Below are 62488 nucleotides of genomic sequence, written 5' to 3' on the forward strand. Positions count from 1 at the left end.
ATTTGGAATGCCCATGTTGATTTAGAAAGTCGTATACACTTAGCACGACTACGTAATGAATATGCGGCTTTAGTTACTTTAGACATCGCTAAAGCATATGATACTGTAGAACATGGTATTTTATTGGATCGATTGGAATATCTCAATTTTCCGGCATACATAGTAGCGTGGATTCGGAAATTCCTTGTGGACAGAAAATTTTATTGTTTTAAAAGCGGTTTTTCATCGACTACCCATACACAAACGAGAGGAGTACCGCAAGGCTCAGTGCTTTCCCCGGTGCTATTTAATATACTAATGAGCACCATTCCACGGCACGAGGAAATAACAACTTATGTGTATGCTGACGACATCGCATTCTTTGCAACGGCAGATAATATCCAGACATTATATGAACGGATGCAGACTTACCTTAATACCCTGGAGATCTGGCTCGATCACAATCACTTTTTGCTTAATCCGAGTAAATGTGCCCTTCTTGTTTTTCCACTGCAATGCCCTGTGCACATCTCACTGAGTTACCATTATGAGGACATACCACAGGTGGAGTCTATTAAGTACCTTGGGGTAATTTATGATCAATCCCTTAACTGGCGACCTCACATCGAATATACAGCTGGAAAAGGTGCGCGTGCTGTTGGCATGTTGCGTAGGCTAAGCAACTACCGCACAGGTTTGAAAAGAGACACACTATTAATGATCTATCGCATGTACGTTCGCCCTATCTTGGAATTTGGCTGCGTACTATTCTCTGGTGCCCCAGCCTATAAGATACGGCCTTTAATTCTTTTGGAAAGGGAAGCGCTGCGCTTATGCCTCGGCCTTCCAAAAACTGTTTCTAACAACGTTCTGTATCTAGAATCGAGGATTCCTTCTCTTTCGTGCCGGTTTCGCCTTCTGACTGTTCAGACATTCTTAAGAATTTACGAGTCCCCACTACGACAATCAGAAACAGCTTTTATTTCCCATCCGGAATTATTTTTTGGGGCTAGATGGCCGCGATTTCACACACCCCAAATTATATTTGCACAACGTTTACTGGACCCTTTGAACGTACATATCTGCGATATAACCCCGCCTCGTGATAATTCGTACCCTGTGGATATTCAATTTGATGATATTTTTCCTAATAATGCAAAATTACTCCCCCATCATACTTTAGACGGTTTATTACAAGAACACCTGCAGAGCATTAGCACTAACATTATTATTGCTACAGATGCATCACAGTGTGACGAAAAGTCAGGTGTTGGTATATTTAGCCCGAATTTGGACTGGTCTTATTCCCTTCGACTACCCGACTTCATACCCGTTTTTGTGGCTGAATTTCTGGCAGTAGTGCTCGCATTGCGCAAGTTAAACTCGACAATTACATCTGCCGTTATACTCACAGATTCCCTATCCCTCTGTGCTGCACTTTCTGCTGGGGTTGACTCCCACGTAATAAAGGCGTTTCGTGCACTGGTACCCGTGCATTTGAGAAAAGTTCGCTTAGTTTGGGTTCCTGGACATAAAGGGTTGCTCCTAAATGAAATTGCCGATTCTTTAGCGAAGTCGTCGATTAATGGACCGATTTTACCTTCTTTTCCAACATCCGCTTATGTGACGGCTGCGCGATTTCGCAGGCGTAGCATTATGGAAGTTTTTGCAGACACAGCACTCACAAGTTCCACAGAATATCGGCACTTATTATATCCCTGGCGGAGGTCATTTTGTCAAACCCGTAAACTGGAAGTGTCAATTACGAGGCTACGATGTCGTGTACCGAGGCTAAATTTCTACCAACACAGGTCTGCTCAGGCACCTTCTCCACTGTGCGCATTCTGTGGTGAGCTGGAAACAATTGATCATTTCTTTCTGACCTGCAGGCGATATACTACAGCACGAAAAACCCATTTGGAAAGGCCTTTACGGGCTATTGGAATGAATTTATCTGTGCCTGTGCTTTTGTCTTTTGGAGCCTCTATTTCTGGGTTCTCCAATGCGAAGGTTTGCGTGGCTGTGAGGGATTACCTCAGTGAAACCAATCGGTTAACTAGCTAATCTATATTACTATTCTTCTGTGTCAACTCATGTATATAGTTAAAATATTCGGGCATTGATTTATTTTATTTCATTATTGTTATTTCTTTATTTATTTTTCATATTTGATCAAGTGTCAAAATTTCCTATCAAATTTATAATTTTTCTATTTTGTAACCTCCCCTCTAAAGAATTATAACATTTATAAAACCACTCAAGTCTTGGCCAATCCCCCACAGTGGGTGTGAGCCAAAGTTGCAGGTGAACAAGAACAAGAACAAGTACTCCGGAACGCGCTACCTCGCAAGCTGTTCTGCTGACGCGGCGTTCTGTCCGTCTTCGGGGCTAGGAACGGGCGGCAGTATCCTTCTTCTCGTTGAGAGTTTTAGTACCGGTACTAGTTATATCGGTCTTTCTGGTTTCAAGCGAGTCAGACCATCTTGATGTCTTTTTCTTCTCCTGGTCAAGGGCACTCCCCTTGGCTAGCCTCTATACCGGCCAAGGATTGGCCGATTGATTCTGTTTTGCGCAGTGGAGTCAGCAACGTCCCTGTGGCTCTGGTACCTACCAATGGAGGTACTATACCGATGAAAAATCCAAAGGCGCTTCAAGAGGAGCTGCGTAAAGCCACTTCGCATTACCAGCAGATCACCGAGGTCCGCCAATTCGGTCGTGGAGGCATTCTGTGCTGTTCTGCAGATCAGGAATGCATTCGAGACCTCCTCAATTGTTCCGAGTTTGCAGCGCATCCGGTGAGCCCGTTTATTCCAGCACATCTTGCATGTTCGAAGGGCATAGTACGCGGTGTAGATACGAGCATGACACCAGCAGAAATACTGGATTTATTCTCGGTGGCGGGTGTAGTTTCAGTCTACAGGTGCACCCGAATGATTGACAACAGGAAATCACCGACCGAATCGGTGATAGTAACCTTTGTAGGAACAGTTAGGCCATCAGAAATTAAAGCATGGCCACTCATATATAAGGTAGAGCCACTTTCCCCAAAACCCCTACAGTGTTTGAAATGTTGGCGATATGGCCATAGCGTAAAAGGGTGCAGGTCAGTTGCTAGATGCCGTATCTGTGGCGAGAATCATGACAGCCGCGATTGCAACTCTGAACAAGAGAAGTGCTGTTTATGTAATGGAGCCCACCCTGCTGACTCTGTAGACTGTGTGGCAAGAGAACGAGAACTTGGGGTTCTTGAAATTGTGGAACGCAGACGTTGCTCCCGTAGGGAAGCAGTTGCGGAACTGCAAGAAAGATCAAAAGGCTATGCAGGCGTAACAGCGCGTCATTCCGCTGCCATGGATGCATCTTTCGCAAAATCTATAGCAGAGGCCATAGAGAAGGCTACTGAAAAGGCAATGGAACGCCTTGCAAATAATCTTTTTGAAACCTTGGCACAAATGCTATCAAATCAAGTGACTCAAATCCTTGGTGTAGTGTCAACGCGAGATCAGGAGTCTCAGGCTTTTGTGACTCCAAAGCGTACGGAGATGGAAAAATCGACAACACATCAGCGATTTCGCTCTCCTCAAGCAGGACCTTCCAAAAACTTGGATCAAGCTGATCTGGAAACCCTAACAGATGATTCTGAAGATATTGCAGATATGGACGCGGACTCTCAAAAGACACTGAAGCGTCCTAGGTCGCCCCCTGAAAAAATGTCTCCTCATAAGTCGAAATCAAAAAAGTACCTGTCAAAGAAAGACTACTTTGAGAACCTCTCTAAAAAAGACTTCTTGAAAACGGATATATTGGATCAAGCAGTTTCGGCTACTGTTCTAGCATCAAAATAGGCTCCCTAAACATTTTGCAGTGGAATTGCCGATCGATTGTTTCGGCAGCCACAGATTTATCATACATTTCTTTACAACTTTCCCCAGACCTCATTGCTCTCCAAGAAACCTGGCTTACAAATGGTCAAAAATTTTCGCTAAAAAACTATCAACTATTTCGATTGGATCGACCTGGCAGAGGAGGTGGACTTGCCTTCTTGGTGTCAACGAAGTTCAGTCACAGAGCCAAGATATCCTATCAGTGTATGGCTACTGACTGTGAAATTCTCGTATTAGACGTAACACTGCCAGACTGTTCTCCTTTTTCTTTTGTTAACGTATATTTTCCGGCAGGAGTGCAAGACACGAGATGCCTAGACGTCATGTTAGCTTCCTGCAGAAAGGACATATTACTGACTGGGGACTTCAATTCACACCACGTGTCTTGGGGTTTCAGAACAGATTTAAGTGGAAGACGCTTGTGGGAATGGGCTGTTGACAATAATCTATCTTGCTTGAATTCACACGCTGCTACTTTTGTTAGAGGTCAGTCTAAATCGGCAATAGACTTGACATTTTCGAGCTCCTCTTTAAGTATATCTTCGTGGAACACTTTAGACTGCGCTACAAATAGTGATCATCTGCCTATTACCTTTGACATTAACTTTCCGAGGATATGTTCCGCCGAAAAGGTTGGCTCATTCGTTAATTATGTAAAATTACAAAAAGACTTAAAGGCTACTTTGATTGCTCGCAAAGACATGCAGGAAGATATTAGGGCTATGAGCCTGTGTGCAGTATTGAAAAGATCATTAAAAAATTCAACTTTTAAAATAAACTCGGGCACAGGAGGATCTTTTAGTCCATGGTGGAACGCAGAATGTATGAGGGCTTATAGAAAACGAAAAGCTGCGTGGAAACAACTGCTAGTCAACCAATGCCCCAAAAATTGGAGTGATTATAAATTCATAGCAGCTGATTTCAAACGCACTATACGCAAAGCAAAAGATGACTACGATATTAACAAATTTAATTATCTTTCTCGGGCTAAGAATAAAAAAGCGCTTTTTAGATTTTTACGTTCTCGAAAGATGATTCCACCGTCAGAGAATATGGATTCTTCAATTCTTTCACCCCGTGAACTCTCTGAATTATTAGAAAACATTGCTAAAGGATTAGAAGATAGATTTACATCAACTATGCCAAAATACATTGTGAACCCAACTGCAGGTGAGGACTTCGATGAGGTTAATGTAGAAGAACTGGCGGATGTAATAAGGCATTTAGTTCCTGCAGCACCTGGACCAGATGGGGTGACCTCTGCAATGATCAAAGTAATATTCGAAATATCGCCAAATGAAATCCTTAATCTGGTCAATTATTCTTTGAAAAATGCTTGGATACCTGCAGATTGGAAGCTATCCAAAGTAATTCCGATACTTAAAAAACAGGGAATTGGATTTGCCCTTGACAATATAAGGCCAATATCACTCACGTCTAACCTGGTTAAACTCATAGAAAGAGTTTTGAATGTCCGGTTAAATAAATATATAGATGATCAATCAATACTAAACCCCAGTCAAATTGGCTTTAGAGCTGGATGCTCAATATGGTGTGCGCATGTTGATTTAGAGAGTCGAATACAGCTGGCTCGGCGTCGGCGAGAATACTGTGCGTTAGTTACTCTGGATTTAGCTAAAGCGTACGATAAGGTTGAGCATTCGATACTCATTAAACAGATGGAAAATTACCGATTTCCAAACTACATAACGGCGTGGGTTTCAGAGTTTTTAAGAGAAAGGGAATTTTATTGTTTTAAAGATGGCTGCTCATCTAATAAATATAGGCAGAAACGTGGCGTACCACAAGGGGCTGTGCTGTCGCCCGTATTGTTTAATATATTCTTAAGCTCCATTCCTACTCATCAGGATATTCAATTGTATGTGTACGCAGATGATATTGCTTTCTTCGCGTCAAATAATGATCTGCACTCACTATATCAGACGTTACAAAATTATCTCAATACGCTGGAATCATGGCTTCAAAATATTCATATGACGTTGAACGTCAAGAAAAGCGCGCTTATTGCGTTCTCTTTTTAGGAGCCTGTCAACATCTCGCTGATTTATAGTCAAGAGCTCACTCCACAGGTAGATTCCCTTAAATATTTGGGCATCATATATAATAAAACACTAAACTGGCGATGTCATATTGAACAAGTTTACTCTAAGGCAACACGTGCACTGGGGTGGCTGCGGAAGCTTGGTAACCGCAGAACGGGATTGCGAAGAGATACGCTGATAATGATTTATAAAATGTATTTGCGGCCTATCTTGGAATTCGGGTGCGTTTTATTTTCTGGCAGCGCAACTTATAAAATGAGACCCCTAGTACTATTGGAAAGGGAAGCTATGCGTTTGTGCCTTGGACTTCCAAAGTTTGTTGCTAACAATGTGTTGTATATAGAGGCGCGACTACCTTCTTTGTTAAATAGATTCAAATTACTTACTGTTCAAACATTCCTCAAGATATACGATTCGCCTCAGAGACGATCATTTTATGTTTTCATTAAAGAACCGAGTTTATTCTTTGAAAAACATTGGTCGCGACTACACACCCCACAGATTATATTTGTACAAGCATTGCTAGAACCACTGAATGTAAAAATTAAACATATTGGCTCAACAGGTAATCCTAATTCAAATCTTCACATACAATTTGACGATATTTTCCCTTCTAATGCGAAACAAATGCCATTTCGGTATCTAAAAAGCCGGCAGATCCCATGCATTGTGGGAATCGATGTAATGCGAAGCAGCCAGCAAAGAGCTGCATACATCGTCTTGTATGTCATTGAGGAAAATGCGTGTCATGGTTTTCACGTTAACTCCTATTATTTATGTTCGTCACACAGTAACGTCGCGCAATACCAACTTCGGGGTAGATCAAGCTAGAGAAACGGCCGCCAGCGCACCATGAGCGTGGCACGTAAGTCATGCTGTACATGACATGCCTGTCTTCATGTTCATGTTAACTCGTGTTATTTATGTTCGTCACACGGTCACGTCGCAAGATACCAATTTTGGTGTACATCAAGCTAGCAAAACGGCCGCCAGCGCTCCATGAGCGTGGCACGTAAGTCATGCTGTACATGATATGCGTGTCATGATTTTCATGTTAACTCGTGTTTTTATGTTCCTCACGTAGTCACGTCGCGCAATACCACTTTTGGTGTATATAAATCTAGCGAAAAGGCCGCCAGCGCTCCATGAGCGTGGCACGTAAGTCATGCTGTATATGATATGCGTGTCATGATTTTCATGTTAACTCGTGTTTTATGTTCGTCACGCAGTCACGTCGCGCAGTACCAATTTCGGGGTAGATCAAGCTAGCGAAACGGCCGCCAGCGCTCCATGAGCGTGGCACGTAAGTCATGATGTACATGACATGCGTGTCATGATTTTCATGTTAACTCGTGTTACTTATGTTCGTTACACAGTCACGTCACAAGATACCAATTTTGGTGTATATAAATCTAGCGAAACGGCCGACAGCGCCCCATGAGCGTGGCACGTAAGTCATGGTGTACATGACATGCGTGTCATGATTTTCATATTAACTCGTGTTAGTTATGTTCGTTACACAGTCACGTCACAAGATACCAATTTTGGTGTATATAAATCTAGCGAAACGGCCGACAGCGCCCCATGAGCGTGGCACGTAAGTCATGCTGTACATGACATGCGTGTCATGATTTTCATGTTAACTCGTGTTAGTTATGTTCGTTACACAGTCACGTCACAAGATACCAATTTTGGTGTATATAAATCTAGCGAAACGGCCGACAGCGCCCCATGAGCGTGGCACGTAAGTCATGCTGTACATGACATGCGTGTCATGATTTTCTTGTTAACTCGTGTAATTAATGTTCGTTATACAGTCACGTCACAAGATACCAATTTTGGTGTATATGAATCTAGCGAAACGGCCGCCAGCGCCCCATGAGCGTGGCACGTAAGTCATGCTGTACATGACATGCGTGTCATGATTGTCATGTTAACTCGTGTTATTTATGTTCGTTACACAGTCACATCGCAAGATACCAATTTTGGTGTATATAAAGCTAGCGAAACTGCCGCCAGCGCCCCATGAGCGTGGCACGTAAGTCATGCTGTACATGACATGAGTGTCATGATTTTCATGTTAACTCGTGTAATTAATGTTCGTTATACAGTCACGTCACAAGATACCAATTTTGGTGTATATAAATCTAGCAAAACGGCCGCCAGCGCCCCATGAACGTGGCACGTAAGTCATGCTGTACATGAGATGCGTGTCATGATTGTCATGTTAACTCGTGTTATTTATGTTCGTTACACAGTCACATCGCAAGATACCAATTTTGGTGTATATAAAGCTAGCGAAACGGCCGCCAGCGCCCCATGAGCGTGGCACGTAAGTCATGCTGTACATGACATGCGTGTCATGATTTTCATGTTAACTCGTGTTATTTATATTCGTTACACAGTCATGTCGCAAGATACCAATCTTGGTGTATATAAAGCTAGCGCAACGGCCGCCAGCGCACCATGAGCGTGGCACGTAAGTCATGCTGTACATGACATGCGTGTCATGATTTTCACGCTAACTCGTGGTATTTATGTTGGTCACAGAGTCACGTCGCAAGATGCCAATTTTGGTGTATATCAAGCTTGCGAAACGGCCGGCAGCGCACCATGAGCGTGGTATGTAAATCATGCTGTACATGACATGCGTGTCATGATTTTCATGTTATGACTTGTCATTTATGTTCGTCATACAGTCATGTTACGCCATACCAATTTTCGTGCACATTCGATTAACCAAGCGACCAGGAGAGCACAAAGTCGTAGGCGGCTAGATAGATAGATAGATAGATAGATAGATACGCTCAAAGTCGCAGAAGTTCGCTAAGAAATGCTTCGCATTTAATAACCAGTTAGAAGATTATATAGCTCACCTGAAAATAAGCAATATAATTGCGACTGATGCATCAGTATCAAAGGAAAAGGCGGGGGTTGGCATCTTCTCTCCTTTTCTTGACTGGTCTTTTTCGGTTCGACTTCCAGATTATACTCCTATATTCATTGCAGAATTATTGGCAATTGTTCTAGCATTACGCAAACTTCCCTCAAGTGAATTATCAGCAGTGATAATTACAGATTCTCTCTCAGTATGTACTGCACTTTCTGCGACAACAAATTTAACGCTCAGTCGTTTGTTTAGTCACCTAATACCGGCAAACTTACAAAAAGTTCAGTTGCTATGGGTACCAGGACACCGCGGACTATCTTTGAACGAAATGGCTGACTCATTAGCCACAATCGCCCTGAGTGGACCCCTCATCCCAATTTTACCAGATACGGCTTACGCGACAGCATTGAGATTCAGAAATGCTTGTTTGCAAAGCGAAATAGGAAGATTCTCATTGGATAAATTTAAAGACTTCGAACATCTAAGATATGGCTGGAATAAACAATGGTGTTTATCTCGACAATTAGAAGTTTCATACACCAGATTGCGTTGTAGGATTCCGCAATTGAATTATTACCTACATAAAGCTGGCCTCAAGGCGTCCTCGTTATGCATGTTTTGCAATGAAATTGAAACAATAGATCATTTCTTTTTATTTTGTCGCCGCTACTCTAATCAGAGAAAAAGATACCTTGTAGCGCCATTTAAGAAGTTAGGATTAGCACTGAATGTTCCAGAAATTTTATCATTTGGCGGCACTTTGTTAGGGTATAGCCACAGGGATGTCTGCTCTGCTGTGTTCGATTACATCACTGAAACAAAAAGATTACCGTGTTAGTCTATTCATCTCTGTACATAATCTTGATTCGAAATCTGTTATTATTTATCTTAGAAACTACCGAAACGATAGTCTGTCCGCTTGCTCCTTCAACAATTACATTTTTTAACCTAAATTAAAGATTTGTTTAGTATAATTGGTGATTACCTTAAGCATCCTGCCGCCCGGTTCTTGGCCCATCCCCCTTTGTGGGTGAGCGCCATCAAGTCGAGGACATCATCATCATCATCATCATCTCTACTGCGGACTATCGCTTCCAAGGCCAACACAGCACTGGGCGACATCATCGCTAAAGGTAACCACGACTATTAACATGGATCTTGAGGAGCTAAGTCACCTGACTAAGCAAGATCTCTGTAATACCCTTAGCTTCAACGCAAATGCATTTTCTTCAACTCGTACATCGTCAGATGCAATGTTGCAACTTGTGCAATTGCAAAGTCAGCGAGCCCAACGCCAAGAAGCTCTTTCAAGTACACTCGCAGCATGCTATAACGTCGGAGCCCAAATAGAGCCAAAAGTATTTGATGGCATCTATTCTAGTGTTCACACATGGCTTGACCAATACGAATACGCCTGCGAAAAAAAATTCTTGGTGCTCAGACTTGGACCACGTGTTTCATATGTCGAAATATTTAGCTGGAAATCCCACTAAGTGGTTAGATATCGGTATCGTAAAGCACAAAGAACAACCCTGGTGTGCATGGAAAGACAGCTTTCGCTCTGCTTTTCAAGGCAATGCGCTCGAGTTGTGGGATGACGCGCTTATATATAGACAGAAAGAAGGAAAAATTTCTTAATATGTCTTTGAAAAGTGCCGCCTACTTCAACTCGCAGAGCCTAAGCTTCCGGAATCGGCCTTTATACCGCTTGTAATGCTTGTAATATATGTAATATACCGCTTGTAATGACGAAAGAATGCCGACAGCAGGCACAACTCATGTCACCGCGCTCTCTAGAAGACCTTTATATGATAAAGAATGTTATTGTCACAGATAGCTGTGTAAAAACGAGGGTCACATCGCGCATTCACGTGGAAAAACATGAAAGCAGATGTTGCACGCTATATCAAAACATGCCACGAATGCCAGGTGCACAAAGCCAAGTTCAAGCCAAGAGGGAATCAGATGGTCATGCCAACATACTCAGACGCTCCAACGAAGTGTTGCACCTCGACATCGCCGAGATAAAAACGAAGGTGAGGGCGTCAGAAAAACGCAAGCTTTTCTTGTAGCAGTGGATGAATGTACGCGATTCGTTGCTGCCAAGCCCGGAAAAGAGGACGCGAACTCCGTTATTCAGCTTCTTGAAAGAGGCATCATCAAAGACGTGAAGGTTGTTGTGGCTGACAACGAACCAGCTTTCCCAAGTGACAAGTTGCGAGTTTGGGCACAGCAAAAAGGTGTCGAGCTTCGTTTCCCTGCTCCTTATCACCCCGAAGCCAATTCCCTCGCTGAAAGGGTAATTCGTGACCTGAAGACATTCATCGCACTCTACCACAATTTAACGGAGGTTGGAAATGCTCACTCGAGGCAGCAGTCTCACACCATAATCGCTCATACACAGCTGGAATAGGATGCAGTCCATATTTTGCGGCTTTTGGAACAAGCGCTTGGCTTGCGGCTGATAAAGAGCTGGACATCGTTGGTAAAGTGTCAGTGCGAGAAACACCATTGTCAGCACAATAGCAGAAGAAGTACCGGTGTAGCATGAACAAAAAATTTCGATAAACGACACATGGCAAAGATGCCGGATATTATGCCTGGAGACATGATTCTGGTGCGCAAATGCCTCGATGCAAAATTTTCGTTCATAGGGCCTTTCAGTGTGCTTAAAACGGCAAAACAGCAAGGAATATTGAACACTGTGTACTACCAAGCCTTGAGACGAAAAACAGAGGAAGCTTCGATAGGAAATGTTATTCCGTACCATCCCAGGAGGGATGAAGACAGAATGTTGGGAGGCTATAATGTTCATTTTGAGAAGATTTTAGCGCAAACTAGGACAGGGGCACAGGGGGAGGGAACAACACCAGCGCTGGTGTTGTTCCCTCCCCTTGTGCCCTTGTCCTAGTTTGCGCTAAAAGCTTCTCAAAATGATAATGTACCAACTAGCTCGACTTTCAGTCTTACTTCGATATAATGTTCTCTAAACTTAACATAACCGCAACAGCAGAGCGACAAAGACAAAGTGAAGAGACCGTGAATGCGGCCAGAGGTAGAGGAGAAGAAAGAAGAGAAGATGGCGACTATGTAGCGTCAATAAACTACTGAAGGCGCACTTCTTTCGTGGAATTTTACAATTCATTTTGTTTTTATTCTTGGAGCAGGAACCCTCTTTCAGTCACCGTTGTTTTTTTGCCTGTGCACATTTCGTTTTCTGTGTATCTGACAGGAACGCAGAAAACGTATTTTTACTGCGCTAGCTCGTACTTGCGTTATATCTATTTCAGCAAGTTTACTGCAAAATAATTATAATTTAGGCGCACTTTGTTTGACGCTCGGTTGACACTGATAACACTTTGACTCTACCGCTAGCTGAATTTCTTTGATAAAAAGTAGTGTAAATTGAACTGAAGGTTTGTTTCTAAAGCTGAGGCGCTTATTATTCCTCAGAGCACAGTGTCCAAAGCTCCACAGATGTAGCTCTTTCAGAGAGACGGCTGTGCTTGGCGAAAATCATCTCCTACCTTTTGTTGAAGCGGCACCGTTCTGTTAATTTGTAGATTATGCATTTACTTCCATCTGCGCCGGGGCTAGGTTTTCTCATAAGCTATGTCGACCTTCATACCTGGAAAATTAGCGTCCACAATCAGTAATCGAGGTCTGTAATCACGATCATTTATCCAGGGATAGCGCATTAGCATTTCTTAAACATTTCCAATACATTAAGCAAAGCATACACATAAGTGTTTTACCGTGTGCATTTCTCCCTATTTCTTTTACGTAAATGTGCAATACCGCAGTGCTGAACAGTGTGCAGCTATTAAATAAGGGTGCAGTAGAAATATTAAATGCGAAGCATTTCTTAGCGAACCTCTGGCAGTTTGAGCGTTTCTATCTACGTATCTATCTATCTATCTAGCTAGCCGCCTACGTCTGGGCGCTCTCATGATCGCTTGCTTAACTTGGTGTAGACCAAAATTGGCATGGGAGGGCAAGAGGATTTGACGAATATGACCGTCGGGTCATGACATGAATAACGTGAAAAATCCTGTCGAGTACGTCGTGAAACCCTTTCCTTCACACACATGTCGCACATACCAGTTTATCACGAGCCGCGGTGCACGGGTATGCACCACAGGTGATTGACAGCTTATATCTACCCAGGAACGGCGAGAACAGACATTAAATGCGAGAGCGCTAAGAAAAACCGACATCGGCAGCGTTGACCCGACGAATGGAAAGAATGAAAATTAGGATCCCAGCAGGAATCGAACCCAAGCATTCTGCGTGGAAATCAGGTATTCTACCACAGAGCCACGCCAGGTCGATAAACTGGTTTGTAAAAACACCCTATGCAGGCGAAATGTCGGTGGGACGTCAGTTGTGGTTATCGTGCTTGCTATATAATTTTACAATGAAGAAAAATACAATACATATGTACTCCTACGATACAGGCGTCATATCAAACTAACGTCTGTGGTTCCAGTGTTGGCTCCGCTTTTATAAGAGTCTAATAAAATACATTTGTATTCCTATGATTCAGGAAGCTATATTGAAGCACTGCTCGACCCCGGTGGAATACATTAACGAAATTTACGTAAGGTATTCACATCATCGTCCCGTAAAGTGCACTTAGTCCGCCAGAACGACGCAGTGTCCTCTTCATTTCTTACGAGGTTGAGCGATGGCCTCATGTTGACCGAGGATGAGGCCAGATTGATTGACAACCGCTTTGTAGATTAGGCTACGTAGGGCACATAAGCCCAGGTAATCTACGAATACGACGAGCGCTATCCACTGATTGTAGTCTACGTAGCCCTATCCAGACCTACTAGCCTTACCGGCTTATACCTCAACAGCGCGACGGGTGACTTCATATTCCGAAATGTCGCCCGCTCTATCGACAGAATATTTGTCGACAAAATGACCGAGGCATTCACGAATTCCAACAGCTGTACTATACCTCATATTTCGCTACACATGGACCCCTCGTCACCGCTATAACGACCTGAACCGATAGCAGCTCATGACCAGCTGCTGGTGCTCACTGATCACGGTGATGACGACCTTGTTCAAGAACTGTCAAGAACTTCTTCCACACATGCACACCGGTTCGTGAAACGTACGTGCGTTCTCCATCATAACGGACAAGTATAAACACTTAGCGCTTCTGTTGTATATCAGCTTACCGCTTCTGTTGTTGGTACTACTCACGTTGCCGTTGGCAGCGTTACCCAATTGTAAACAAGTGGTTATATAACACATATGCGGCTCTTCAACATATATGTGTGCGTATAATATTTATACAGATCGTCAGCGTCATTTTGTAAAGTTTCCGCTCAGTAAAAAAAAATATTACGCCACAGTCACCTTCTCGCCGTATGCTTCGCATGACATCGACTCCCACGGTACGTGGAATCTGCCGAATTTTTTTTGATGCTTTGTTTTTCTAATTCGTTCGTTAAAGGGCTCCCTCTGTGATGTGAAACTAGTCCACTTTGCAAATCACTCCAACACGGAGTTCATAAACAAAAGACCGAGTGCGGAATGAAACTGAACCGGTAACTATGTAAAGTAATCTTTATTATCACAGGGTGTGGACACATCATAAAAATAGGCATGCGGCGACAATGTGTACGCTAAATATTGACGTAAACACTTATGAACACGCCGATATTACATTACATCCCAGCTTTATCCTCTCTTTTTTTTTGGCTTAGAGGTTTACTGTACAACACTTTTCGCTAAAATTGCGATAATTCTGAAACTCCATGTTGTTTTATCAATGTCAAGCAATAGGCGTGGTATCTTGAATTCAAATTTGTACTCATATAGCTTCCCTTTGTTTCTTTTGCATAAATAAGCATACATCACGAAATAAATGCTCATGGAACTATGGAGTTGACTCCAGCAGTCTGAGTTCTTTTTTCGCTCCAATCCAAGTCTCCCTCGAAGTGCTCTACTAAGAAGTATAGGGTGTCAGCTTAGTGATTTAGGCAAGCTATAGCCCAAGAATCGTGTTACATAAATATATACTTCATAACGTTCTTCGTTATAAGCACATTCTCGTTTACATAACGTGAACTTTTTCAGCCTCTTCACAAACATGCTTATAGCTGCGTAAGTTGCTTACATATATCCTGCCAAAGGCTCTCCTCTTCGAATGCGCTCAAAGAGCGTGAGCCCTACTGCGAATGCATTTTACGCTTAAACATTGGATGGTTGCGTAAGCGTTGATCCTCGATGTGCGTTGAGGTTTTCCGATATGTGCTAAATGTTTAATGCTCAACAAGTGTTACATAAAATGATCGCGGTTGTTATTTCTTGGATGCCATTCAATGGGTGACGCGCATTTACCTGATATCACAAAGCATAGAATTGAAATTTCAGCCTTTTATTTAGTGACTAGGTGATTTAACGATGCTATATTTCAAACACCTGAATATACATTTGTGAGAGTTCTAATAATTCTTCGGATAATATTATTGCTACCCATCTTTTGACTTCGCGCTGTCCAGCTGAACAGGCCGAATGCCCAGTATTTTCGAGAGTCAGAGTAATCGATGCGGATAAACTAAAATGATCTTGGTTCTCTAGACGCCGTCTCTGTCTACCGTGTCTAGCCAATAGAGCAGTAGCAATGTTCCTATCGTTGTCACCACTGAAGTGCACTTGGTGCACCTTGCAAACCCCTTTGCTTAAGCCTTGTACATGTAATACATCAAGGCACGGATATCGCATCAGCATTTTTTGAAAAATGTTGATATTTTAACGCGATGTCGTTAAAGAGCTCGTTTCGCAGAAATTCCGGTGACCGTGTCGGCATCGGCGGTTGCGGGCGAAGAACCAGCGTTGTCCGTCAGCGAAAATTCCAGATAAATGCAAATAATGAAGTAATAAAAAATCATCGGTTTGAGTGGGAATGGAACCTAATACCTTTGTTACACAGGCAAGCTAACCGCAGTTACGACCAACCACGGTTAACCGCGTTGAACCACGGTTAGCGCCAACCACGGTTCGCCGATATTACACGGCGCACAAGCGACCTCGGTTAGAGCGGACTTGCTTGGCGTGAATGGCTCTGCATGTGTAACAAGGGTATTGCAAGGGTATAATACTTATGCGTGGCAAGTAGGTGTTCTACCACAGAGCCACGCCCACAGAGCCACGCCCGTGCTCAAAACTCGCTTCTGAAAAAAAAACACTATATCATAGTTACGCAATGCGAGGAGTGTCATTAACACATGTAATATTGCATGACAAAACCGTACAACCACACCAGGTGTCAAAACGTGATCTGCGCGACGAGTAGTTGGTTTAAAGGCTCATCAATTGCAAAGCATATATGAATAATTAATTATCATTACAGCAACAGCATCAACAAGGTGTCCAGCTGCGCAGGTGTGGTGTTGCCTGACGGACCCTCACTGGGTGCCTCGCCTACTCGCTAAAGGAAGAATTATGTCGTAGTGGGCACTTCGCAACTGTACTGCAGTGGGGGTTCTAGGATAGTGTGAAAGGTGCGATTTACAGGCGCACAGATGTCCCTTTCCTTGCACGACGGTTTAGGTCTCCACGGAGAAAGCCAGGCTAGCGATTGAGAAGGCGATGCGAACAGGGTCGGATTACGCTATCGAGTTCTACTCTTTTTTTATTATTACAGCGAAAGCTGTTATGAGATCATTTCAACGGCCGCTTTTGGTGGCGTAGTTGTCTGCCGCCGCCGCCGCCGGTGTCCGTAACCACTATCGCTCGAAATAAGAAAAAAAACGAAATAAGAAAAAACTTCCGGGATGGAACGGGGATCGAACCTGGGCCCTCTGCGTGGGAGCCCAGTGTTGTACCTAAGAGCCATGCCGGTGCTTGTAACTGCCTTGCAAAACGACGCTATACAGGCCTCATGTCCAGAAGGAACCACATTAACATATGTAAGTTAATGTGGTAGAAGAGTGAAATACAACCACGCACCGCACAACGCGAATTCTGTAACCAGGCGTCACACAATGCGAATTGCGTGACGAGTGGGCTGTTGGATGCTTCCAACCCACTACAAGGGGCTCTGCAATAATTCATCGTCATCAGGCACAACACCAACAAAGTGCGCATGAAGACTTACATGTTTAAGCGGGTACCACGGCTCCCCGTTGAATAACGAAAAATGGCATAGTGGCTGCTGCCCTACTTCACAGAAATTATGATTTATAGCGAAGTGGGTCTCTCGCAAGTGCACTTGCATTGGTTGCCAAAGAAGCCCATGAGCCCATCATCAATTTCCTCAGGGTCTCAACAAAGTTCTTCCCCCCTCTCTCTGTCTCTGTTTCTCACGTCAATGTATGTTATATTCCATGGTGGGAGAGTTAAATAGCGACCGGGCGTCACACAATGCGAATTACGTAACTGGTGAGCCGTTTAAAGCTTCCAACCCATTACAAAGGGCTGAGCCCCAATTCCTCATCGTCATCAGTCGTCACCTAAACAAAGTGCACACAATGCCTTACATATGTGTAGCTGGAACCTCGCTTCTGCGCAAAATGAAGAATAATGGCGTTGTAGGTGCTTCCCAATTTCACAAATATTGTGATTTATAGCGTAGTGGGGACCTTGCAAGTGTACTTGTATTAGTAGACCCAAGAGAGTTTACAACAGGCTCTAGAAATGCCGCTCTTCCAGCTTTCGCTGTGACTGTGCTGCGCTTTCCGCGCAGGCCTGGCATTTTTTTATGAAAACTGTTGATCTATTGTATAATATTATTACAGTCCGCTTGCGTACAACACAAATTTTGTTTTTATTTTTGTTAAAAAAGGCGACTTTAGGAGTCCAAATCCCTCTGGCTATGGCAGGACACTGTATTCACGAAGGGTTCCGGTAGTGCGAGCTCCCTACTTTGTTGTCCTAAACGCCAGATAGACACGGGCCCACTATGATATTTTTTCTTCTAGGAACCTGGCCTATTTGCTATATGTTATAGCGGGACACAAGTTACCCTCTTGCCAGATTGTCGTATATTAGTCCTTCCGAATTATACGAATACCTATCACGAATATCACGAATCACGAATCAGTCACATTATTGTGGCCTGAAATGGCTTTAAGTATTTGTGGCTGAGACAAATGCCGCTGTAGATCTGGTCTTGCCGAAAATTACTGCTTCTTTACCGACATGTTTGCCTTTGTAAACAGCGTGCAAAAACACAATAAAGAAAGCAGCGCAACTGGTTATTTTTAACGCCTCCCGTATGCTTCGCGATATTGACCTGGTAAATGAACAAGTTTGACGTTAAATTTTATCACATGAAGCTGGTAAATCACGGTGCTTCACGGCACATCTGTTTACAGAATTTCCAGCATAAAAATGCGCTAAGCCTACATAGTTGTAAAACAGTTGGTGGAAACTGATAACCTTTTTCTGAAGATGTGATAACACAGCTTTTTGGATCTATGATGGATGTCTGTATCGTGCACCCAAGGTGCGTATATTTCTATGTCACTAACATCGTGCATAAGGTAGTGATCGACTACCAAAGCTTGGTAGCTACATGCTTACCTTGACGATTATGAAAGATAGAAAATAGTTACTAGAATTTTGAGCGAAAATCGAAGAAAACGCCAGGCCTGCGCTGAAACCGCAGCACAGTCACAGCGAAAGCTGGAAGAGCGGCGTTTCTAGAGCCCGTTAAGCTCTCTTGGGTCTACAATACAAGTACACTAGAAAGGTACCCACTACGCCATAAATCACAATTTTTAAGAAGTTCGGAAGCACCTACTAAGCCATTATTCGTCATTCTGCGGAGAGCGAGGCACCAGCTACACGTCTGTAAGGCATTATGTGCACTTTGTTGACGCGACGACTGATGACGATGAAGAATTATGGCTCAGCCCTTTGTAATGGGTTGGAACCTTTAAACGGCCCACCACTTATGTAATTTGCATTAGGTGACGCCCTGTCGCTATTTCCCTCTCCCGTCATGCTGTATAACATACGTTGACGTGGAAGAGAGACGGAGGGGAAGGGGGGGGCGAAGAACATTACTGAGACCCCGAGGAAATGGATCATGCGCTTATGGGCTTCCTTGGCAACCAATACAAGTGCACTTGCGAGGAACCCACTACGCTATAAATCATTGTAATTTCACTGAGACCCCGAGGAAGTGCATCATGCGCTTATGGGCTTCCTTGGCAACCAATACAAGTGCACTTGCGAGGAACCCACTACGCTATAAATCATTGTAATTTTTGAGAAGTAGAGCAGCAGGCACTGTGCCATTTTTCGTCATTCTGCGGAGAGCGTTGGTACCTGCTAAACGCATGTAAGGCATTATGCGCACTTTGTTGATGCTGTGCCTGATGAAGATGAAGAATTATGGCAGAGCCCTTTCTAATGGGTTCGAAGCATTGAACAACCTACTCATTGCGCAATTCGCATTGTGTGACGCCTCGTTACAGAATTTGCGTTGTGCGACGTTTGGTGCTTATTTTACTCTTCTACCACGCTATATTGCATATGCTAATGTGGTTCCTTCCCGACATGAAGCCTGTATAGGACCTTTTTGCAAAGCAGTTTCAAGCACCGGCATGGCTCAGAGGTTGAATACTGGGCTCCCACGCAAAGGGCCCAGGTTCGAACCTCGTTCCATCCTAGAATTTTTTTCTTATTTCTTTTTTTTTCTTATTTCGAGCGATACTGGTTACGGACACCGGCGGCGGCGGCGACGGCGGACAACTACGGCGCCAAAAACGGCCGGTGAAATGATCTCATAACAGCTTTCGCTGTAATAGAGCAGGCTGGGTATCGGTAATGCAGTAGCTGTGGGAACGATCTAGTTCAAATAAAGTTTATTCTGATACGTACAAGCTAACGCTAAATAATCTGGACACTCATTCAGTGTTACTGTATCTTTTGTTTATCGCCCTGGTTTGTATATTTCAGTTATTCCTCAAAGTGCTTTATTTAAGGGAGGAATACCATTTAGATAAGACAATATTACGAGACGCATTTAAAGTGCCAGACAGCGCGTTGCAGCAATTTTATTTCTACTCACTGCGACAGAAAGAAAGGTTAAAAAAAAAGCTCAATCACCCAATAAATCAAGGTATCTAAAGGGTGACTAGCAAAAGCGTCTTGTAAACAATAATCGTTAAAAAATGAATAAAGTGGGAACATTTTATTCAGTAGAAAATAATTTGAAAATGATAGGCAGTAGAAAAAAGGCAATTCATATGTACGGGAATACGGTTCAGAAGGCAGCAATAAGTCCTCAAGCAGTTCGCAAGTGCACGCGAGAGAGAAAGGGAGGCTTGTAAGATATAACAACGAGAATTCTTTTTTTTTCCACATTGTCGTCTAGCCGCATTGCAGGTCGCGAACGTCGCGTGCTCTCGCTGTATTTCCGATTTTTTAATCTTTGAACGGGTCCATATCATTTCGTCCAGAAGAGCTTTCGTGCACAGCTGCAGTGCGTGCTGGAACTCCTCCATTGCCAGTGGGAACAAAAGGTGTGCTTTTTCTGAAAGGAAGCTGCATGCTAAGAAGACTAGTGGGAGGATGACCGTGGTTCTCACAGTTCTGTACAGTCTTCTTTGCGGTTAGTCCTCATTCGACTTCCACATATCTCATGTTGTTGCGGTGTCGCTTATAGAATGACGACTATTTTTTTGTGAATAAAAAAAATGACGGTTAACAGTCACGCAGAATTCTCGATTGAATGAAATTAGTTTAAACATGCTTTACTGCTTTTCTGGGGCAATAAACAGGCGTTAAGGACTGCAAACGCATAACGACGCAAGGGAATGCTTACAACACGAGCTCTGGAAACTGTCTTTCCCATGCGGGGTGGACAAATGCCTCATATCTTGAATACCTTGTAGAGGGAAAACGAACTCCGGCCTAAAACTAAAGCACACATCGGTCATCTTCTCATGACAACTAGATTTTTGAACAAAAAACAAACAAAGGTGGCGAACATTGAAGTTCCTTTTATGAGTGTGCCAAGCTATAATACACGCTGCTGAGGAGGGCTCGCAATAATCTCAGCTACCTGAGGTTCTTAAACGTGCACTGACTTCATCAAGATGCAAGCACCGCGGCCGGGATCAAACCCGCGTATTTCGGGTCAGCAGACGAGCAACGTAACCACTGCACCACCCCGGTGGCCTGTTCAGATTCCACTCGAAGATAATATACGTAGAACGAGATCATTTTCAAGCTCAGATACAGCTATAATACATGATGTATTTTCATGAGACATCGCACTTTTTATGTGACCCAGACAGCGTTTTCGAAACAAGCCATTGCAGCTCCTTCATTCTACGCTTCACCTCCGGATTCTACCAGGACTCTACCAACGGGATGCTACCCTGCTTTCTTACTTTTTGCTTGATGTAGCCTTCACACAATCTTTTTTTGAATTGCTAACAATTCTGCTTGAAATGACAGTGAATTCGATAAGACGCATGACCATGTTTTGTGCGACTACCCCATTGCAGTGTACAGATACGAATTCTTGCAACTGTACTGGTTCGTATTCAAGACAGACAATTTTCAGATTAAATACCTCAGAACACTGACAAAAAAGTCATCATATGAGAAGTCTCCGGATGCGTTATATCACTTGTTATGAACAACAAACCTGCATGAATGACTGCTATAATTACAAGAAGGAAGGAAGGTGACTCCTAAGCGCTAGTGTTTCTTTGTTAGACACAATATAATGAGAACTAACAGGCAAATAATGCCAAGGAGAGTATAGGGGGTGTTATTTGTAGCAATTAGGATATAAATGTGAAGAAAGTAAAGTGGAAGAAAAGATAGCTTGCCGCTAGCAGGGACCGAACCTTGTCTGTTAACCTGGTCTAATTGTCTGTTAGTTCTCATTAAAATAATGAGACGTGTCACCTTCCACCGTGAACAGCAGGGATTGTGTCATACGCTCTCTTGCTATTTAACTGTATTCTTATCTTTTGGCTCCTCGGCCACTCCTAGTTTGGCGTAAAAGTAGCATATTTGTTCTGGTTAGTGTCTATCTTTCTTTTCTGTAATCTGTCATACTTTTTCTGCAGGAAATAAAGGTCGTAAGGACGTGGACCTGCAGCGATGCAACGCGACGCACCGAGTATGAGAGTCAATTAAATCACTTATATGGAGTTTTGTAATGACTTCCCTAAACACACTACTACTATAAAAGGCGATATTATTGACAGGTCTGCGATAACGCAAACATACTGCGTCGTCATTCTGCCCTCAATTTTGATTTTAACAATTTGAAGCCTACTCGAAAAGCGCAGTTGTGAAACAGAATGCAACCCACCAAAAGATCATTCTGCACCCTGCTATGAAGACAGAGAGACGGTGGGCCGAAACGTCATATATTTTTGTATTCCCTACCGCGACGCTTTCTTCGTCTTGCCTATCTGACTGTTTCCTTCGCTGTTATTCCGGAAAATACTGACACTCAAAAATGAGTATTACAAGGTAACGTCTCAAATTACATGATGGAAAAGAGGAGCCACGAGCAAAAGAAAAGGATAGAGAAGTTCTGCTGTTTTCGATCCAACTCCATTTTTAATTCAATTATGATGACTGTGTTTCGCTCCCTTTGCGCAGTGTCCACGAAGTACATGTGGTGACTATATATTTTTTCTTTGTATATTTTCACGAACCTGCCTCTAGCGTAACATACTCTGTGAAATAAGAAATGTAAACTTTACGTCTTTTATTACCTTAATATGTATTATTTTGTCTGTGCCTTCCTGCACAGTTCTCTGCATATACGTCTTACGTGTTCCTCATCTTCTTTGTATTGTTAAGGCGCTCTGAGAGAGTCGCACGTATTTCACGACGCTCCGTTGAAGCTTTTCAGACGAACCTTCACTTGCTTGTTTTACCAGCCTTAAGATTTTCGAGAAGCTCCTGTACACTTTGAAATATTTAACGAAGTCTCAATTTGCGTACTCTGTCACGCGTTCACAGTGGGCCTAAACCTGACGAGCGCGGAGAAGTGAGGTACAGTAGTCAAGCGTAAACGAAATAATGAGCTCGCCTTCCTGTCAGCACGTCTATGAGTTCGCCTAAAAAAAAGTCAGTTCAACTTTTTCCATCGACAAGCGGTTCTAGGAAGTTTCTTAGGAGAAAATGTTCGTTAGGCTTGGTGCCAACTTTCTGTAAAGATATCTAACGGACCTTACATGGACACGGGCAAGCAGCCGAAAGAGCAAACATAGTTTAAGAACTGTTCAGGATTCTCTAATGCTTTGTTTTCGTGTCGACGTGCCGGTTCTTCTTCACTGGTAGTTAGGGAGGTAGGTTTTAACAAACAGTATGCACTTTTTCGCTAACCGCTTCAGCCACAAAACCATGACGTTTTACTGATGAACGTGGGATCACTATTTTCACTCGTCACAGCCCACAGTTTCAATTAATTTCTTCATTTCTTTATTTATTCGTTTGTGATTTCTTTTCTTCGAACTTTCTTTATTATTTCAGTTAGTCATATTACGCGTAATTTCGCTTTTTCTTCTTGTCTCCTTTAAATTGAATACATTTAGTCTGGTTGTACCATTTCACCTTGTTGCTTTTCTTTAATCAGTTGCGCAGTTTTCTGGGCAGCTTCCATTTCTTTCTTGCAAAACAATTATGCGAGTAGTCTTGGGAATGAGGGGTGCAGACGAGGGTGTAAAATTATACTGAAAGCCATTTTTAAGGCCAACATTCTGTAGCAGTCAACTGTCACCAACGCAAGAACTCAAACTTCTTTCCTGAACGCCGTTGAATGTACGTCAGATGGAGCACGGATTGTACACATGCTGATTCAATTTATCCGGCACCCAGCATATGCGGACATAGGCAGTATAGTATATGCATCACATATATCTTTTTTTTAACGGGCGAAGTGCTTCTGTAAGATGTGTCTTGCTTGTAAGAGGTAGGGAACGTTTCAACTAGCCGACTTGTCTTCTTCAAGGCAGCAACCTTGAACCTTGAAGGAGGCAAGTCTTCTTGTCGAAATGTCGGCTCTAGAAACACCACCTGTTCAAAGATTTTTCATTTCTTCGAGCTTCCATCTTCCTCTGAACGTCTGAATTTCTTTAGTACGTTAGTATCAACATAACCCTGGAAGAGTCAGACGTATTTTACAGCGCTTGCCGATGCGAACTGTTCGAGGCATGGCAAAACAGTTTCGAGAATACAACGTTCGCTTGCCAAGCATCTCTTGTTGAGAGAGTTTAATCTTTAATCATTTGGATCAAACAGTGCAAAGCTTGTCTAAATTGTATGTACAAATAGTTGATCTAGACCTTTCTAAGACTGAACGCCTGGAGAGAATTCATCTAGTTGAACGTGTGCGTGAGTAAGAGACTATGTTGCCATTTCAATATGATTGAAAATGAATATCTTTGAAAAAAAAGTGCTCGCCCACATTTTCCGGTTACCCACCAGAAACTAATGTTGCATATGATCTGATTCGTCGGCAGGAACATATTGCCACGCGCGCTTCTTTTGTGGTTTTTTTTTTCAAGCTCCATGAGAAAACGCAGCTGAAGCCTTTCAGTCCCCTTTGCAGATTATTATTTTGTGTGCAACAAAGTAGCTTTTTCTGAAATGTATCCCAAATACTTGCATGCACTTGATAGTCAGTTATAAGGCTAAAACTTTGCCGCGAGCTTGTTGCAGAAATTTCCTGATGTGAAAGAAACGTGAGCCTCAGTTTTAAAGTATTTACTTTACCATAGAATACTTATGACTGCGCTAGATTACGTAAACACTATGTTTTGCTCAAGTTGAACCATAAATAATACTATCTTGCAAATTAATGCGTATGTTCTCGAACATAATGCAATGAGTCGTCGTTTAGGTAGTTCATGCTGCTATCATTTATGATATATGCTGGAAAGTAATAATAAAAATTCCTGAAGTCTTCAAGTGTACATAATCTAAATGTGATGTTTACGTTTCTAAAGAAACTAGAACTGTTGGGTCACTTACATGTATGTTTTCGTAAAACTTAAGATATCTAACTTAGATTTCATAAAATTTAGAGCACGAACAAAATAAATTTAAGCCTTCGAGATCACCACTGATTCTACCTGATAAGAGCATGCTGCCGTTATAAAGAACAATCCCGCTTTATAAAATATCGACTTTTTTTCGTAGGCCAGGCAGGAAAAAAAAACGAACGTTTGTCGATAAATCGCATCGTTCAGAAAGAGCAGCATCAACACTGCTTGAAGTCGAGTCCAGACCTAATGTTGCTCCACATATTAAAAGCCGATCTTACAGTCATGGCTGAAAATAAAAGGTGCAACTCAGAAACTTACGCTTTTGTGAGCAGTCGATGCCTGCTGATGACATATGACGGCCGCTGTAATTACCATAACTCCACATACCAAATGTGTAGTGTTTGTGTACAGTGCCACTTCTCTTTCGTGAAAAAAAAAAAAAAAAAAACATGATATCCTATCTACGTCGGCCAACATGCACAAGAGAAAGCCGCTAGTAAGAGTCTCCAGTCAAGATAAACAACGAAAATTAATTTATTTTGAGGGCGCTGTCGCCTTTCGAATTGACTAGGACATAGAAAATGAGGAGGCATTGAAAATAATAAATTGAAAATGGGCGCTGTATTATGGCTTGAGGCATATTGTATGAACCTGTGACGAGTACGCTACAGGTTCATACAATATGCCTCAAGAACTAGGTCAATATGCCTCAATAACTAGGTCAACTACATCTAAAGCGCAGGCCAGCTCAAATGGCAATAGATGCTAGTTTATTTAAGATATCACGTAAAAAATCTCCCCAAAAGATTCATCAGGTAGCCAGCCGCTGTTCAGGCGAGATCGAGAAAACGTGTGCTCAGTGTTCACTCATCGCCTTTTTTATGCTAATGGTCGTCGACACTGGGTCCTAAAGCCATATCCAACGCAAACATATAAAGCTCATTGGGCAAACATTAACATAAGATATTCAGCAGAGAAACTGGGCCAGTGATATCGTGACTATGTCAAATATACACAATATTAGCACAGATATACGCGGTGCTGTATGATTTATTCCAACTTATCCTGCTCTTAAGTGATGGTTGGATAGACCTGTGCCATACATCTTATTTGTTATAAGACATCATTAAAGGAACACGAAGGTATATGCACTTGTAGGAGGTTAACTTGCACTATCTGAATGAAACATTGTAAGTTACTCTTCCGTGCATATATATATATATATATATATATATATATATATATATATATAATGTGTGTGCGGGGCTGTGCGTATTTACTTGCGTGTGCATATTGCCCTATTATGTACTATACTCATCACCCCAAAACCTGCAACAGCAAGCCAGACAATGAACCAGGCTAATATCTCCGGAGCCGTCAATAAAACATGCGGAAACGTCGCTAATAATTTTTAATGAGTTCCTTCAGTCTAAATACCTAGCATGACAGAAATTCATTGCTTTATTGGAGCGTTTATTTGTTAAACAAAGCTCGAATAACGGAAGGGCGTCCACTACGAAGCGACACACACGAACTGCCACGGAGCAGTTAAATCTCGAAACTAGGGCTTCCAGATTTAAATACGTACACAGAGATCTACTTCGGCCGAATTAAAGTATATTGTTCACTTTTATTTCTTGCTAGTGTGAATATAGGAGAAGAAAACAATGAACTCTTATTAGAGTTGTGACTAGAATGTTACACTATTTATTTAATTATTAATTGGTTTGCTGAACTATCTACAAATGAAAACTCTTTCCAAGTTATCAAAAGTGTGACTTCGCATGCCGCGCTTACTTTTCTCATACATGCATCCTAATTGAGAGGTGTATCAGAACAGCGCAGTATATAGACACCCTGAGCAATGATTTTACACAGGGACCCGATAATCTCCCAAATCGCTCAGCTTGCTGCAAATCTAATACGAAGAAAGATACCTTGCATGCAACTTGCCGCGCTCCTGCGCACTGTTTCGAATAGGCCATTGGTAGGCCAAACAACGCAATTCTCCACTGCATAGTCCGCCTACCCAAGTCGAGTTAGGGTGTTTCTCGCCGGCAACTGCGGCGAAGCGACAGCAAACCTGTACGAATAATTCAGCGAGACACGTCTCCCGTTTTGTGTTCGTATACTGTTCTTCTTTAAGTAGGCTCGTTGGAGAAAGCCGGAAAAGACGCCGCTTCATTCTTTGCACTTAGACCACATGCCACTGTTTCTTATGTATTGTGATCATTTTACAGTACAAGAATTCTACTCATATAGATTCGCTGTTTTAGGTTCTTTCATCCAACTCAATCATTTCTTTTTCTTGCTTTACCTTTCGATGCCGTTCGCTCACCTTACTCCTCGAATGCCTCCCTTGCTGACTTCTCTCAAGAAGGTCAATTGCGAATACTTCCCTTGAATTTTCGCTCTAATATAACATAAGAGTAGGATTGACATACGGGCGAGTCAGTCCGGATTCATTACTCTGAACCGGCACCTCAGAATAACGCGGGAACAGCTCGTGTCCGTCTGTCTGCTGGGTTCGTCATATTTCGCGGTGCACTTTGTGAATAAAGGAGTTAAAGGCTCCACATTGGGTATTCCTTGTGCGGTGGCGTAGCCAGGGGTTGGTACACGGGGCACGTGTGCACCCTGATAGGAGCAACCCTATTAGGCCCACGCAAACTGTCCCTGGCTAGTTTCTTCCTTCGCCAGAGCTTCCTATAATAATTCTGTCACATCCATTTCTAAGCAGAGTTCTTTTCTTATCTTTTCTGATCGCATTTCGAGGACCGCTGCGAAATATGCTCGACTCCGGAACCACCACGCTCATTTACTTTTTCTGGTAAATTATTTTTCCACGTTAGTGCTATAACGCCCGAGCACAGCGCCTCACCAGCCACACGTCGCTTCATATTCCGTCCCCATCGTCTCCTCCTAAGGTATTATACTTCCTCTCGGTATATTAAATGAATTCTTGGCTACGCAGTCCCGCTCTACAGGAATTTAACCACCAGCTTTGGGATAAAGAATACGAATATTTGGTCAACAGGTGCCGTAACTTGACATAAAATCCGTCGTGCGCATGTTTAATTAAGCAAAAACAGCCAGAAAAGTGTTTTCGCTGGAGCACATGTCATATGGCTCGATGAGTTTTATAGTTTACTTTTTGTGTGTATTTTTCCCAATAAAAATTCAGTTGAGAGTCAGCGCATGTCGTGTGCACTTCTTACGTCCTTTGTCCTTTTTGTGAACGCTGCACAGTCCTCAGCACATAGAATGTGTTGACCCGATCTGAAGAAAAAATAAACATTAGGTTATATCGGGAAGGAGAACCAAAATGATATAACTCATCCCCCGATTAACTGACCACAAGCCGGGACGGCAACAGGAGAAAGATTATCTTTTCCTTTTGCTGACACATCGTGAGTTTTCTATGAAAAATAGCTTTTTCCCATCAATATTGTTATGAGGCGATGTTGTAAAACGTAAATTAAGCTTGATTATTAATTAAGAACTCCAATAATCGAACATTAGGGTCATTGCCAAATTGGCAGGTTAAGCTGGGCTCAATATACAGCCACCCAAAAGCTGATTCAGCTTGTGAAGACGGAAGCTAGGCATAAACCATTTCGTTTACAATATATTCCATGCCATATCCCCCTCATCGGCAGTATCATTTGTTGCTTCTGCGTGCAGCGGCTGTCGCTATCTTAAAATGCGCGAGAAAGACAAAAACGTGTCTGACGCAGGCACTGCCGTTGTGTGGGACGCTAATAATATAATATCTGGGGTTTAACGTCCCAAAACCACGATATGATTATGAGAGACGCCGTAGTGGAGGGCTCCGGAAATTTCGACCACCTGGGGTTCTTTTAACGTGCACCTAAATCTAAGTACACGGGCCTCAAACATTTTCGCCTCCATCGAAAATGCAGCCGCCGCGGCCGGGATTCGATCCCGCGACCTTCGGGTCAGCAGTCGAGCGCCATAACCACTAGACCACCGCGGCGGGGCTTGTGTGGGACGCTAGTTACGGGACTAGTCTGCGCAACATACTAAAGGGCGAAGCATTTCTTAGCCAACCTTTAGCACTTTGAGCGTATCTATCTATCTATCTATCTATCTATCTATCTATCTATCTATCTATCTATCTATCTATCTATCTATCTATCTATCTATCTATCTATCTATCTAGCCGCCTACGTCTGGGTGCTCTCATGATTGCCTCCTTAACTTGGTGTAGACCAAAATTGGCATGGGAGGGTAAGAGGATTTCACCAATTTGACTGTTGGGTCATGACATGAATAACGTGAAAATCCCGTCGAGTGCGTCGCCAAACCCTATCCACCAGACACGTGTGGCACGTACCCCTTTACCACGGACCGCAGTGTACGGGTATGCGCCACAGTTGATTGAAACTTTGTACCTACCCAAGAACCCAGGAACTTTCGATTCGCTGACCCGAGGAATGGGAAGAATACAAATTAGGGTTCCAGCAGGAATCGATGCCAAGAATTCTGCGTGGTAATCAGGTATTCTACCACAGAGCCGCGCCAGGTCTATAAACCGGTTTGGAAAAACAGCCTACGCAGGGGTAATTTCGGTACAATGTCGATTGGTTGTGGTGCTGGCTATCTAATTTTACAAGAAAGCAATAAACACTGGATATGTACTCCTACGATACAGGCGTCATATTAGATTAACGTCGGTGGTTCCAGTGTTGGCTCCGCTTTTATAGCTGCCTAAAAAACATTTCATTTTTATTCCTATCATTCAGCAAGCTATCTTGAAACATTGCTCGACCCCGCAGGAATACATTAACGAAGGTTACGTATGATATTCACACGATTGCGCCATAAAGTGCACTTAGTTTCGATAGTACTGATGTATGTACTCTAACGTGAGGGCTTACGTTACGACGCGCCACAAGTTACCCTTTAAACGCCAGTTTTATCGTGTTCGACGTGCCTGGTAAGCCCACCATGTGGACAGAGCTACTACACTTACAAAAACGCCTCAATTCACCTCGTAACGCTTGGCTCAAAGCCAATAAATACAGCATAGAAATAGTCGCTGAATGATTCACATGAAACCGATTCCCACAACGCGTGGGATCTTACGAATTTTTGTGTCCCACGTTTCGAAAGCCAATATTTGTGTTTCTTTTGTATAAATATCGAAAAAATATTTAATGCATCAGATAATTGCTAGAATTACTCTCTGCGGGATGACTGTACTTGGATGTTAAAGAACCTCAACGTCATAGTCGCATTCCGCGTCCTGGAAAGGCAAATCGGTAAATGGAGGCACCGCGCCGCTGCACCCTCCGAAGGAGAATAATCGGAACAAACTACGCTGCCAGGGAGTTATATGTCACGTGACTTTACGAGACGCAGTTTCATTATTTTTTATTGCGTTATACTATAGTGACGCCGTCCCTATCAGGGCCGCAGCGTCACTTGTGCCCTGAACGGCTCTTCGCAACGCGAGAGAACAAACCGCAGTCGGTGGTCGGGCTCTGACCTGTTTCCGAGGGTATTAACTTCCCTTAACCTCGGGACCCACCCCCATACTTTTCCTCCAAGATACTCCCCATGCCTTACTCTGTTCGATTTCTCAAAGTGCAGTGCTTAGTCCTTTCTTCCCAGCGACGTGTTCTCTGAACCATGGTCAGGGAACATTAATAAACCTCACAGTGGGTAAGGCGTTTACTACGAACTGTCCGCGGTCACTTCTGGAAGACGTTCTGTTTAGCATTGATCACGTTTTTCTTGTTATTACGTTTTCTCGTGGGAAGCCAGAAACTAGTCATAACGTTTTCTTTATTATTATTATTTCTCTCTCAGGCAGTTCATTTGTCGTTCTCTGGCTCCGACAGTTTTTCTGAGACAGTACACTGGGGATCAGTGGCCCGCGGAAGCCCAGCCCCGTTGCGCGACCATCCGTGACCCAGAGGCGCCACGGCTGCTATCTTTACACGTATAGGATGTCCCGGAGGCCACTTACATTACCGATTACAGTGGCAGGATAGCCTTGCTTCTCATTTTTCACTTGGGATCTTGCAATGCTGGTTATTTTTTGTTCCTTGCGGTCGTAGAGTAATGTATACTTAGCTGTTTTAGGTTAGATAAGCATTAATTGCCTGACGTAGTGTATCTTAACCTATTTTTAGTGGCACTTCCACCGAGTGACACTCTTGGTTTCTTCCAAGCACTTCTGGTCAGACACTTCCTTCCGATTTTCCTAATACTCATAAAATGTGTTTTGAAAATTGGGGGACGCTTAAGCTTCGCCTTTGAGTTGAACGCGATAGCGATAGCGATAGCCGGCCCCATCCTCATCGTGCTCTATTTCGCTTGTCATTATGTTCAGTCGCCCGGTCTCTCTCTCTCGCTCTCTCTCTCTCTCTCTCTCTCTCTCACACACACACACACACACACACACACACACACACACACACACACACACACACACACACACACACACACTCTCTCTCTCTCTCTCTCTCTCGACATACCTATAGTAAACGTAAAGGCGTCCGCCCTCTTCAACAGCACTTTTATGACAAAGTGTACCCACTACGTGTGTGTAAGAGAATCCGCGCACTAATGTTTATGCATTTTCTAGTGAGTGGCATGCTTTAAACCAGCAGCAATTACGCGCGTGACACTTTTTCGAAGTTGCGATGCACCCACTACGTGTTCGTAAGGGAATACGCGCAGTAATGTGAGTGCCTTTTTTTAATGAGTGGCCGGCTTTAAACCACCAGCTCGTTGTGCAGTTCACATGGTGTGACGCCCGATGGCAATATACGCTTGTGCGCCGTTTTACTGCGATATTACATCTCGTACTGTGACACCTGTACACAGGACGCGTATGTTTGTGAAGCATTAAAGTTAATTTCAGTGCGGTTCCTGCAATGGAGTGACTCTGCGGTAGAACACCTTGCCATGCAGATGGCCTGGGTTCGATTCTCACTTGAACCTAAAATTTTAAAGACGATAGTCTTTCTTGGGATACTTAAACGAAGAAATTTTGGTCTGTCTTTCTGTCTTTCTGTTTGTCGGCACGTCACTCGATTCAGCCACTCGGCCAAGGTTGAACCACTTGCCCAAGGGCCCGGCTGACTAGGTTCATACTTGTGTACATTGTCGATCAAAAAGCAAACATTACGCATATCTAAGGCGCAACATCTCTAGGTAAGTATTAGGTGGTGTGTTTCTTTAATAGAAAATGCATACATACGTAATTCTAAAGACCCTAGTTTCTTAAGCTGCGCTGAAAATGCAACTGCGCTGAAACTTGCCGTCCTCCGTGCCCTCTGCACGAGCTCATTGTTGTGTTTCGGTTTCGGTTCTGTATTGCACTGTACGAATGCCATGGGGCGCCGCTCTGGCATTCCTGTTTTACCCAGGCGACGTGTAAATAAAAGAGTGTGTGGAGAGTACTCGTTGGGTGCGGACATTTCTTCTGCTTCAGCGCTTCGCGCCAAACCGCGTGTTCGGGCTGGCTGGCGTCCCCGCCGGTCGCGTTGGTCACCGCCGGTCTTCGCCTGCTGCTGCGCCGGGACTACCAGCCCGCAACGCAGCACTCATGTTTCCCGACGTATTGCCAGATGGCATCCATATCTCACGCAGCGCCTCTTCTATCGTCTTTAGACGACATTTGCAGCGAAGCACGCAGATACGCGGCCATTTTTTTTAATTTGTTTTATTTGCATCTTTCTCAATTTTTCGGTCACGGACAAGATGAAGATTTTTCGCTCACAACCAACGACGCCGACACCGACGCCAGAATTTCTGCCGAACGAACTCTTTAACGCTATCGCGCTAAAAAATAAAAGTGTCACGAAATTGGTGGTTCTGTTTCAAGTTAAGACTTATATTGAATACATATTATGTCGCAGCATAAGTACACTTAGGGGCCAGTTAACTGTGAGGATAATTAATGGAAGGTAAATTAACCAGTTCATTGAAAGAGCAGACGGTTTCCTTGTGAGCAGCTATGGCAATCTTGGCACCTGACCAAGCAGACGCGCTTCCTTTTACGTGGCTTCCGAGATCAACTTCGGCAGTGGGACGAAACACAGCCAACCCTAGGAATACACCGGAGAACACAAGCGCCGACGTACGAGTTCCAGCACCAGACAACTAAGTTAAGGGTTTCGGTCACCTCCAGATTTTTTTTCTTTTAACAATAAATTCGTTGACACCTCGACTCTAATTAATCTAGCTTATTGTGAACGGGCAGGAAATGTGCCTCCACAGTTATTGGATATACATAGTTAACCTAATAGAAATTATCAAGTTTTAGTTAGCTAAGCTTTTTTATAAACAATACACGCCCTTTCCTATGTAGACACCAAGTAGAAGATCGGACGCAGGGCCGCGCTTCACCGTGAGAGATAGCAGTGCAATTTCCGATACTGGGGCTAGTTTGACTATGGCAGAATGCGAAACAAGGCTCGTCTTCGAACCACTTCTTTAGTCTATCTCCTGCAGCGCTTCATTTTCGCAGTGGTAGTGCAGCCTGAAAGCCTTAGATGCCTCATAAAATGCGAAAATTGACCGTCGGCGTGAACACGAGTGATGCAAGAAATCATCATCACGTGATGACGTCACAGTATTTCTACATCATGACGTCACAGATGGCAAATGTTGTGACGTCACATCACATCACATGTCATCGTCGCTTGGTCAAAGGTGGGCCGATTACGGAGGCAGGAAAAAACCAGGTGAGGTGCAGAAAACTTGCAATCCCTCCTGTTCTGGGGGCAGTGCAAAACCGCGTTGGGTGCGGTTTTGCACTGCCGGGCACGCTATCCACTGCGCCACGGTCACAGACTCCGGAGGCTTTACGAACGCGCCTTTTATATCTACCATTCTCCCGGTCGGCTGGGTGGTGTTGACCTCTGGGAGTGGTAAGGTAAAGTAATTTGTCATTGCTGTGGCCTCCGCGACTAGCACCTGCAACGCGTTACGCGTCGGTCCCATTCGGCGCGTTTTCAATAGAAGTTGAATTTTGTCAATGCCTTAACACACCGCGATGTGGCGACCTTTGCCCAAGCGTCTTAAAGGGCCCCTCACCAGGTGACCTAACGAATTTTAGTTAGACATTGCAAGTTGTTGAGAGCCCAATGAAGAGCATTATGCCACAAGAATTTTTCTAATCGGTCCCTTAGAAGCTGAGAAAAACAATAATTTGTAGTGGCGCGAAACCATGATGCGAGGAGGCGAGCTGCAAACCCTTGCCGCTCGCTCCGTGTAGCCTTCGCAAGCCAAATCCCTTCCCTGCCCTCTTCGGGACGCGAGCAGGAGGATCACATAACGCATACGCATGAACACGTCATACGCACAAAATGTCACGAGCGCACGACGGGCCCGAACCAGGCCGAGCCCCCGAGACGCGAGCGGTGTTGTGGCGGCGTTCTTTGCGCTTCATCTCTGCAAGTTATGCCGAATGCGCCCTCACCGATCACTTGGCTTTCAACCTATTACTGAGCACGAAAGCTGCAACATTTGTACGGACGCGAGACTAGCGGTGTGCCGCATGAACATCTAGTTAGACGCGGGAGGATAAATGAGACTAATGAGCGCTGGAACGCGGTAGAAAATTAGTTTCGTTGTAAAGGGTGCCGTTAGGGTGCCTTGATGCGCGTTTTGTTGCGCGTTCGCACCATCGAGGCACACTAGGTGCCGTCTGCACGATGCGCAAAGCGCGAGAACACGAACGCGTGCGAAACGGAGGTACATTAGTCTCGAATCTCGCTGCGATTCGCAGTAAAAATTAAAAAAGAAAACGCACACATTCGGTTTGTGTGTTTTATTATTGCTCTCAAGTTTTATTCATCCATTCAAGCAACGAATTACACAAACTACACGTCATGTCACATAATTATCGCAGTGTCACGTGCTACTGTTGGCGACGTCAGAGCACAGTCGTCTACGTAGACGAGCGACGTCACCGCACTACCATCTACGTAGGGCCATTCTCTCATGTACGTCATCCCCTCATTCTCTGGGCGCGCGGCCGCGAGAAGAAGGGCAAGCAGCGTTCAGCTTGAAATTTGACCCATTTACGCTGCGCGTAGCGTCGCAAATTTTGGCAGACGCAATCGTGAACGTCCAGTGCATGCATGCGCTCGTCAGCTCAAAATTGTCAAACCTGGTGAGGGGCCCTTTAAAAGCGTCGGCCTCGCTCAGCTTTTACGCCAATACAAACCAAAAATAGCTCTGCGACGCGCGCCTGCCTCACCTGGCTCAGAGCCGTATATTCCTTCGGCTCTGACCTGGCTGTAACACCGCGTTCCATGCTCACGCGCTCGCCCTGATAAAAATCGCGGCCGGGCTACCGGGGCGGCACGACGCGCTTTGCGTTTCTCTAGTCCGGCCGTGGTGTTCAATCACATTTTAACATGCTGCGGGATGGCGACCAAGTTCTGCGTCCATTATGCGACGCTCTTCTGGCTATCACACCTCGTTCTCTGATGACGCTTTCACCGTTAACTACTACAGCTACCACAAGGGTTTGTTGAATCATCTAACATGGACGTTAGTCATCGGGATGGAGATGTCGTCGGGATGGAGATGGAGTAGCTGCCAGACACCAATATACAATGTGCAAACTCTCTTATATCAATGTACAGTAAGCATTCAGTTACTTCTGTAAGGGCACGCTTTAGTTTCGTGTTATTCCGATTCCTATAACGGAGGGATCAACCGTATTTTTTTGTCATTTAACACCACCCCTTTCTTGCCTGGTACGATGCGGTACCTCCAAGTTACAGCGTGAAGCCTTCTGTAAACCGCGATGTGAAGTGTAATCTCGAGCGTCTTTTGTCAAAAACTTCTTGCTGCGCGCCTTGAATTTGAAGCTTGTCGAGGCTTAGAAGTGTGCTTTTCTGATCAGTTTTGTCCAAATCTCCGATCCGTTTTCACTCAATAGAGCACAAGTCGCAGCAGTGTGCACGTCGTCTTTGTTTTGCACTGTGTACACGCTCATTTTAAAAGCAAGTTAGCTGACCACCACAATTCCCGAGAACCAGCTATAGCTGTTAAACAGGGCTAGGCCTAAATGCTCGGGGACCTGGAATTAGGTGGTTGGCGTGTGTGGTGCGTATGCGTGTGTGTTTTTAGAAACGATAGCACTCGCGTTGTAAGACGGCTTTGCTTTGATCAGTACTTTTATCGCACCGATCACCCAATAACATGAACCGAAAGAATAAATGGGTCGGCATTCATTGAAAAGTATTTACGCTGGTAGTCTTGGTAAAACCTTATGCAAGCTGCTAATACCACCTGACGTACTACTCGCCAAAGCAGAGAGAATTCTTGTGACTTCTACATATAATGCTTACGCAAGCTCTAATGTAACAAGTTGCAGTTGCCGCTCGTAAACCATTGCGCAGCCTTACTTTATTCTTAGTATCGCACTAATAGAAATAAGCTTGCGCTTTCTCGTGATATTCATTTTAGCTTGGAGCGTCTTCATATCATTCCTAAATCACTTCTTATTCGCGGGGGTGTCATCACAACTGCCTTCTTGCCTGTCATCATGCCTTCTTTCACCGCTTTATTTATATTTATTCTTGACGGCTTTGCACTGAAAAAACAAAACAAAAGATCTTACAGGATAGCTTAGGGTAGCTTCGGGACGATGTCGTGGAGATCACATACTCATTTATATCAAATAAAAGTGTTATCGTTGTCATGGTTGCTTCTAGCCTCTGCATAAATGACCAGAACGTTCAGTGAAGACGTTTTTTGTACGTTCTACAAAGTCACTGAGGAAGTGGCATTGCTAGCAATGGATAGTTTGTAATGATTTTATAATGGGGAATAAAAAGAATGAAAACCTTTTTTCTCGCGTGGTGAGAGCGTAAAGTTTTCAATAGAGCAGACATAATACACGGACACGCTGTAAATGCGTTTTTTATCAAGCACCTCAAGAAAGTGGGAAATGCTGTCAGATCAAAAAGACCATTTCCATTTCTTGGAGCCAGTGACGAAAGGCTTGTCTGAGAAAAGCGTTCTTGAATCGATCCTGTTTGATGCGATGTCGCTGGGAGATAGTCAAAACCAGCAATGGTATTTCTTTCTTAGAAACCTTGAGGGATACCAAAATTGAGTCATCAGATGAGAGTGCTTCGTTTTCCAGCAAAGAATTTGAGCGTTCTTCTAAAACCCCTTAAAACAAAAGTGAACAAATAATGCTGATTCTCGCGTTTGCGGAATGAAGGTGCATTTCTATGTTAGACAGGACAGTTTTAATGTACTGAACAACTCCATATAGAACCGATGAAGGAAGTCGGATTTTTTTAAACTGTGGATAAAGTAATGGCAGCGAATGGGTCACTATTTTGAGTGATAATAGCGTGTGCAACCACCGCTGACTTTCGCTTCATGTATTTTCGTAATTGCACTTGTTTCTGTACCATCTATAAGAATGTGTGCGCGTGCGTGCGTGTGTGTGCGTGTTTGCGTTAATTTTTTACCTAGTCTAGAAATGCACAATCTCTGTGGTCCAGGGTTGCCCCTTTATTGTATACAAGCAACAATTATGACTAAGATATGACTCACAATTGGCTTTATAATGCCTGTGAGCCCTATTGTTGGGGTTTGCAACTACAGCTAATGCCCATTTTTTCTATAAATTCTACATAGGGTCTACATGTTGTAAGCGCATCCCATTAATTTCTAGTGAAAGCAAGAAAATTGTTACTCTACGTTATGAAGTATTTATTTACACTCTATAAAGTTCATCTGAAAATTTATAATTATTTCTGCAGTGTACTTTCCAGCAGCGGATAACACACCACCTTCTTCTTGCCCTGTTATGAAGTCGTAACGATTGATTCGCAGAGTCGGCACGCACCAAAGTACTGCTGTAACGATCCTTAGATGACGACTTTTTTAATCGGTATCACTCATTCATCGTTTTAATCTCACGTAAATAAATTTGTAAAACTCATGATCAACGAAGTCAAAAGGCCCACAATCTTGCGAAAATAAGAACACTCGACAGATCGTTATTATTAAAACTGTTTGTTTAGCTCACAAACACAAATCCAGATACGTAATTATCTGTACACTCGCCTTAGAAAAACATCTTTTCATTCGGACACCTCTTCATAGTACGAAATGTACGAAATTTTTATCAAGGATGCTATTTTTTTTCTGAATGCAAATATTTGCTTAGGTGTAGCAGTTTCTGAAATTTTAGAACAATAAAAATACAAGCGTGGTATTACGTCAGATGTTTGGAAATTTTATGACCACTTATGGGCAATATTACGGACGAAGCACCTTCGGACCTAGCTTTGTCGTCGACTCTCACTGTCCGCTGTCACGGTATATAGAAAACCGTTGCTATTGTCGAAACGTGTGTGTATGTTGCGATTACGACTACGAGTATTAGGTCTCACATAAAAGTCATATGCAGCACACAAACCACTCCTGAAATATCTTGATTACAATGAAATTGAATAATATTTAAAGGCAATACGATCCCGAACTCAACAAATCTGGCTATCACAATTCTGAAGGATGTGCACACTGGGGCGTGGAAGGTGTCGTGTCTGATGGTTAGTCTTCAACGAGAATCCCTGAAGAAATGCTTTGGTAAAGGTTGAGCCGGAGACAAAATTGGAAGTCCGCGGCATTTCCTTCTCAAAGGCGAAACATATGTGTGTAGGTTACGATTACGATTGCGAAACAAAAAACAAGCACCAAACCCTTATACTAGTAGGCGACTTCGAAGTAGACATTGTGAACAGCGACTAGGTTATGCAGTATTTTATGTCTCGATACGCTCTACGATGCATTTCATTTGACTGGAAACAAGCAACAACCACCCGAGGAACATGCGTAGGCCTTGTCTTTGCCAACTTTAGATTGGATCCACTCGAAGAACCATTGGCTGTCCATTTCATAGGCCACAAAACAGTAATAACGAAGGGAAAAAGGAATCCAGAACTCAAGACGATATATTAACTATAACAAGAGGATTGGAATAGAAGCGCATTAAAGAGGAACCAAATAAATACATTTACACATATATATACACTTTATGTCACTCGATTTACATTCGCGGGCGAGGTACGGTGACACAGCGGTACAATACCCAGTGCTTCGCCACTCGTCAAGATTCACATTAATGGAGATGTGGTGAATTTTTCATTATTAGGGGCGAAGCTCCTTAAGGCGGCACCCGTTCGTCCCTCGTAGTTGTCGTAGTCGTAGTGCGTAACCAGTCGTAACGCTAGTACTAGATCTTGACCTCCAAGGTGGTGCCGGTGGGAGATTTTTTCTGTGCGTTGTTGAACAATAAAAAATTCGCAGCGGGCGCATTAACTAAAAGATCAATTCTTCTGTCTCTCATTCCCCATTAGCAGCCATTGGCATGTTCCAGTAGGAAACGTTAATAGAAGTAGAAGTGTAAGTGTTAGCTAAAAGCCGACTTCTTCTGTCTCTCATTCCCATTAGCAGCCATTGTTTACCTCCAAGGTAGTGCCTGGTGAGATTTTTCCTGTGCGTGATTAAACAATAAAAATTTTGTTCAAAACGCCGTTGATTGATGAAATAAACCAACGAAAGACGCCAGATGTTTCCTAAAAGCAAAACGAAAGAACGCCAGATGTTTCTAAAGCAAAACGAAAAGACGCCAGCTGCTTAACGAAAGACGCCAGATGTTTTCTAAAGCAATGGTTTTCTAAACAATGAAAATTCACAGCGTACATGTAAAATTAAAGTGAGCTGCAAGTCGTCATAACTCATCGAACCTTTAGTATAAACGCGCCCGATCTCACGTCGGTGATGATGTACTGGGCAGAATTCACGGAAGATTCACGGTTTACCGATGAACCTCCGCAGCTTCGCCCACTCATCATCATTCACTCCGTGGATATGCTGCGATTTTTTTTTTATTTATAGATGTGCTGGACATCCTCGTGTAAATGAAGTGCATTAAAGTATCAGAACATAAAATAGATATATCTTGAATATATAAAAACATGAAATCTTCGAGCCAGCGCGACCTTACATTTGTTTTCTTTGAAGACGCCATTCCTTAGCTTTTTAGTGTATGAAGCCATCCAGCTTTTTTCCTTGTTAAAAATGTAAGTTCTAATGTTCACTATGTGAAATTATGTACAGTGCAAAAAGCTGTGCTAAGGACACGCACTCACGCGGCAAATAGGCAGGTCGTTGGGGCTTTAGGCAAAGCGTCAACTGCTGTAATGATTGTTTGAGGTGCTTCGCAGTACAAGAAAACAGCAACAAACACTACCCCTGCGATCTGCATTTAGAACATGCTTGGCGCATTTAACTTCGTTCTCATCCTCATTCAGCGTTGATAATCGCCCTATCTCCGTCTCTTCAGACCTTCCGCTAGCTGGAAACACACATCTTGTTTTTCAGATCCTTTCGTTTACAGAATATTTACGGCACGCACTTCCTGTTCGTAGTTCGCCCAACCTCCTCATATTCGTTTATTCTTCCACAGGCTCTGCCAACGAGGCAGAACAGCTGCAGTCATGACCGTCGCGATGTACTTTACGTGTTCTCGAATACGAAGCATTAGTCAAGAGAGTGACCTGAACCCTGGATATTTGCCATGGGTAATGGCTGTCAAGTGTGTGTGCTCTTGTATTCGGCACCTATTGCCACTGCGGTAGCACTTTCGGCCCACTCCATTGAAATGCATCAAGCTTTCGAAGTTGCTATCGCCCTGCAGAGCGCTTCGCTGAATCATCTAGCAACCACTTCAAATTTTGTGCCTGTTGTAAGGCCGGTTTTCTCACGCTGCGATCTACCTTCACATTTGGAGTCGGCAAACGTTATTCCTTTAGCGTAGCGTTTTACTATTATGCAGATTTTAAGATAAAGTTGTTATTAATAGTTTGCGTGATCACGCGCTTAACTAATCAATAAGATTATTTATAAAAATTCCGCCTGATCCCACGCATTCTGACGATCCATTTATTGCGAAGCAGCCAGCGAGTAGCTGTCTATGCGGCATATCTTTTTTTTCAACGCGATAGCGTTATGAGCTCGCTTCGCAGATATTCCGGGGTCGGCGTCGGCGTCCCTGCCTTGGGGTTAGAGATGAATCTTTCAAAGCAATGTTTTCGTAACGAAGCCCGTTAGGCTTTGCTCACCGCGGCTACCTTAGTGTGGTGTGTTGTGTGTGTGTGTGTGTGTGTGTGTGTGTGTGTGTGTGTGTGTGTGTGTGTGGTGTGTGGTGTGTGTGTGTGTGTGTGTGTGTGTGTGTGTGCTGTGTGTGTGTGTGTGTGTGTGTGTGTGTGGTGTGTGTGTGTGTGTGGGTGTGTGTGTGTGTGTGGTGTGTGTGTGTGTGTGTGTGTGTGTGTGGGTGTGTGTGTGTGTGTGTGTGTGTGTGTGTGTGTGTGTGTGTGTGTGTGTGTGTGTGCGCGCGCGCGCGTGTGTGTTTAGCACATTATTGCAAAGAAGCTCGGCAAATGATACAGAATTCCAACTACTACCGATTTCAACCGACTGAAGAACTGAGGCTGCCTATTGTGTCCGCATCGCTTCTCCCCACCCCACCGTGTTTGATGAGAAAAGTGTGTGTATAAGCTCTTGGCATCGAGACATTCAGGCATTCTAGAGTGCTAAGTTCATGAGACTATCGAGCGTGCAATGTCTCTTTTGACACAACGGTAAACTAGGGCCACCACGTGCTTCTTTACTGAAGCGGCAACACCGCAAAATACATGTAAATGGAAATTAATAAAGGGCAGATTACGGAGCCTGTAATCTAATACTGTGGATCTCCAGCGGTGATAAACCAGGCACGTGGTACATGGAACAGCTCGCACTGAATACCAAGCGGCAATTGACAGCGGGCAGGAACATCCGCGATACTGAAAATAAATGGTCCAGAGACTGTTGACCTCGTAACAAAGTTTTCGCATGTGTGCGCTCCAGCTTTTCGTCTGTTCCCAAAGCCCTCCACCAGCTTCGCAAGCTAAAAGCAGCCCAGAATGTCAGAGAGACCAAGAAGAACGTTCTGTTCCAATGTACGCCAGTGCAAAAAAGAATGAACTGAGTGAGCAAGCCAAAACGGGTATAAAGCAACGAAGGCGAAACGAAGCACGTAGCTTTTTGCTGGGACTTGTCTCTCAACAGTGTACAGCTGAGCTTTTCCGGCGTACTTTTGTAGAGCACCTTGGTGTGCATTAAAATTTAGGACTATATAATACCAGAATGAAGGCTGCCATACAAGATCATCTAAGCCATGGATTGATCAAATTCTGAACAATGTGAGGAAGAAGAGTTAGTGAAATTCTCATATTTTTCCGTCTCGATGACTAGTGCAGTGTGATTAGCGGAACAAGGACGTCAGTGGCTGCACGAAATAATACCAGATAGAGCTGTATTAGTGTAGCAACCGAGAATGAGTGGTGATTGTTGTTATAGCGTGTTTGACTTTCGTAATTATTGTCGAAGGGTTAAATGCTCATAGCATTCTTCATGTAAAAATCAAATGACTGGTTCCCGTCTTCGATATTTTTTGATTGCCAGGCTCAATTTCACTACTCCAGCAACGCTCCGTTGCACCGTTGCTACGGCCGTCCAATTCGGCGCGTTTCCAAAGGCCTCCGCGGAAAGCGCATTACAGTCACTGCGAAAGCTTGAAAAGCGGCATTTCTAGAAGCCCTTGTAAACTCTCTTAGGGTTACTAAAACAAGTACACTCCTCCGGTACCTACTACGCCATAAATCACAATTTCTGTGATGTTGGGAAGCACCGACTACGCCATTATTCGTCATTTTGTGGAGAAGTGAGGCACCCGCTAAACATATGTATGACATTACGTGCACTTTGTTGATGCGGTGGCTGATGACGATAAATATTTATGGCTGAGCGCTTCGTAATAGCTTGGAAGCTTTAAACGACCCACTATTTACGTAATTCGTACTGTGTCACGCCCGGTCGTTATTTCACTCTCCTAACACGCTGTGTAACATATGTTAACGTGAGAAAGGAGGTGGAAAATAACTTTATTGAGGCCCTAAGAAAATAAATCATGGAGGCGTTATGGGCTTCCTTGGCGACCAATACAAGCAAACTTCCGAGGTGGTCTCTACGCTATAAATCATCATATTTTCGTGAAGTAGGAAAGCACTCACAAAGCCATTTTTCGACATTCTGCGGGGAACCGTGATACCCGCTACAAACCTGTAAGGCATGATGTGCACTTTGTTGATACTGTGCCTGATGACAATGAAGAATTATGGCTCAGACCTTTGTAATGAGTTGGAAGTATTCAACGGCACACTCGTTGCGCATTTCGCGTTGTGTGACGCCTGGTTACAGAATTCGCGTTGTGGGGCGCCTGGTTGTCATTTTACTCTTCTACGCCATATTACATATATTAATATGGCTCGTTCCCGACATGAAGCCTGTATACGGTCTTTTTGCGAAGGAGTTTCAAGCGCCGGCATGGCACTGTGGTAGAATACTGGGTTCCATCCTGCATATTATTTTATTTCGTTTTTTTTTCATGTCGCACGGCAGCGTTTACGGACAACGGTGGCTGCGGACAACTATGGTGCCAAGAACGGCCGTTGTTGTGGTCTCATAACAGCTTTCGCTGTAAAAAAGTGTAATTTTGTTACTGCGTTACACCACGAGGTGTCGGCTTTAGCCCAAGCCTCACTCAAAGCATCCATCCTTACTCAAATATAATAGCTCTGAGACGCTCGCCTGGCTGTCACGCAGCGTTCCCCGCTTGAACCGTGAGAAATCACGACCAGACTAGAGGGGAGACACACGCGCGTCTCGTTTCCCGTCACGTTTCTAGCTCGGCGTCGTGTGATCTTTCTGTGAACTTTTAGGGGCGAAGCTCCTTAAGGCGGCACCCGTTCGTCCCTCGTAATCGTCGTCATCGTAGTAGTCCGTAACAAGTCTTACGCTTTGACCTCCAAGGTGGTGCCGGTGGGAGATTTCTCCTGTGCGTTGTTGAACAATAAAAAATTCGCAGCGTGCGCGTTAACTAAAAGCCGAATTCTTCTTTCTCCTCATTCCCCATTAGCAGCCATTGGCATGTTTCCAGTAGGAAACGTTAGTAGAAGTGTAAGTGTTAGCTAAAAGCCGACTTCTTCTGTCTCTCATTCCCAGTAGCAGCCATTGTTTACCTCCAAGGTAGTGCCTGGTGAGATTTCTCCTGTGCGTGATTAAACAATAAAAATTTTGTTCAAAACGCCGTTGATTGATGAAATAAACCAACGAAAGACGCCAGATTTTTTGTAAAAGCAGAACGAAAGAACGCCAGATGTTTTTCTTAAAGTGTAGTAGTAGTAGTTGCATGTAGCCACCTCGCCCGATCGTCAACGGGCGAAGTGGACCGGCAACGGCGCGAGGACCCTGCCGTACGAGAGTTAAATCACACTAAAAGACATACTTTGCGGGCGATACACTCTAGTGAGCCTTTCACTTTTCGTCTTATGTACATGATAAAGAAATTATTTCTACGAAAAACGCAAGGCACACCTTGAGCAATATATTTGGTTTGGGACGCTAAATGGAACCATGAGGCGATGCGAAGCCGGAGCACTTGCACGATCGCGTTCCGTTGGCTTTCGTTGGGCATGCTACCGACCTCGCGTCGTGGAACGCGCGTCCCTGTCTTGCCTCTAGCCTTGCCTTTAATTCGCACAGGGCGAGCGGGAATGCGGTCGCTCTTGGCCCTCTTTCGCTCGGGAGCGGACTTCCTTCCTTGCATTTCACCGATCACAAGTGATAATGAAGGGACCACGTAAACCAACAGTACAATAAAGTTTGTGTTTAATATATACACGATGTTTCACACTCTTTATATTATGTACTGGGCGCATTTCACGGAAGAGTTTCACGGTTTACAGATGATTCCCTCCGTAGCTTCGCCCCACTCATCATCATTCACCCCGTGGATATGCTGTGATTTTTTTTAACATTTCTCGGGATGGTGACCTTAGACCAAGCTCAGGAAAGAAGCTCAGCGTCCAATAACCGACGCTCTTGTGGCTGTCATACCGCTTTCTCTGATTACGCTCTCCCTTTGCGAATTGGACATCCTGAGCAACACTAGCAACGGCGCGTTGCCGGAACAAATCTCGGAGGCCACGAGTAATGCATCATGACACTAACGATCACCCAGTGCGAGCGTTTCGGTAGTCTCAGCGCGGCGGGGGCTTTCGCTGCGATATTGTAGAAAACATGTGGTCGGTGAATTGCGGCGTTCGCGATGATTAGATGTGGTGGCGACGCAGTTACGCGATTCGCTTTTGGCGTCAGCGTGTGGCGCCTTCTGGCGAGCGTATGGCCGCGCGCTTCCAAATGGACTGTGCTTCTCCGCCGCCTACAGCTTCGAGTGCACTGTCACCGACTAATACGGATCGCACACCTTGCAGTTTCCCTCCTCAAAAAAAACGACGCTTTGGAAAAATGCATGTCAAGTTAGAGCCTCTAATGAACACGCTGAAGCCATCTTTGCGCGTGATTCACCATATGCTGTGTCCAGGTGTACGAAGGAAGGAAGAAACAAGCGGAAAGACAGGGAGGTTAGCCAGTTCTTAGACCGAGACCGGCTGGCTACCCTGTGCTGGGGGAAGGGGTAAGGGGGATAAAAGATGATAGAAGAGAGATGTTACAAAAAAGGCGAGCAAGAATAGGAAAAAGAGAGAAAGAAAAAAGGAAAGGTGATTACGACACTGCTTAGAGTCTGTCTCTAAGACCAGTTGTCCGCAAGGAGCGCAACAATGCTTTCAAAGCCTTCTGTGCTGATGACGAACTCGGCCAAGGTCTCAAGACCCTTTGTTCTGACAAAGGGCGATTATCAAGTGTATCTAGCGCATACGAAGGTTCTTGTCTTGGCACACTGAAACGGGGACACTTACACAAGACGCGACATCGTTTCTTCGCAGCTGCACTCATTGCTTGTAGAGTTGATGGCCGTTTCAGTCAGACAGGAGTAGGCATTCGTGAAGGCCACGCCAAGTCACAGGCGGCACAAAAGCGTCTCCTCAGCTCGCGATATTCCTGGCGGAAGACGTAGCTGGAGATTGGGATCCAAGCTGTGTAGAAGAGCGTTGGTGAATTCCGCCGAGTTCCACTGGGAATGTGTGAGTTCACGTGCCAGCAACGAAGTCTTGTAGCTCTTTGACGATTTATTGTATTCTTTTACAATTGATTGTCACTCATGCGCGATCATTATGATGATAACCGCCTAAACAACGTACATGGGTCTTTCTGTAACGTAACCCTTCTGAATGCGGCTCTTGAGATATTTGGAACACTGAATTTACAATTCTTTTTGTGCACATCAGCACCATTGCGCAAAAAAAAATAGTGCATTGGTCAATGGAAAAAAGCAAAGAGAAAAGAAAGAAAGAAGGAAAGAAAGAAAAAGAAAGAAAGAAAGAAAGGAAGAAGAAAAGAAACACAACAAGAAAGAAACAGAAAAACAGCAAAGAAGGAAAGAGAGAAGAAAACAAAGAAAGGAAGAAAGAAAGGAACAAAAAGAAAGAAAGAAAAAAGAAAGGAAGAAACAAGGAAGGAAAGAAAAGAGAGAATAAAATGAAGAAGGACAGAAATATGAAAAAGAGAGAAAGACAGAAAGAAAGAGAAAAGAAAGAGAGAAAGAAAGGCAGAGAGACAGCAAGAAAAAAGAAACAAAGACAATCAGAAAAAAATAAGGGAAGAAAGAGTGAAAGAAAGAGAGAAGGAAAGAAAGAAAGAAAAAAAAAAACCCAAAGGAAGAAGGAAGGAAAGACAGAATGAAAGAAAAATGAAATGAAAAAGGAAATAAAGATGGAAACAAAGAAACAGGAAAGAACGAAAGAAAGAAAGAACGAGAGACAGACAGAATAAAGAAAGAAAGAAAGAAAGAAAGAAAGAAAGAAAGAAAGAAAGAAAGAAAGAAAGAAAGAAAGAAAGAAAGAAAGAAAGAAAGAAAGAAAGAAAGAAAGAAAGAAGAAACAGTCATCAGCTTTTCTTTTCTGTGGAGCACAGCCCACGGTAGCAGCAAGTGGAAGCTTCTCACATCATTGATCCTGCAGCGACCACACACCTGTAAAGTCAAGCTTGGAAAGTTCCTCCTAGAACATCTCGTCCAACGACCACAAAATGGGAGAAATTGAAACCACTTCCGCTTCCACTCACGCGTACAGCGACGTGAGGCCCGCAATTCTCTTTAATTACAGTGCTCTAACATTGCCGGCGCCGACAAAGCCATCGCAGAGACGGTGGGAGAAGATGCGCAGAGAAGCGCGCCATGGATTGCCTCGGAGAGTGCCTTGGCACATTTGGTAAACAGCTCGGAAAAACTTCTCTTCATTATTGCTGCTGAAGCTATGGCGAAGCACGCGAAGACATCTCCATGCTAGAGAACGTTAAATGAGACACTAGCATGCTTGCTCTTAGCACGCAAACAGGTATTGAAACGAGTAACGAGTGCGAGTACGGTCGTTTTGGGAATTAAAGTTATCTGGCAGAAAGTAATTCCCGGACTGCGCGCAATTGTCAGGAGGATAAGTAACAAGATGAAGTACGCTCAATGCCCAAGAAGTATGCCCTAAATTGATATATGAGGCTCAGGCGGGTAGAAGGGCTCCCTAACATTCGATGAGCTTTATGCGTAACAGAAAACTCTAGCCGTCGCCTTGCGAGCCAAAATTTGTACTGGGAGTCGCGGCGCCAAACTGGCAATCCATCCTGGTGCTAAGCTGTACTCTCTGGCAACTACCTCTTTTCACAGAGTATATCAGTGGCAGGACGCTTTTACCAAAAACCCTCCGGTATGCTCTAGTCTATCGCGTTATATCGTAACTCACCGATTTCTAAGATATTACTATCAGAAGCAGATATTTTTCAATATAGTTCGTGTAGCAGAGTGTAGGTAAAAAGTTAACACCCCGTCTCGAGTCTGTGTTTCTATTCCACGCTTCTGCGACGTAATAGTTAGCAGAAATATATCGGTAATGCAATATTAACAACAACAATTCAACACTTAAAAATATATTATATATGTAACGAAACCGAGAAAATTACGCTTCGGGGATTTCTTTTGCTCTCTTGTTCGGTACGAAAAAAAAAGGTCAACAAACATAGAACTATTACTACTGCATTCGCGAAAATGACAGCATGTAAATAAGCGAGAATAGAAGATTCGATGTGTTAAGTAAGAACTAGTTCTAAACTAAATGAGCCTGGCAACCACAGACGTGCCTTCTTGGATTGGCGATTTCAAGGCTAGTAGCAAATAAACTCAAGCGCTGACAAAAGGCACCACTCACTGGTACCCATAGGAACAGTATTAGCTATTGTAGTTTATTGTATATGCACCAAGTATAAAAAAAATCCTGCGCTCCACATTTGGTCAACCCTGATGACCTACTTATATTTTCGGAGTCATGTGTAACATAAAGAATGACGATCTGTAGGAAAATCAGTTATCATCTGAAATATACAAATTTCTTACGTAACGCTAGAAAGTCTTTATTACAAAATGCTAGATTCCTTCAAAGTGCTTCTATTTTTGAGATCGCGAAAGTAGGGAGTTTCAGTGCAACAATGAATACATAAAGAATAAAGTGGGACTAGCCGGGTGGCGCGGGGTCTCCCCTGCGTCTGCTCTGGACCCCAATAAAGTTTGCATCATCATCATCATCATCATCATATCTACAGGAGTTTCAACTTAGGAATGTTGCCACCTAGAAAGCGCATTATTCTACCATTGATTCAATGAATCGCCATCAAGAAACGCTGTTCCGAGCTCTCCATGCGGTATATCGAGCAAGGAAACGACATTAACAATAAGTGAAAGAAGTGGACTAACGCTTTTTATTCCATCTAGATTACGAAGGTGACGGCACAAAGCTCACACACGCAGCGACAAATAAACAAGGCCTCAAACATGCAGGATCTCGTAATAAAGTTTATTCACTCACTCACACAAAAAGATGGTCTAGTAAAGTGATGTGCACAGGCTCTTACAGATAAGAGTACTCTTTTGAATATCTATGCAGCTACATGAGCGTAAACGGCTGTCTTGACTTTCAAAGTACGTCTTTGCCAGTTTCAAAATAACAAAATATAAAAGCAAAACGGCGAAGAAAGAACATCTAGAGGTCGCGGCATCAGAAAGAGCTGGCGCCCATTCTGGGAGTTGCGACATTATGAGGCTTGTGCGGCTATTCCGGTTCCAATAGTCGAAAAACAGCGTTGTGATAGCGGCGTGTGCGTGACGCTCTCGCCATTTCGGCCCACGCGTAACGGCAGTGGTGGGCAAGAGCGACCAGCCTTGCGACCGTCGTTGGTGCCATTGGTGCGCGTTTTGAACGACAAACGGAAAGAAGTTTGAGGCCCGAGGCGGCGCCGTTCGATTGTGGACGGAAAACTAGCCACTTAGAAATGATCCGGCGCCCTCCCCTCCTATCACCCTAGCTCAAAATGTCAGTTGCACGCATTGCTGAAGGCGGAAATGAACGGAAGCTATTACCGCAACTGCTGGTGCCGGAAATGAACAACGGAGAGAAAAAAAAATACAGCAGAGAGTCCACCATGCGGAGTAGACCATGTTTCCACGTCGCATGTGCAAGGCAATGCTAAAGAGAACAAAAAAAGAGAATGTTTCAAACCTTGAGTCAAAGATATAAGTGCGGTGGCTGGAAGTTATCTGTCATTTGGCAAGCACGTATATGCGTTCATATATGGTTCACGCCTCCGCAATAGTAGAGACTTTGACTATCATTACGAGCCTTTACTCTTCTCGTTGTGACGCTTCATCATTCGAGGGCTTATGTCGTTTTCTTTTTCTGCCGTTTCCTATACTTTAACGTAATATTTGTTTGATTTTTATGTTCCTCGCATAGGAAAAAAAGGAACGTTGCTATCACCGAATCATGATAGCAAGAATATTGTGACTATTTAGGCGAACATAAGTATGCGCCATAACATGCGCCAACAAAATACACAGCATGAATTTTTATAGCACTCATATTTATTTCCTATCTCCTATTTCCTATTTATTTCCTATTTATCTGAACACTTGCTGTTTTATGCAGTTCAGGTGTTCACTTATCGGGCTTGCAGGGCAACTGCACTTGCATTCCACTTACGCGGATATTCGTCAGGGTTGCCCTGACCTTAATCTTGTCTCACGTGAGAGCGACTGTGTTGTTTTCTTTCTGCTTCACAATAGAGCCTCGTTGGCTACGCTAGGAGCAAACAATGTTAATCTCCAACCTCCAATACATCAGCGCCTCTCTTGTCTAAAACGTCGCAAAACACGTTAGTACTTCCTTTCCCTCGCTCGTCGTGGTTTACAGTAAATATAAAGATAAACCTGATCGCCGTTGCGCGAAAACCCGGGCATTGGATTCTCGATGCATGGGTGCACCAGCCCCACGCCTTGATTTGTAGCCTGGTGCACACGCTGCATTTCATACAGTTATCGGGCTTCCTCAGCAAAATACCGCTTGCCCCGAAAGGAGCAAAGAATCATTCTGGTCTTCCTCCCACAAAACCACGTGGCAGCAACTCCATGAAGACCGTTTCGAGATAGACGTAATAATGAAGAATACTTACATCCATGACATCTTCCGACAAGCAGATAACCTGCGTCGCAATATCACTTAGTTTATATAAACCTGGAACCTTTCTTTAGGTATCACCACCTGTTTGTTTGTGCTATCGTGCATACCTTTACGTGACGTGTACGGAGATTGCAACTATTCTCGCTGTGGTAGGGAGGCTATCGATTCACGTTGAAATTTCAGCTCGCACAAAAGTCAAGGACACAGTGTAGAGAACAAATACTTTTGTTTCTTACAATATGTCCTTGTGTTTTGTGCGCGCTGAAATTTCCCCATGCTTAGTAACGAACTCGACCAACTTTCAATTTTAAGAAAAGTTATTTACATGGTAGCCCAAACATCATAACCGTGGGATGGATGTGATAACTTCCACAGTTGGCGTGTAACTTGTCATTATTTGATTTGATTAGTCTGGTTTGTGTGGTCTGTAATAAAAATGGGGTCTCTACCGTATAAAGGAGCTAGTATGGTGGTGCACGCTTTACAGGCAGCACGCGTTCGGCGATTACCTGTTTCGTACCGCATATAAATGCAGCTTCCGCCGCATAAAGAGCCCTACCGTAGAGATGCACGCTTCAGAGGCAGCACTACTACTACGACGAAATGTTTTGTGTGTGCTACAGTGCAACCTCCGCCGCATGAGGAGTCTTATTGTGGTGGTGCATGCTTTACAGGCAGCACTAGTAATGTCACAAAAGTTTCGTGTATCAATATTTTCTGGTCTCCACCGCACAATGGCTCTTGTTGCGGTAGTGCACGCTTTACAGGCAGCACTACACGAGCACTGTGTCGTACGGTCAGAAGTTGTAATACAATGATATTTACTCCTCATAAGAATGCTATTAACTGCGAAGCATTTTTGTTGTGTATAGACACTGTTTCTATCTATCTATCTATCTATCTATCTATCTATCTATCTATCTATCTATCTATCTATCTATCTATCTATCTATCTATCTATCTATCTATCTATCTATCTATCTATCTATCTATCTATCTATCTATCTATCTATCTAGCCGCCCAGGTATGGGCACTCCCGTGTTGGCCTGCTTGACTTGGTATCGACAAAAAAGAAAGTCACAGTTTCGCCGCACCGGCGAAGCAATGAATGCGATAGCAACAGATTGGAATCTTAACGCGAACAACGAAAAGCAGCTCGAAATTGCCAGCGTGCCGCTCGAGCCCAAAGGACTCACGAAAAGAACGCACGCAGGACGAGCGCGAACTATCATGCGTCACATCTCGATACTTGAAGCGCACTGCTAAAACATGAAGCAGGACGCACGAAACGAATGAACAGGTACACACAGGACGAGCGCGAACTAAATGTCGCAGTTGTTACTTATTTCTGTTTGAACAGCACGCTCCTTTCGCAAACGCGGCCGCTGCAGCGAGCGAAAGACCTTCGTTGCGCTCCTCGCACCATCTCGCTGGCAAAGAAGAAACGCCCATAAGTGCCTGCCGTCTCCGAGTCCGGCCAGCGGTAAAGGGTGTGTATATAACGTTCGCCGTTAGCTCCCTGGAGGATCGGCGTTTCGTGGCGTAGTGGCTAGCGCCACAGGCTGCGGAGCGAGAGGTCCCTGGTTCGATTCCGCGCTTCGGAAGCATTTTTCTTAATTATTTTTCTTTGGGACTTTCACATATATATATACATACTTATACATATACGGTGAATGACGGCGACGGGGACGGACAAAGACCAGCCGAGGCTGTCCATATAATTGCTATCGCAATAATAGTACAGGAGGACATTAGTCTATGGCGAAGACGATTAACGGATCATGAAGAGAATATTATAACATGCTTGTCGCGTGCGTCATGAAACCCTTTCCGTCAGTCACGTCACGTGCAGCGTATACCCACCTACCACGTCCATGGAATCCAGGTATTCGCCACACATGACTTACAGTCAATATCAACCCAGCAACGGCAAGAACAAAGTTTGCAAATGTTCACGCGATAGCGCTAAGGAGCCAGTGTCGCATAATAATAATAATATATAATACTTGTTGGAGTTTAATGTCCCAAAACCACGGTTCGATTATGAGAGACGCCGTAGTGGAGGGATGCAGAAATTTTGACCATCTGGTGTTCTTTAACGTGGACCTAAATCGAAGTACACGGGCCTCAAGCATTTTCACCTCAATCGAAAATGCGGCCGCCGCGGCCGGGATTTGATCCCGCGACCTGCTGCTCAGCAATCGAGCACCATAACCACCAGACCACCGCGGCGGGTAGCCCCTGTCGCAGAAAACCTCGATATGCGCAAAGAATAGAAGCCATGGTTCCAGCCGGAATCGAAACCAGGAAATCGACGTGGCAGTCAAGTACCCTACCACAGAGCCACAGTGGTATTTGAAACTGCTGCGGCAAACAAAATTGGGGAGGGGCGAAGCTTGTAGGGAAGGGTGCTTCAGCTCCACTAACGTGAAGCCTTCGGAGACAAAACATGCAGTGTGCGCCGGTGTTTACCACAGCAAAATTACTGCTAAGCGTGTATCCACACGACGTACTTCCCCGCGGAAATCTATTCCGCGGACGATCGTCCCGCCGCCCGTCCGGATGGAAAGCACATCCAGACGACGGACGAAGCGAGTAGACGGACGCGCCGCAGCAAAAAAAAAAAAAAATCGACAGATCCCACGTACCGTGGGAGTCGATGTTATGCGAAGCATGCGGCGGGTAGGTGACTGTGGCGTAACCTTTTTTACTTAGTGACACGTTACAAAATGACGCTAAAGATTTGTATAAATTTTATACGCACACATATATATGCTGAAGAGCCGCATATGTGTTATATAACCAGTTGTTTACGGTTGGGTAACGCTGCCAATGGCAACGTGGGTATTACCAACACCAGAAGCGTTAAGGTGATATGTAGTGCTTATACGTGTCCCGAGAACGCACGCACGTTTCACGAACCATGTATGTGTGGAAGAAGTTCTTGACAGTTCTTGAACAAGGGCGTCACCACCGTGATCAGTGAGCACCAGCAGCTGGTCATGACTTGTTATAGTATCCGGTCGTGATCGTGGTGACGAGGGGTCCATGTGTAGTGAAGTGTGTGGTATAGTAGAGCTGTTGGAATTCGTGGATGCCTCGGTCAATTCGTCGACAAATTGTCTGTCGACAGAGCCGGCGACATGTCGGAACCTGAAGCCACCCTTCGCGTTGGTGAGGTATAGGCCGTCGAAGCTGGTAGGCCTGGATAGTGCTACGCAGACCAACATCAGTGGCTGGTGTTTGTCGTATTCGTAGGCTACCTGGGAGTATGTGGCCTACGTAGCCTAATCCACAAAGCGGCTGTCAATCAATCTGGCATCATCCTCGGTCAGCATGAGGCCATCGCCCAGCCTCGTAAGAAATGAAGAGGAGACTGCGTCGTTCTGGCGGACGAAGTGCACTTTACGGTGCGGTGATGTGGATATCATATGTAACTTTCGTTAATGTATTCCTCTGTGATCGAGGAATGCTTCAATAGATCTTGCTCAATCATAGGAATACAAATGTAATCTTTATTAGACTGCTATAAAAGCGGAGCCAACACTGGAACTACAGACGTTAATCAGATATGACGCCTGCATCGTAGGAGTACACATCGTAGGATTATCACCTAGTGTTTATTGCGTTCTTTTAAAATTAGACAGCCAGCACCACAACCACAATTGACGTTGCACCGATATAACGCCTGCGTATGCTGTTTTTCCAAACCAGTTTATAGACCTGGCGTGGCTCAGTGGTAGAATATCTGATTGCCACGCAGAATGCTTGGGTTCGATTCCGGCTGAGATCCTAATTTTCATCCTTTCCATTCGTTGAGTCAACGCTGCCGATGTTGGTTTTCCTTAACGATCTAGCATTTAAGTTACCAATGTCTGTCCTCGCTGTTCCTGGGTAGATAAAAACTGTCAATCACCTGTGGCGCATACCCGTACCCCGCGGCCCGTGGTAAACGGGTATGTGCCACACGTGTCTAGTGGAAAGGTTTTGACGACGTACGCGACAGGATTTTAATGTTATTCATGTCCTGAACCAGCAACCATATTCGTCAAATGCTCTTACCCTCCCATGCAAATTTTGGTCTACACCAAGTTAAGGAGGCGATCATGAGAGCACCCAGACGTAGGCGGCTGGATAGATAGATATATAGATAGATACGTAGATAGAAACGCTCAAAGTGCCAGAGGTTCGCTAAGAAATACTTCGCATTTAAAACATGGCGGCACTGTCTGAAGCAAGAGCTGCCCGCTTCGAATCTTTAAGCTCTTCGTCGCGCATTGCGTGGGCTGTTAGTCACAAACTGACGATTGTGTCGGCTTTAGGTTTGTGTCCTCAAGCTTCGCCGGCAACGTATTCATGACAATTCGGTACTGTTTCCACGCGCCGTATTCGTTTTCTGAGAGCTGTAGGCTTAGCGAGTACCTCTATTGGCAGAACATGAGCTCGGTGATCTGCGATAGCTACCAAATCTTAGAGGTCCTAATAATGTGCGAATGCTTGCTTGTTCCTTTTTTCTCCATATGGCGCGAGCAGTCTGAAAGTCGAAAACACATTCATCGCTAGCAAAGGTATTGAAGGTTTTTATGTTTCTATCTATGGCGCAGAGTTTCTTTTAAGTTGAAGATGGAGTTCGAAAGAAAGCGACGATTAGTTGCAATGGCTGTTGCATTATCAGAATTAGACGGTGAAGCGCTCTTCTTTCCTGCAAAAAGATCTTGTTGGGAAAAGGACTATATCGCTAACAAGCGTCTGGGTATACAACACCAACTGTACGGTGAGCTTTTGGTTAGCGACACCGAAGAATACAGGAGGCTGCTGCGAGTGTCAAGAGAGCAGTTTGTTCATTTGCTGTCGCTCGTGGGACCTCGCATAGAATGAGAGGACCCCGTGATGGGGCGAGCCATATCAGTGGAAACAAGGCTGCAGGTCACGCTATGGTACCTTGCTTCGAGCAAGTGTTGCACGTCTGTGCATTTCTACTCGAAACATTGCTCCTATTTGTTGCGTCCGAGACTGTTCAGTTTAACCTATGCGCAGACTTGGAGAGCCTCGCTTTTAGAGCAGGCAATACGTTGTGTGTTGGAAAACGCCTGCAAGGTCTTGAATAGATAGATATCTGGCAATAATAAAACAAATCTTCATCGGCTAAATTTACGAAACCATACGAGAAAAAGAAAAAAAAGCAGCGCTTGTTGCCAGATTTATAATGGCACCCTCGGCTAAATCTGTTGTGTTATTCCGCGCGAATCCGAATGCGAAAAAGAGCTTGGCATTTTCCGTCCGCGACGTCCGCGGACGCGGCACGGATGGCACAAATCCGTGACGCGTGGCACAAATCCGTGGCACAAATCCGGGGTCACGTGATGCGCCGTACGCGGCGGAAAATACGGATTCGGTCCGTCGTGCGGATACGCAATGAGAGACCGACGAAGAAGAAGATTACGATGACGATGGTGATGATGAAAAAGAAGAACACCCTTACCGAGGTAATTCGCCACATTGTTTTGAGAGAGATTTCTTTGATCAGGCACTAGTGGTGTCACGCCTGAAACCGGGCATGTAGGGAAGGGTGTCTCAGCTCCCCTAACGTCGTCGGCTATTTGTTGGGATACCTATTGCATTTTTCATTTTTAGTGGACCGGTACGTGGCGAGTAACGCACCATCACTTTGCAGTTATGTTTCAAGAAGTGGAGTTTCAAATAGATGACTTTACCGTAGACATCCACGTTTGTGTCTCTGGTTATATATATGAAACTTGAATGCCTTGGTAAATTTCATCAGGGATTTTGACACTGCTGCTAAGCCAAACATAATGTTTTAGGCAGTAACGACAAACCTTTAACTCATAATAAGCATAGTATGGACCAGTGGCCAGTAGTGAGATTTATCCCATTTTTGTGCCACATACGCGTTATGATGAACCGTGACTACGACATGACACGCCGATGTGACGATGACATGACACGCCGAGAAGCCGAGACCCTAAGGTACTTCGCACATAAATCCGTAAACAGCAGTCATCTCGGTGCAACATCAAGTATGGTTCCAGTGCTGGCTAAGCGCTTTGATAACAACGTAAGAAACATTAGTAATATATATGAGAACTAACAGACAATATTTCCAAGAAAATTATAGGGGATATTATTTGTAGTAATCATGATATAAATGTGAGGAAAGTAAAGTGGACGAAAAGATTACTCGGCGCCGGCAGGCACCGACCCTGTGACCTTCGAATAACGCGTCCGATGCTCTACCACTGAGCTACGGCGGCGGTCATCCTCCCGTCCACTTTCTGGGGCATGTATGTGCATTTAAACCTAGGTGTGTTAGTCAGCCCCGATCGCAGCCATGGCGGCGATATAAATGTGAAGAAAATAAACTAGACGAAAAGATGACTCGGTGCCGGCAGGGACCGAGATTCGGTCCCTGCCAGCGGCAAGTAATGTTTTCGTCTACTTTACTTTTTCACTTTTATATCATAAGTACTACGAATAATATCCTCCATACTTTCGTTAGCATTATTGTCTGTTAGTTCTCATTATTATTGTGTCTAACAAGGAAAAAACGAGCCCTTAAAAGTTGTCTTCTTTTCATCATTGTTAATATCTGGTGTTCAAAGTCCCAAAGCCACGATATGATCATGAGGGACGCCGTAGTGGAGGGCCCCGCAAATTTCGACCACCTGGGGCTCTATAACGTGAACCTAAATTTAAGTACACGGTGCTCAAACATTTTAGACTCCATCAAAAATGCAGCCGCCGCGTCCGGGATTCGATCCCGCGACCTTCAGGTGAGCAGCCGAGCGCCATCACCACTAGACCAACGTGGCGGGGCAGCATTACATATCTACTCCTATGACACAGCAAGCTATAACTAGACTTGGTTGAGCCTGGAGGAACACGCCGACCACAGCTGCTCAGACTAAGCACCTCATCGCACCTTACTGTGCATTTCGTTTCGACAAAGCAGACGTGTGTTTTTTAACGTGTGTAGTGACCTTGCATCAGATCATGCGCTATTATTTAGGCGTCAGTGAATTCTACCTAGTAAGCCCTTGATATGCCCACAACTATTGAATATAAACAAATACGTCCATCCAGCTCGTAATGCTTGGCTCAAAAAAATAAATAAATATGCGGCAAGGCTACTCGCTGACTGCTTCGCATGACATCGATTCCCACAATGCGTGGTATCTGCCGGAATTTTTTGGTGCTGCGTGCTTTACAGGCAACCCTAGTACTGCAACGCAGTACTGTTCCACGTAGCAGTGATGTGCCTCTGCTTTGCATAAAGGTGCCAAAGGAGGGGGGTGGAGGGTTAAACTTAACTACCAACACAGCACAGCGATGTGACGCTGAATAAAGTAGCAACAGTCACTCGTAGACCACACAACTTCTTCGGATGCAACGCTGCTCATGCACTTTTATTTCCCTAATCATATTCTAAAATTATATTTCAAGTTGGAGCACCCGCCTAATACCATACTATTTTCGTGTCCACATCAGGAATGCCAGTGCGCTTGCTTCTGTCATAATGAATGCAGCCGAGCTTGGTCAAACGCAAGTTCTCCTGGAGCTACACAAAATTACTGCAAAAGCCCGGACCGTCAGAAAGGCGTCTAATCTATTTTTCCCTTTGTTTCCTCAGCTACCGAATGACCACAGCCACAAGCGTATTGCCATGCCAGCAATGGCTACTTCCTGTGAGCGAGCACCCTGTAACTAACTTTAGCCACGTCGCGGTCGAGCATGCTAACTAAAAACAGAAAAGAAGCCTTCTGACCTACGAAACCACGTATAAAGCAACTCTAACTTGTAGTTTCCATGCGGCAAATCTATATTTCACCATAAGCACAAACCGAGGGCACACGCGGGGAAAACGTCACGCCATTTCTGGGACAAAAGAACGAGTAGTCCCGTGCTGCAACAAAACCACAAGTCAACAGGTCGCCGTCAGGCTTGCGGCGCTGTATGCAACCGGCAGAAACTGGCGCGCCCTTCATCGATCTACGTGATAAACTACAGTTTCCATTTCCTCTACGTCTGGGCGAAGCATGGCTGTTTCCTTACTTACTCAGAAAAAGCAATGCAAGTTGCGCAAATGAATTCCCTGATGTACTTACTATATTAATGCTGATCTTTATAAGTGTGTTGCACTTCTGTACGGTTCCAGTGAAAAAAAAAAGCCGCGCAGTAGTGATCAAGTTGCTGTGGGTGCCTTAGTGTACGTATATATAATCGTTCCTGTTCTGAAACCAGGAGGATGCAATTTGTTATCTCGAGACAGGTCTGTAATGAGGTGCGAACCTATGCGTTTCTAGAACAAATCACAGAGGTGGTATGAATAAACAAGTTCTAGAAGAAAGTAGGGCGCTCTAGTAATACAGAATTAGCAGAAACAACCAGGGAAACGTAAATTATACTTGAGCTCGTATACTATATCTCGCGTAATTTCTTGGTCATCTCTGTGTTGAAAGGTATCGGTAAACGCTTTGCACTTATGAGCACATATTCAATCGCGCGTAAACGATAAATTTAAGGAAAATGACTAATGACTGCCTATAGACACAAAGCAAGCTTCGCCTACGTAGGCAAACAGGGTGCTTTCCAAGAAGGGGAGCATGAATGATCAATACAGAATCAATGTACTGCGCACTCACCTGCGCTTTGCATAGCCATCTAAGTGCCGCGTAAGTTTAAGATAAGCGGCAGAAGTAGGGACTCGTTAGCACGTGAGTTGTTCAAGGCTTTAACGTTCATAAATAGGAGCATGCTGTATTTCTTGAAGTTCTGTTTATCTTCTTGGAAACGAAATCCAGGTCTTGAATATCATTACCCTGAAGCTTCTGCAGATACTGCGGCAAGCATGCACTTGTGTTCTACTCTCATTGCTGTTCAATAAGAACAAACAGCTGAGGTTCAGCGCTCGAGCTTCCGCTGCTTACTCCTTTCACACGTGCTTGCTTTCCCGTTGTGCTGAAATGTACTATAAAAAAGTTGTGTATATCACAAGTCGTATTTCTGGAGGCAATGTTTTATTGATTTTGTGATCTACTATATTTCAGTGTTACACTTGCCTTATTTTCCCACATCTTTCCCTCATAATCTTCCTGCAATGTTTTCTTTTATTCAAAACGGCCAAGCTCTATCACATTCTTTTTTAGGGTTGCATGGATGAAAGTTTTGAGGGTGTTCAAGACGCAGTTCGAGAAGCAGCACATATAATTTCGAACACTGCTCGCACTCCTTTGCAGTAAACTGCCTCTCATGGTGTTTAGTGCCTGTAATATATAATATCTGGGGTTTAACGTCCCAAAACCACGATATGATTATGAGAGACGCCGTAGTGGAGGGCTCCGGAAATTTTGACCACCTGGGGTTCTTTAACGTGCACCTAAATCTAAGTACACTGGCCTCAAACATTTTCGCCTCCATCGAAAATGCAGCCGCCGCGGCCGGGATTCGATCCCGCGACCTTCGGGTCAGCAGTCGTGCGCCATAACCACTAGACCACCGTGGCGGGGCTGCCTCTAATATATTCCTGTTGAGCTGCGAAATATACGAGTGCTTTATTGCGGCATGACGACGAATAGGCTATGGTGCCCAGTTGGCTACCTGCCTTCCTTCTTTCGAGATGAAAGTTGTGCAGAACTTTAGCTTCGGTAAAGGATTTAAGAGAGTCCTCGAGGTCTTGTTGGAATCCCTTTTTACGACACTTTAGCTGGCGTAACTTCAGAACTCCACCCTTTCTTTTTCAATCCATCGCCTCAATACTCAGTTAAGGTCTCTTAGTGCTGGTATTATTTATTGTACTGTGTACTGCCCACGCTCGTGTCTCACGTGCTGCTGCAATTTAAACCGCATGCGATCTTCCAGTGTAAAGTATAACCACGACAGTGGACCATAAATGATGGTGCACTAAAATTAAATGCCTCGAGAAGGTAACTATCCTTAGCTCCGGCGCTTACAGTCTACCATTCAGAATAACCACTGCCTTAGAGTAAAACGTTGCACAATATTTTTTGCTATTTTTCTGTTTTCTATAACCACAATGTAATTTTACTGTGTGGGGTGACGTCTCATAAATTTCAGATTTAAGAACAACTTATGTATACGCAGACTTACATAACATGCCACACGTGTAGAAAGTAGACACACTTGAGATGTTCCTGACCAGACTATGTAATTTACTATATGATAATGTGTACATTTTTAAAGGTAGAATTAACAGTAGCTTGTAGAGGTATGCACGGGCTCCGGGTAGCCCTAAAGCCCCAGCCCTCTAAGCACGCGGGCCGACCTTGGGTAGGCCGACGTCTTCTCATCTGGGGTGAGGGCCGCGCTCGGGCTACTTTGTTTTTCATCGGGCGGGCCAGGCCAGGTGCGAAGCCGGAATCAAGAACAAAATATAGATGTTGTTCCGTATTATTTTGAAGCTTCCTATGCTTCCGAAAAAGATATTGGCAATTCCTGCTACCAGTGCGATCAGCGAATGGAACTTCAGATTGGAGGGATTTGTGATGCAGGAGCGCCGCAGTTCACTGCAGCCCGAATGATTGGAAGGTTTGGTATTTTTACACGACAACTTGTAATCTTCGTATATAGTCACTGTCATGCGTCGTTTGATTATGTTTCACATTGATATGTTCATTAAAATACCTCAATATCTGAAAATGATATCATGTCTCCGCAGCAAACTTTCATATTGTCAGGCCGGACCGGGCCTGGACCGAGCTTCTGTTTTTGTACGTGGGGCCGGGCCGGGCGGGCTCGCATCCCATTAGCGTCGGGCTCGGGCGGGCCTTCAACGCAGTCAGCAGGCCCTGGTCGAGCTTGAGGGCTCGGAAATGCGACCTGTGCACGGCTCTACTAGCCTGTACAGGGTCGTCAAAAGTTCCCAGGACAAAACCTCACGTATTCCTACGGCAGCGTGGCCTGGGAACTTTTGACGCCCCTGTACATTCTTGTGCTTTCCTTCGATTAACTTGTTCAGCCTGCATATTAAGGCGTCCAGAACTGTTCTTCTTTTCAGCCCTTTGTGCACCGTTTTGAGGGGGCCACTGATGCCTGGCACCTTCCTTACCTTCAAGCAAGGTACTCCTAAGCAACAACGCCGAAAAAACTCGACGATATGGCGAGAGCTAAACTGTACTGGAACACAGCTCGCGGTATTAGACTTCCACCTAGCCAGCTGTAGCAGCACGTAAGTGTGATTCGCCTACGTGTAATGAGCTAGTTCCTAAACATGAGAGCTTTGTTTTTGCATCTTTTCTCTTGCCCCTCCGTTTCATGTCCTATGCTATATTTTGGGCTCAAACTGGCGTCAACTTTGGAGAGCGCAACATGCTTACAAGGACATATCGCGGTGGATAGACGGGGCAATTGGTTGGAGAAAAATTTTCAAAAAGTAAAGAAAACTTACTTTTCAGTAAAAAGAAAGCTGTAAAATTGTGAAAACCACATAAAGCATTTCTTCATTTGAAATATTGGCTCTCCCACGGAAACGGCTCGTGTATATATTCAGGCTCTAACGCTCTGGGGAAGGACGAATTTGCGAATTGCGACATGTAGGACGCGGTAAATTAAAAAAAAAAGTAACAGTTTTGCCGCAACGGCGAAGCAATGAATGCGATAGCAATAAATTGTAATGTAACGCGAAGAACGGAAAGCAGCTCGAAATTACCAGCGCGTCGCTCGAGCCCAAAGGACGCACGAAAAGAATGCACACAGGGCGAGCGCGAACTATCATGCGCCACAGCTCGACACTTGAAGCGCACTGCTCAAAAGAGGTCATTATTAATTTCTGCAGCATTGATTCATTCAAAAATTGGCCGCGTATCTGCGTGCTTCGCTGCAAATGTCGTGTAAAGACGATAGAAGAGGCGCTGTGTGAGATATGGACGCCATCTGGCAATACGTCGGGAAACATGAGTGCTGTGTTGCATGCTGGTAGTCCCGGCGCAGCAGCAGGCGAAGACCGGCGGTGACCAACGCGACCGGCGGGGACGCCAGCCAGCCCGAAAACGCGGTTTGGCGCGAAGCGCTGAAGCAGAGAAACGTCCGCACTCAACGAGTACTCTCCAAACACTCTTT

General features: G+C 44.3%; 1 long non-coding RNA gene across 1 annotated transcript; it reads right to left on the reverse strand.

Moving 5' to 3' along the window:
* Positions 1-28581: 28581 nt before the first annotated feature.
* Positions 28582-59911, reverse strand: LOC125758732 (uncharacterized). The gene is made up of 2 exons (XR_007416363.1): positions 59871-59911; positions 28582-28763 (listed from the first exon to the last, which is right to left on the reverse strand). It is a non-coding gene; the product is annotated as an uncharacterized LOC125758732 (long non-coding RNA).
* Positions 59912-62488: the final 2577 nt, after the last annotated feature.

This window comes from Rhipicephalus sanguineus, chromosome 5 (assembly GCF_013339695.2).
Source record: "Rhipicephalus sanguineus isolate Rsan-2018 chromosome 5, BIME_Rsan_1.4, whole genome shotgun sequence".
NCBI classification, from domain to species: Eukaryota; Metazoa; Arthropoda; class Arachnida; order Ixodida; family Ixodidae; genus Rhipicephalus; species Rhipicephalus sanguineus.